This window comes from Rattus norvegicus, chromosome Y (assembly GCF_021556685.1).
Source record: "Rattus norvegicus strain SHRSP/BbbUtx chromosome Y, alternate assembly SHRSP_T2T, whole genome shotgun sequence".
Lineage (NCBI taxonomy): Eukaryota > Metazoa > Chordata > Mammalia > Rodentia > Muridae > Rattus > Rattus norvegicus.
In genome coordinates, this window is record NC_141555.1 from 1,775,956 (window position 1) to 1,848,044 (window position 72,089).

Genomic DNA, 72,089 nt, shown 5'->3' on the forward strand with positions numbered 1-72,089 from the left:
CTACAATAGGAGTATCCTCCTCTTTTAAATTAATATGCACTATGAGTGAGTACAAACCAAGTTTATCTTTCTGAATCCAGAATATCTTGCTCAGGAAGACTGTTTTCCAAAATCCACCCATTTAACAGAAACTTTAATGGTGTCATTATTTTATCAGCTGAGTAATTCTCTTTATTTAAATGAAACTTACTGTCTTTATATATTCTTCTGTTTAATGACATTTTATTGCTCACAGCTTTAGGCCTATGTCATGGATGGCTTCCTCTTGACACTTTTTTCTTTATGTTTTCTTCCTTCCTTCCTTCCTTCCTTTCTTCCTTCCTTCCTTCCTTCCTTTCTTTCTTTCTTTCTTTCTTTCCTTCTTCCTTTCTTTTTTTTTTTTTTTACGTTTCAAACGTTATAGTGTCTCCTGGTTTCCCATTCATAAAATCTATCACATAATTCTTGTATTAGGCTTTTCACCCACCCAAACCACCTACCACATCCTGACTCCCTGCCTTGACACTCCACTACATTAAAGGGTCCATCCTTGGAAGAACAAAAGGCTTCTCCTTCCATTGTGGTCCAGCAATCCATCCTCTGCTACATATGAAGCTAGAGCGATGAGTCTGTCCATGTGTACTCTTTGGATAGTTGTTTTGTCACTGGGAACTCTGGTTGGTACTGTTGTTCTTATGGGGTTGCAAGTCCATTCAGCTCCTTATTTTCTCCCTCTAACTCTTCAAATAGAAACCTAGTTCTCAGTTCAATGATTGAGTGTTGGCATTCACTTTGGTATTTGCCCTAGACACTATCTTGAGAGACATAAATAAAATGGCAGATGACCCAGAGAAGCATACTGAAATGAAACACAACTGACAAAAAAAGTTAATGAAATTATGGATCTATAATGATATTCTCCTATATTCGTGATTGGTGTCTCATCCAAATGTCATTATAATAGTTCACATAGGAAGTGACCTATTCTGATGTGGAGACCCACAGGCAAACGTTAAGCAAATTTTATGAAATTCATCTGAAGAGTAGAAGGAAGGATTGTAGGAGACAAATGTGAGTAATACAGGACAATAAAGTCCACAGAATCAAAAAGTCTGGACTCGTATTGCCACACTGAGACTAAACCAACCATCAGGTCATCTGTATTCATTTACACATAGACCTCCCCATATGTAATAATTGTGTACTTTAGACTTAAGAGTGTCTCCTAACAGGGGATCCAGGTAGTGTTTCTTATGACTTTGCTTGCTTTTTTACATCCTGGATCTTCTATCGTTGCCTATGCTCAATATGAAGGCATCTGCTTAGCTTCATTGTAACATGACTGGTAACTCTGGAAAGCCTGACCTTTTCTAAAAACATAATAAAGGGGTGAATGGGGAGGGTAGAGGTTTGTGAAGTTGGGAAGATAAAGATGTGAGATGTAATATGAGAGAATATACTAAAAACAAGATAGCACCTAGTGATACATTAGTTATATGTGTGTGATGGTAACCTCTGTATAAAAACTTGGCAATAAATCAACAGAAGAAGAAATATTTCTTTTTACTGTGGTCTTATGTGGTTTTCTAAACTGGTTCTTTTTCCAGGGGTTTTTAGTTAGATCTTTAAGTCAATACTGCATGATAGACAAATAAAATTACCTTGAATCTGAGTTTCCTAGAAAGGACTTTGATGAAGCTATTGAGTTGGCTCATCTAGTAAGTCTGGACCATAGGGTTCCTGCAGCTTGAACTCTGCAATCTTCCCATGCCCTGAGGTACTCTACAGTTTCCTCTTGGGCCAAGGATGTGGGCAAAGGTGGCCAGAAATTGTAATCTCTACTGCCCTGCAGTTTCAGGGTTTCCTACACTTCTGTGCCATTTTCTCTACCTCCCATGTGTTTTGGGAGTAGGAAGTGGGTCAGAATAAGCGAAGTCCAAGAACCAGCTAAAGTACTGAAAATGTCTGGTCCCAGAGGAATTTTGACTTTGTGTGTCCTGAGTCCATCAGGCAGGTCACTTGTAGCACAAAAGTTGGTCTTACCTATGGTCATAGACCTGAAGTCACTCCTTTGGATTGGCTTTCAGCTGTCTCTGTGGGCCGGAACTAGAAGAGCCTGCTCCTACTTCTATTGGGCCCCTGTGCGCAGGAGGCCCAGATGGTGATAAATGTTTTCCTCAAGACTTAGATATGTGGGCAGAGAGTGGTCTCCTCTGGTTTCCTAGGCTTGCCTGTGCCTCTGAAGATCTAGCTTCCCTTCTATGTGATTTGGGTTCAGGGAACTGTTTGACCAGGTCCTTTCATATCTTGGAGTAGTCTGGATTGCAGCTTTCCTTGTTACTTTCTTGTGCATGACACCTGTCCCTATGTGACTCTACAGGTGCTCCATTCAAAATTGTGTGTGCTGTTAAAATAGCAGTCAGTCTCAGGAGAATGAACCTGTTTAGAAGCACATTCTTCTTGTGGTTGGTTTGGAAAGCGGACCATCCTGTAGGAGGTTCCTTAATTGTTTACACAGAAGTACAGGTGATACATGCCTAGGACTTTGCTCTTGTTCTAGGACAAGGTGTAACCTAGAATTACCATTCTACGAGATTGCTTTCTCACACAGACAGAGCTTTGTCCTGGGAAATGATGCAAGAATACACTTTGTGCCCTTTCAGTGCTGCAGAGTGGACACTTGGAAACTTACCTGACACTCTCCACCCAAGATTTCAGTCTATCTGAGTGCACTCATTTTACTGGTTAGCCTAGGTATTTTTATGAATTACTGTTTTCTTTTTTGTGTGTTTTAGGTCAATTTGTGCCACTTTGTGTATATTGTTGTGAAACTTTATTTCTTTATATAGTAACTATAGAGTATCTGTTTAGATTTTAAATGGTGGGATTCACTTTTGATTAATTTCTATGTTGTCTCAGGTAGAAAGACCAGTTAATGACTTCTGGTTCTTCACTTAATTCAGCTGTATGTGATGACTACAGTATTTCCTATGTCACAGCATTACAGAGAGTACTAGAGTCAATAAATGTTATGAACTCAGGTCTGAGTTTTCTATGCTTTGTCCAGAGGCCACAGTTTGTGTACAATGTCTTCCAGTTGCTCTCCACCTTAATTTTTGAGTCAAATTCCTCCCTGAAATTGAAGCTTCTCATTTTGACTGGACTGGCTGACTCCTAGCATCTGTCTCTTCTCACACAAAGTGATGGAGCTAGAAAGAAGTGTGTAGCACTGCATCAGATTTTATGTAGATAAGAATCTGAACTTATGCCATCATGTGTGCAGACCAGGGACTTTACTTATTGAACATTCCCCTAACCCTTAAAAACTAACAAACAAACAACAAACAAACAAACAATGCAAACTTTAAAAATTGTGTTCCTTCCTTCCTTCTGCCAGTTTAGAGAATGTTTTATTATATAGGGATGTTTCATTAAGTTACTTTATGGAATTCTATTAACTGCAACATGTCTGCCAATTCTGTGAGCTCATTGAGAGGGCATTATCTAATTTGCCATTAATAAATTTTAAAGGACATCTACAGAAATAGTAAATATTATTGCCATGTACACATAGAACAATGGGATTATATAAAACATATTCATAAAACAAAAACACTATATATCAAGAAAAACATTAATAAAATAGTCTACATATATAGGCACAATTTTGCAAAGGGAAGAAATTCAAATGACTTAGAAACTTAATAATTATCATCCTTAGACTTTACAGAAATGCAAATGAAAATTATTCTGAGATAATTTTTCATACCTTTCTGAAAAATGTAGCCAAATTACACATAAGAGAGCTCACGTGTGCTAGGTTATGGATCAAGGGGAACATTTCAATTCTTCTGGGGGCAATGCAAACTTCTTTAGGAAAGTCGGAACTCAGTATAATGTTTCTTCATGAAGGTGGTTATGGGTATACCTCAAGATACAACTCCAGGGCATATATGCAAATGTTGATTCATCCTAGCATAGAGACGCTTGCTCCACCATGTTCAATGAAGCTCTATTATAATATTCAGAATTTGGAAATATTCAACTTGTCCATTAACAGATGAATGCATAAAGGAAAGGTGGTGAATTTACAGATTGGATTGCTGCTTAATAATTGCAAAAGGAAAAAGAAAAGCATATCATTCTCTGGACAATAAATGGATCTTGTAGAAGTCATCCTAAATGAGTTGGTCCAGATCATTTAGGGATCTGGGATCTGGGATACATATTCACTTTAATCTGAATGTTAATCCTTCAATCTGTGTAACTAAATGATCAGTTTACTGTAAGAAGCTAGAGAAGTGGGCTAGTATGTACTCATTTAGAGAAGTACAAATTTACTTATGGATTGCTGAGGGACCCTGTCAAGAACGGGAATGTCAAATGTGAAGAGAAAGGGAAGTGGGTGACAATGGAGGGAATATAGAGAGGGACACTTAATAATAAAGAAAATTTGAGGCATTGAATGGAAGCCTAATGGAGTAGAAATACAAATTTTTATTTCACTCTTTATAAAGGTAGCTTAAAATTTATTATACATGCAAGGAGAGATGATAAAATGTTTAGTAAAGTAAATATTTAGCAAAGTAAATGGTAGTAAAGTTCACATCCATCTATGCGAAAGTTCAATAATAAGTAAGTCACAAATTTATGGAGTTTATATTTCAGTATGCATACATAACAGATAATGAATATGTGGTCCATATTCATTATGAGAGAGAGAGAGAGAGGAAGAGAGAGAGAGAGAAAGAGAAAAAGAGAGAGAGAGAGAGAAAGAAGAGTTTACATTGAAAATGTCATTCCTCAAAATGGTCTTTTTCATTGAATCTGCCAAACCATTCTGATCATCATTTTTTCAAAGAGGACGCTGCCCCATCTACATACACACTTCCACTTTAGCACTCTAGATAAAGGTGTTTCTCTGGGATATTAAATTTCAACAGGAGCAATAGCCTTCCTACTCAGAGATGACAGATGAGGCAGTTGTCTTTTCCATGTACTCTGCTATCTATGTAGCAGAAGCCATGGACTGGCCCAAGTATACACTTTAGTTGACAGTAAAGTTCCTCAGCCTTTGAAGGGTAAACTTAATAGATACTGATGTTCTTCATATTGGGTTCTAATCCCCTTCTCCTCCTTCAGGTGTTCCTCTAACTCTAACTATAGTTGTAGGGCTCCAAAGGCCAATTGAAACTGTTTCTTATTTTCCTTTTTTGAAATGAGTTAAAACCAAATCAAGATGTGAACAACTGGCAGATAAAGTTTTTTACCATTTTTTCTTATGAACATGAAACACAAAACATTTAAACAATGAGAAAGGAAAACCACAGAAACAAACTGACAGACATGGAGAGCTTGGTACACCAAGGACAGACAAGAGACATAGAGGGAAAAAACTAGATAGTGTACAACCAAAGGGACCCAGATATCCTACCTATGGAACCCAGAACCGCAAATAAGCATTTCTCCAATAGGTGCCAGCAAAGAGGAAAGATGTCTCTTGCATTCCTTCTGTCCCTAGGAGAGCTTTGAAAAAGCTTAAGCTCATTTTCCTTCTCTTTTTCCAAAACAATTGTGGAGAGTACAGGAGGACTGCTTTTCTAAAAACCCTTTCTGTCTCATGTCTAGGCTGTATAAACTATCTCCAGTCAGGGTCCAAAAACTAAAATATAACTAAAAGCACACATACACAAAAACACTTTACCATGATCTTTCCCCTCCACTTTTTTTTACAAGTTTTACTCAGGCTAGCCCAAAACACTGAGGCCATTACCTAATACAATGGGACTTTTTATAACCATTGTAACTTTGTTTTCTTGCAAGCACACTTCATATTGTTACCCAGGTAACTGGCTTCACATATAACTTCTTCGGACAATGAAAATTAAAAGCAACACCAGGAACCAGTATACCTTCACATAATTGTAGTTTCCACCCATTCTTGATGTTTTGATCAATATACAAGCTTTTTTACAAAAAAGGCAAACAAATAGAAAGGAATCTATTATAACCGAGAAATTTAATTAAGCTTTATCTAGCATCCAAATTCAAAATTGAAAGTCAAGCCTTAACTTCTTCCTGGTTCTTAACTTATTAGTCCTGTAATTCTCATACTCTCAAAATACACCAACTTCCAGTCAGTGTTTCCATTAATTCATAGTCCAGCACTGATTGAGGGGAGACAAACCTCTCCCTTCAATGTCAAGCTCATTGAGGTCAGCCTCCACCTCCTGAACCAGCCTACAGTACATAGAGTTCTAGCTTTTCAGAAACATTCCAGAGGGGAGAGTACTACTTTCTCCTCTTCTCTCCTTGGTGTCACACTCCTTTCTTCTTGACACGTAAGGCAGGTGACCTGGAATGGTGCCTGCCACATAAGCTTCCTTTCTTTGTCCCTGACTTGACAATATCTTGAAGGTCCTAGCCGACTGTCCCCCTTTACTCTTGACTTCTTGGCTCCATTTCCTCCTCTTGGCAGCCTCTGCTTGGGCATCTTCCCTCATCTTCTTGTTGTTGGTGCTCGTCACATCCAGGTGAGGATTTTTGCTGTTCATGGCTCTGGAAATAGCTCCAATTGTTTCTTTTTCTGGGCTGCAAAGTCCCCAAAAGGAGACTGAAACTTCCTCTTCTCTCCTATGCCCGGGGGTACTTTTTCCTTGGGGAGTCTCTCCTGGAAGAGTCTCTCCCAGAAGCATTGCAGACCCTGAACAATTGCATGGAGCAGCCCAGCTCCTACTTACTCTGTTATCTTATACGGTGCAGGCCGGCTGAACTGGGCATCTGTATCTTGTGCATGTGGGCCAGGTTCCAAAGATGGTTCAGCTTTTTATTGGCCATCCATTCTTTCTTGGCCTGAATCCATGAATGGTCTTCCATGTGGTTGGTGCTCCTAGGCACCTTGATCAGCCACCCTAAATGTCATTGTGTGCAGACTTTTAGCCACAAGTGTGTCACCACTGGCCATTCACTGGCCATATACTCCAACTTGCATACATTTAAATGTGTAGGAAAAATATTGGCCTCTGGGATACAGTAAAAACTGTGGAAATTGGATTGTATGTCACATGAATGGACAACGTGTTTACACAATTTGGGAAGAAAAATCTCCCTCAGCAAAGGTCTTTAGATCTTTGGGTTCAAACAAAGATATTCTACCCATATCAAGACCTTAAACAACTCTCCATATCCTCTGCAGCTGAGTGTTAATGAAGTAGTAAGAACTGAGTTCAGCTTAAAGATAGCTTTATTGCTCTGTCAGGGGTTCACTGTACTTCTAGAACTGTTTGTCCTCAGATTTCTCTTTGAGACCAAGCATATTTTTTCCTGGCACTATGTCCTAATATATGCCAGTTTACTTGTGTTTTCTACCAACAGAATTTCCTCAGGAGGTATCATTCCAATACTCCACAACTCCTGTTGAGGAGGAGAGAATGAAGCATTTGAAGAACCTGAAAAACACCAGATGATGCAAAAGGAAAGCGAGAATATTCACATATTACCCCTGAAAGAACATAAATGAGATATTCACAATGCATGTTTTTGTTGATGTCTTGTGATGTATGTAAGCCCATATTTCCTCACGTCACAGTAGGCTACATCTCCAGGGTGTCCTAATGTTGAAAATCATTTTCTTGATTGCATCTTAAATACAGAGTGTAAAATTCAGATAGGAATGTGATGGGGGCACAGGCTATTTTAATTCCTATAAAAGTAAATCATATTGCGGCCTGAATCATAGACTAGGAATAAGAGTAGTAGTGTATGACTGTCGTTTTTGTGTTTTAAGAAGCCGGTACACTTGTCTGCTTGTAGGAATTTCTAGGTGCTGTTTTTATGACCAATTGTTGTTGTAATTGACCTGGATGTTCTTTCGGTTCAGTAGGTTATGTGAGCAGCTGGAGAGGCCCATTCCCTCTTACTGCCTCACAGTATATGACTATATTGGCAACAGGGTATCACTGGTTTTCTATGATTTTGTTTATTTTACCTTGAGATAATGCCACATCATTGTATTCATTTGGTATTCTAATTCTATTTGTGTGTGTGTGTGTATGTGTGTGTGTGTGTGTGTGTGTGTGTGTGTGTGTGTATCCCTTAATAAATGGGAATTTTATGTCCTTGATTTGGCCTCAGAATTAGCCTGTCTCTATTTCAATGGTATGATATTGATGAGAATGAGAGCCTCACTTCGAGGAGTGCAATATTTCACCTTGTCTCACATTTGATGCACAATGGTATCTCCTGGTGTGTGCTATAAATTCTTTACCCTTTAAATACTGATAATATTCCTTTCGGCTTTCGTGTGGCAATAGATTTTGTGCTTGAGAATTCTTACCTAATAATAGGAGAATAGTGTTCACAAGTTTAGGTTGGAGCCTGGACTGTGGCACAGGTTCCTGGAATGTACTTGACAAGCTATTCTATCCCTTCAAGCCCCCTCATGGAGCTCTAGCAAATCTGCTCCCTCCTATTATTTGCTGGCTCTGCTGTCACCATGTCCATAATAATAAGCTTAATAAGTACCAAAAGTTCCCAGTACCAAGGGGCAAATGTGTGTCATGTCCTCAGCTGGGTTAGTACAGGATTCAGCCTGAATTCATGTAATGCTTGAATCCTTATTTCAAGACTGAACTGAATTATTGGTAGATGTATAGATTAAATCTATGACTTTTATATAATTAGTTTTGGTGTTCTATGTTTGTCTCAATATAGATTAAATTTATGACTTTTACATAATTATTTATTGTATTCTAAGTAAGTCTCAATTTTTCATCTTGGGAAGAAAGGTGGCAAAAAAGCCAGTCACTTAACTTAGGATAGAGGAAAAGCTCTTGTTAGGAGCAAATATTCAACACAGAAGATAAAAAGTCCAGGAACTGAACAAAGACCAAGTTCTGCTACCTTGACTGTCAACATCCCAGTGTAAACTTTAGACATGCTCAACTAAAAATGTCCTTCAAGTTAGCACCTCCTTACTGACTGTTCTGATGATGTCTCTGGTGTGTAATTGGGTCCATCCCTATCTCCTTTTGTGTTTATTGTTGTGCATGAAAGACATTTATATATTCAGATTGGGTCAACTGGTAAGTTACGTTTTCTCCACCATCAAAATACTGGTAACTTGTAGAGGGCTGCAATAACATTCGCCACCACTAGATGGCGCTGGCTTCCACTGCGCCCCACGTGGAAGGCCAGGATAGCCTCCGCCATTACAAGATGGCGCTAGCCTTTGCTGCGCCAGCCGACTCCCTTTCAGGAAGTTATCTGTGTGTGCATGTGCAAGAGTGCCTTTGTGCCAGGTCTTTGCCCACTCCGGGGCATGCCTGATGGGTAAACAACCAATCAGGTGTGGATGCACCATGCTAGGGTGTATATAAGCGCACCATGTTGGCGTGCCGAGGCTTCTCCTTAAGATTAAAATAAAAGTCTGGTCACAGCAAGGATTTCTATGTCCCCGCGTGTTTCTTGCTGTGGGACAGTAACTCTCTGGAGATATCTGTTCTGAGTGTCTCAAGTATGCTGATCTTACAGTAACTTGCACTTTGTATACTATACTGTATAATTTCCTGGAGACTGGTGTACAGAAATCATTCATGTAACTCATTTCCTCTACAGTAATTGTGGGTACCATACAATCAATGTGCTTCACATCAAGTGGGCCAATGTTAGTTACATTATTTAAGTGTGCTTTCTCAGTCAATGTTTTTCAAAACTGAATTTGAGCAGTTCTGCTCATGTTTTCAACTTCAACAGAACAATAGTTATTTATTACATTAAGCGTATGGTAATATTTAAATATATGGTTTGCTTTTGAGATCTTAACTGACAAAGGCTGATTTTACACCAATGAACTTCACCTCACTAGATTTTAGGAAAAGAAAAACAAACAAGCAAGCAAGCAAATAAACAAACAAAAAGCTACAGCCAATCCAGACAGGAGTAGGCAGAAAAACACAGATACACTCACATACAACTTTGTTTCTCTTGACCACAACCACTCATCACTATACAGAATCAATGACACCAGTTAGTTTTCTTGGCAAATGTGACTCATATTTGCTTTTTCTGTCTTTATTAAGCACTCTAGCCAATTCATTCCTCATAGTGTCTATTGACGTGACTCCATCATAGCAATCTTCTCTATTGTAATACAAAGATAAATGACTCCCTTAAAAGGGATGCTAGATCCCATTTGTTTCTTCACCACACTAAATGTTTATGTCTTGGTCCTGTGAACACTGTGTGGTCTCAGATGCCCTGCATATGAAGTGCTGTGTAGTCACAGAATGCTCAGGCACTGGGAAGCTACAGGACTTGGTCACGGATTCCCTGTTTCTACTTTCCATTCATTATCAGAGCAGAGTGAACCTGCTCTTTCCACTGAGAAGGACCAGTCTAAGTATGGGTAAAAAATGTTAAGATTAAATGAAAACAGATAAATCTCTCTCTCTCTTTCTCTCTTAGTGTGTGTGTGTGTGTGTGTGTGTGTGTGTGTGTGTGTGTGTGTGTATGAAGAAGCTTTTCCTCCTCAATGGCACAGGAGAATTAGACTTCTAGAAAAAAATTATCTTTGCACCTCAGAGAGGATCTGACCAGATGTAGTTAATGAACATCATAATTCTCAAACTCCAAGGTAGTGGTCCTGAAATTCTTACTTCTCTTCTCAAAAGATAGGTGTTACTTCCTACTTACTACAAAGCTCCCATTCTAGCTGAGGACTGAAACAGGGGCCTTTCAGCAATCTTTCACAAATTTCAACTTCAGAGATGGAAAGAAACTTCCCAAGAAGGGATCTTAGAGTAGATATGTTTTGTGCATAGTGATTAAACAAGGTACATTTTCTGATTCTTCAACTATTTCCTGATGTCGCTTTAGCTGTCAATGCTTCTCTTTCAATACCGAGACCTCTTAATTAAAGTGTCTCTTACTTTCATTCTTTACATTCAGATACCTCTGGTCTCCCATTCCTAAAGCAAAACAAAACTGTCTTTTTTTCTTGTCTCAAGATCATTTGTATAAGGAGCACAGTAAGCTGCTCATCTGCAAATAGTGTGCATGTTAGTGTTTCACTGAAGTCCATCAGTATTCACATTGGCAGGCGCCTTTTCCACCAGGCCTTCATAGGGGTATAGGCTCCTTTGTGAACCTGGGCTGGAGCTGAAGCTGAACCTTAGCTGGAGCTGTGGCATATCCTTTGGTCTGAAACTTTGGTTTTGTCTGGCAGATCCTATGACACTTGTCCATCTAGCTTTGAATCCTCTTCCCAAATTTCAGGAGAGCAATAAAAGTCAGACAGCAGAGGTTCCGGTTGGGACATTTTGGCACCTTTGGCTTGATGGCCTGAGGCTTCACCAAGGCCTTGATGCCCTCTGCTCATGCACTCACTATCTTTGCTATGTTTGGTTTCCTGTCAATGTATATGTTACTCAGAATCTTGGGGTAAGCTCCCCTAAGAGATTTATCTTTGTGACTGGTGTTTCTTGATGCCATTTCTGTGCTATTTGAGGGAGTGGTTATATGTAGTGTGGTTCTTGGACTTGGCTTTGTCTGTACACAACACCTAGGATAGGAAAGGAAGGATCAAAATTGAGGTTTTTCCCAGACTGCAGTATTGCTCTGACACCTGTGGATCTGTGAATCTGTAATCCCTTAAGTGGGTATGTTAAGAGTGACAAAAACAAACAAGCAGACAAAACTTGGACCTTTAAATACTTCAAAAGGAAAAGTCTCTCTGGCAGTCAAGTTCCATACAAATGATTAATTGCAGCTACTATTTTGCAGGATCTCTTTCTGTTGTAGCCATCTCCTTTTCCTCTTAACTTTTTATATCACAACTTCCTCGTGATTTACCTTTAATGCTGCTTATGTGTTAAAAGTTCTCCAGAAAAGAACATCTGAGCTTGGTGTTTTGCTTAGATAGAGTGTCCTCTGCCTGATAAAAATTGCTTCTACTACTACACTCCTTTAATTTTGCCTCCTGCATGTCAGCTTTGCTTCCCAACACAAAGCTCTTCATTTCTCAAAGCCATCTTCCTTGGTAATGAAAATAATCTTTCAAATCTTTCAGTTCTTTATTCATTTGTAGCCTGAAACCCTTTTTTTCTCCTAAGTTATGTGTTTGGTAACGTGCATATGGTTCAAAAGACTTCGATTATGAATGCTGCCTCCAATATTTAGTCTATTACCTTTTCAATCTTCCCCTTATTAAATTCCTATGATGACAAATTCTGCTTGCTTTTATAATTTCCTTATCCCAATTCTTAGTGGTCCCCCAACCCCATTTATGGACAGAAACAAAACTCCTCTTATTATCTATCTATATGTATTTCTTTGACCATTTTGGCTTTCTAAAATTACATTGAGTATATTATTTGTGCAACTTCAATACTTTACCATGAAACCATAATGTTGATGGTTATCTTTAATTGAATTCTAAGGTGTCATAGAATTTTGCACCTGGGATAGACACTCTTTATGATGATGCTTCAATTTCATCATGACCCTGACCAAACGTCTAAGAGTCCAAAGGTTATATGATGCAGAGAGATGTGCTTATCTGTTCTTTTTTTTTTTTTATTGACTTGAGTATTTCTTATATACATTTCGAGGGTCAATCCATGTAAGGTCTTTAGGTAGTGGCTTAGTCCCTGGAAGCTCTGGTTGCTTGGCATTGTTGTACTTTTGGGGTCTCGAGCCCCTTCAAGCTCTTCCAGTTCTTTCTCTGATTCCTTCAATGGGGGTCCTATTCTCAGTTCAGTGGTTTGCTGCTGGCATTCGCCTCTGTATTTGCTGTATTCTGGCTGTGTCTCTCAGGAGCGATCTTCATCCGGCTCCTGTCGGTCTGCACTTCTTTGCTTCATCCATCTTGTCTAATTGGGTGGCTGTATATGTATGGGCCAAATGTGGGGCAGGCTCTGAATGGGTGTTCCTTCAGTCTCTGTTTTAATCTTTGCCTCTCCCTTCCCTGTCAAGGGTATTCTTTTTCCTCATTTAAAGAAGGAGTGAAGCATTCACATTTTGATCATCTGTCTTGAGTTTCGTTTGTTCTAGGGATCTAGGGTAATTCAAGCATTTGGGCTAATAGCCACTTATCAATGAGTGCATACCATGTATGTCTTTCTGTGATTGGGTTAGCTCACTCAGGATGATATTTTCCAGTTCCAACCATTTGCCTACGAATTTCATAAACTCGTTGTTTTTGATAGCTGAGTAATATTCCATTGTGTAGATGTACCACATTTTCTGTATCCATTCCTCTGTTGAAGGGCATCTGGGTTCTTTCCATTTTCTGGCTATTATAAATAAGGCTGCGATGAACATAGTGGAGCACGTGTCTCTTTTATATGTTGAGGCATCTTTTGGGTATATGCCCAAGAGAGGTATAGCTGGATCATCAGGCAGTTCAATGTCCAATTTTCTGAGGAACCTCCAGACTGATTTCCAGAATGGTTTTACCAGTCTGCAAACCCACCAACAATGGAGGAGTGTTCCTCTTTCTCCACATCCTCGCCAGCATCTGCTGTCCCCTGAGTTTTTGATCTTAGCCAATCGCACTGGTGTGAGGTGAAATCTCAGGGTTGTTTTGATTTGCATTTCCCTTATGACTAAAGATGTTGAACATTTCTTTAGGTGTTTCTCAGCCATTCGGCATTCCTCAGCTGTGAATTCTTTCTTTAGCTCTGAACCCCATTTTTTAATACGGTTATTTGTTTCCCTGCGGTCTAACTTCTTGAGTTCTTTGTATATTTTGGATATAAGGCCTCTATCTGTTGTAGGATTGGTAAAGATCTTTTCCCAATCTGTTGGTTGCCATTTTGTCCTAACCACAGTGTCCTTTGCCTTACAGAAGCTTTGCAGTTTTATGAGATCCCATTTGTCGATTCTTGATCTTAGAGCATAAGCCATTGGTGTTTTGTTCAGGAAATTTTTTCTACTGCCCATGTGTTCCAGATGCTTCCCTAGTTTTTCTTCTATTAGATTGAGTGTATCTGGTTTGATGTGGAGGTCCTTGATCCACTTGGACTTAAGCTTTGTACAGGGTGATAAGCATGGATCGATCTGCATTCTTCTACATGTTGACCTCCAGTTGAACCAGCACCATTTGCTGAAAATGCTATCTTTTTTCCATTTGATGGTTTTGGCTCCTTTGTCAAAAATCAAGTGACCATAGGTGTGTGGGTCCATTTCTGGGTCTTCAATTCTATTCCATTGGTCTATCTGTCTGTCTCTGTACCAATACCATGCAGTTTTTATCACTATTGCTCTGTAATACTGCTTGAGTTCAGGGATAGTGATTCCCCCTGAAGTCCTTTTATTGTTGAGGATAGCTTTAGCTATCCTGGGTTTTTTGTTATTCCAGATGAGTTTGCAAATTGTTCTGTCTACCTCTTTGAAGAATTGGATTGGTATTTTGATGGGGATTGCTTTGAATCTGTAGATTGCTTTTGGTAAAATGGCCATTTTTACTATATTAATCCTGCCAATCCATGAGCATGGGAGATCTTTCCATCTTCTGAGGTCTTCTTCAATTTCCTTCCTCAGTGTCTTGAAGTTCTTATTGTACAGATCTTTTACTTGCTTGGTTAAAGTCACACCGAGGTACTTTATATTATTTGGGTCTATTATGAAGGGTGTCGTTTCCCTAATTTCTTTCTCGGCTTGTTTCTCTTTTGTATAGAGGAAGGCAACTGATTTATTTGAGTTAATTTTATACCCAGCCACTTTGCTGAAGTTGTTTATCAGCTTTAGTAGTTCTCTGGTGGAACTTTTGGGATCACTTAAATATACTATCATGTCATCTGCAAATAGTGATATTTAGACCTCTTCTTTTCCGATCTGTATCCCTTTGATCTCCTTTTGTTGTCTGATTGCTCTGGCTAGAACTTCAAGAACTATATTGAATAAGTAGGGAGAGAGTGGGCAGCCTTGTCTAGTCCCTGATTTTAGTGGGAGTGCTTCAAGTTTCTCTCCATTTAGTTTAATGTTAGCAACTGGTTTGCTGTATATGGCTTTTACTATGTTTAGGTATGGGCCTTGAATTCCTATTCTTTCCAGGACTTTTATCATGAAGGGGTGTTGAATTTTGTCAAATGCTTTCTCAGCATCTAATGAAATGATCATGTGTTTCTGTTCTTTCAGTTTGTTTATATAATGGATCACGTTGATGGTTTTCCGTATATTAAACCATCCCTGCATGCCTGGGATGAAGCCTACTTGATCATGGTGGATGATTGTTTTGATGTGCTCTTGAATTCGGTTTGCCAGAATTTTATTGAGTATTTTTGCGTCGATATTCATAAGGGAAATTGGTCTGAAGTTCTCTTTCTTTGTTGTGTCTTTGTGTGGTTTAGGTATAAGAGTAATTGTGGCTTCGTAGAAGGAATTCGGTAGGGCTCCATCTGTTTCAATTTTGTGGAATAGTTTGGATAATATTGGTATGAGGTCTTCTATGAAGGTTTGATAGAATTCTGCACTAAACCCGTCTGGACCTGGGCTCTTTTTGGTTGGGAGACCTTTAATGACTGCTTCTATTTCCTTAGGAGTTATGGGGTTGTTTAACTGGTTTATCTGTTCCTGATTTAACTTCGATACCTGGTATCTGTCTAGGAAATTGTCCATTTCCTGAAGATTTTCAAATTTTGTTGAATATAGGTTTTTATAGTAAGATCTGATGATTTTTTGAATTTCCTCCGAATCTGTAGTTATGTCTCCCTTTTCATTTCTGATTTTGTTAATTTGGACACACTCTCTGTGTCCTCTCGTTTGTCTGGCTAAGGGTTTATCTATCTTGTTGATTTTCTCAAAGAACCAACTTTTGGTTCTGTTGATTCTTTCTATGGTCCTTTTTGTTTCTACTTGGTTGATTTCAGCTCTGAGTTTGATTATTTCCTGCCTTCTACTCCTCCTGGGTGTATTTGCTTCTTTTTGTTCTAGAGCTTTTAGGTGTGCTGTCAAGCTGCTGACATATGCTCTTTCCTGTTTCTTTCTGCAGGCACTCAGCGCTATGAGTTTTCCTCTTAGCACAGCTTTCATTGTGTCCCATAAGTTTGAGTATGTTGTATCTTCATTTTCATTAAATTCTAAAAAGTTTTTAATTTCTTTCTTTATTTCTTCCTTGACCAGGTTATCATTGAGTAGAGCATTGTTCAATTTCCACGTATATGTGGACATTCTTCCCTTATTGTTATTGAAGACCAGTTTTAGGCCGTGGTCGTCCGATAGCACGCATGGGATTATTTCTATCTTTCTGTACCTGTTGAGGCCCGTTTTTTGACCAATTATATGGTCAATTTTGGAGCAAGTACCATGAGGAGCTGAGAAGAAGGTATATCCTTTTGCTTTAGGCTAGAATGTTCTATATATATCCGTTAAGTCCATTTGGCTCATGACTTCTCTTAGTCTGTCTACATCACTGTTTAATTTCTGTTTCCATGATCTGTCCATTGATGAGAGTGGGGTGTTGAAATCTCCCACTATTATTGTGTGAGGTGCAATGTGTGTTTTGAGCTTTAGTAAGGTTTCTTTTACGTATGTAGGTGCCCTTGTATTTGGGGCATTGATATTTAGGATTGAGAGTTCATCTTGGTTGATTTTTCCTTTGATGAATATGAAGTGTCCTTCCTTATCTTTTTTGATGACGTTTAGTTGGAAATTGATTTTATTTGATATTAGAATGGCTACTCCAGCTTGCTTCTTCTGACCATTTGCTTGGAAAGTTGTTTTCCAGCCTTTCACTCTGAGGTAGTGTCTGTCTTTGTCTCTGAGGTGTGTTTCCTGTAGGCAGCAGAATGCAGGGTCCTCGTTTCGTATCCAGTTTGTTAATCTATGTCTTTTTATTGGGGAGTTGAGGCCATTGATATTGAGAGATATTAAGGAATAGTGATTATTGCTTCCCGTTATATTCATATTTGGATGTGAGGTTATGTTTGTGTGCTTTCATTCTCTTTGTTTTGTTGCCAAGACGATTAGTTTCTTGCTTCTTCTAGGGTATAGCTTGCCTCCTTATGTTGGGCTTTACCATTTATTATCCTTTGTAGTGCTGGATTTGTAGAAAGATATTGTGTAAATTTGGTTTTGTCATGGAATATCTTGGTTTCTCCATCAATGTTAATTGAGAGTTTTGCTGGATACAGTAACCTGGGCTGGCATTTGTGTTCTCTTAGGGTCTGTATGACATCAGTCCAGGATCTTCTGGCCTTCATAGTGTCTGGCGAGAAGTCTGGTGTGATTCTGATAGGTCTCCCTTTATATGTTACTTGACCTTTTTCCTTTACTGCTTTTAATATTCTTTCTTTATTTTGTGCGTTTGGTGTTTTGACAATTATGTGACGGGAGGTGTTTCTTTTCTGGTCCAATCTATTTGGAGTTCTGTAGGCTTCTTGTATGTCTATGGGTATCTCTTTTTTTAGGTTAGGGAAGTTTTCTTCTATGATTTTGTTGAAGATATTTACTGGTCCTTTGAGCTGGGAGTCTTCACTCTCTTCTATACCTATTATCCTTAGGTTTGATCTTCTCATTGAGTCCTGGATTTCCTGTATGTTTTGGACCAGTAGCTTTTTCCGCTTTACATTATCTTTGACAGTTGAGTCAATGATTTCTATGGAATCTTCTGCTCCTGAGATTCTCTCTTCCATCTCTTGTATTCTGTTGGTGAAGCTTGTATCTACAGCTCCTTGTCTCTTCTTTTGGTTTTCTATATCCAGGGTTGTTTCCATGTGTTCTTTCTTGATTGCTTCTATTTCCATTTTTAATTCCTTCAACTGTTTGATTGTGTTTTCCTGGAATTCTTTCAGGGATTTTTGCGATTCCTCTCTGTAGGCTTTTACTTGTTTATTAATGTTTTCCTGTGCTTCCCTAAGTGTGTTCATGTCTTTCTTGAAGTCCTCCAGCATCATGATCAAATATGATTTTGAAACTAGATCTTGCTTTTCTGGTGTGTTTGGATATTCCATGTTTGTTTTGGTGGGAGAATTGGGCTCCGATGATGGCATGTAGTCTTGGTTTCTGTTGCTTGGGTTCCTGCGCTTGCCTCTCGCCATCAGATTATGTCTAGTGTTACTTTGTTCTGCTATTTCTGACAGTGGCTAGACTGTCCTATAAGCCTGTGTGTCAGGAGTGCTGTAGACCTGTTTTCCTCTCTTTCAGTCAGTTATGGGGACAGAGTGTTCTGCTTTCGGGCGTGTAGTTTTTCCTCTCTACAGGTCTTCAGCTGTTCCTGTGGGCCTGTGTTTTGAGTTCACCAGGCAGCTTTCTTGCAGCAGAAAATTTGGTCTTACCTGTGGTCCCGAGTCTCAGGTTTGCTCGTGGGGTGCTGCCCAGGGGCTCTCTGCAGCGGCAGCAACCAGGAAGACCTGTGCCGCCCCTTCCGGGAGCTTCAGTGCACCAGGGTTCCAGATGGTCTTTGGCTTTTTCCTCTGGCGTCCGAGATGTGTGTGCAGGGAGCAGTCTCTTCTGGTTTCCCAGGCTTGTCTGCCTCTCTGAAGGTTTAGCTCTCCCTCCCATGGGATTTGGGTGCAGAGAACTGTTTATCCGGTCTGTTTCCTTCAGGGTCCGGCGGTGTCTCAGGCAGGGGTCCTGCCGCTCCCCCACGGGAGCCCAGAGGCCTTATACAGTTTCCTCTTGGGCCAGGGATGTGGGCAGGGGTGAGCAGTGTTGGTGGTCTCTTCCGCTCTGCAGCCTCAGGAGTGCCCACCTGACCAGGCGGTTGGGTCTCTCTCTCACCGGGTCTGGGAGCAGAGAGCTGCTGCGGGCCGGGATCCGCGGGTGTGGGACTTCTGGTAAACACAGAACGTGCCCGGTCCTAGAGAAATTCTGCTTCCGTGTGTCCCAAGCTCACCAGGCAGCTTTCTTGCAGCAGAAAATTTGGTCTTACCTGTGGTCCCGAGGCTCAGGTTCGCTCGTGGGGTGCTGCCCAGGGGCTCTCTGCAGCGGCAGCAACCAGGAAGACCTGTGCCGCCCCTTCCGGGAGCTTCAGTGCACCAGGGTTCCAGATGGTCTTTGGCTTTTTCCTCTGGCGTCCGAGATGTGTGTGCAGGGAGCAGTCTCTTCTGGTTTCCCAGGCTTGTCCGCCTCTCTGAAGGTTTAGCTCTCCCTCCCACGGGATTTGGGTGCAGAGAACTGTTTATCCGGTCTGTTTCCCTCAGGTTCCGGCGGGGTCCTGCCGCTCCTGGGCCCTCCCCCACGGGAGCCCAGAGGCCTTATACAGTTTACTCTTGGGCCAGGGATGTGCGCAGGGGTGAGCAGTGTTGGTGGTCTCTTCCGCTCTGCAGCCTCAGGAGTGCCCACCTGACCAGGTGGTTGGGTCTCTCTCTCACTGGGTTCTCAGTCTCTGTTTTAATCTTTGCCTCTCTCTTCCCTGCCAACGGTATTCTTGTTCCATTTTTAAAGAAGGAGTGAAGCATTCACGTTTTGATCATCCGTCTTGAGTTTCATTTGTTCTAGGCATCTAGGGTAATTCAGGCATTTGGGCTATAGCCACTTATCAATGAGTGCATACCATGTATGTCTTTCTGTGATTGGGTTAGCTCACTCAGGATGATGTTTTCCAGTTCCAACCATTTGCCTACGAATTTCATAAACTGGTTGTTTTTGATAGCTGAGTAATATTCCATTGTGTAGATGTACCACATTTTCTGTATCCATTCCTCTGTTGAAGGGCATCTGGGTTCTTTCCAGCTTCTGGCTATTATAAATAAGGCTGCAATGAACATAGTGGAGCACGTGTCTTTTTTATATGTTGGGGCACCTTTTGGGTATATGCCCAAGAGAGGTATAGCTGGATCACCAGGCAGTTCAATGTCCAATTTTCTGAGGATCCTCCAGACTGATTTCCAGAATGGTTGTACCAGTTTGCAACCCCACCAACAATGGAGGAGTGTTCCTCTTTCTCCGCATCCTCGCCAGCATCTGCTGTCCCCTGAGTTTTTGATCTTAGCCATTCTCACTGGTGTGAAGTGAAATCTCAGGGTTGTTTTGATTTGCATTTCCCTTATGACTAAAGATGTTGAACATTTCTTTAGGTGTTTCTCAGCCATTCGGCATTCCTCAGCTGTGAATTCTTTGTTTAGCTCTGAACCCCATTTTTAATAGGGTTATTTGTTTCCCTGCGGTCTAACTTCTTGAGTTCTTTGTATATTTTGGATATAAGGCCTCTATCTGTTGTAGGATTGGTAAAGATCTTTTCCCAATCTGTTGGTTGCAGTTTTGTCCTAACCACAGTGTCCTTTGCCTTACAGAAGCTTTGCAGTTTTATGAGATCCCATTTGTCGATTCTTGATCTTAGAGCATAAGCCATTGGTGTTTTGTTCAGGAAATTTTTTCCAGTGCCCATGTGTTCCAGATGCTTCCCTAGTTTTTCTCCTATTAGTTTGAGTGTGTCTGGTTTGATGTGGAGGTCCTTGATCCACTTGGACTTAAGCTTTGTACAGGGTGATAAGCATGGATCGATCTGCATTCTTCTACATGTTGACCTCCAGTTGAACCAGCACCATTTGCTGAAAATGCTATCTTTTTTCCATTTGATGGTTTTGGCTCCTTTGTCAAAAATCAAGTGACCATAGGTGTGTGGGTCCATTTCTGGGTCTTCAATTCTATTCCATTGGTCTATCTGTCTGTCTCTGTACCAATACCATGCAGTTTTTATCACTATTGCTCTGTAATACTGCTTGAGTTCAGGGATAGTGATTCCCCCTGAAGTCCTTTTATTGTTGAGGATAGCTTTAGCTATCCTGGGTTTTTTGTTATTCCAGATGAGTTTGCAAATTGTTCTGTCTACCTCTTTGAAGAATTGGATTGGTATTTTGATGGGGATTGCATTGAATCTGTAGATCGCTTTTGGTAAAATGGCCATTTTTACTATATTAATCCTGCCAATCCATGAGCATGGGAGATCTTTCCATCTTCTGAGGTCTTCTTCAATTTCCTTCCTCAGTGTCTTGAAGTTCTTATTGTACAGATCTTTTACTTGCTTGGTTAAAGTCACACCGAGGTACTTTATATTATTTGGGTCTATTATGAAGGGTGTCGTTTCCCTAATTTCTTTCTCGGCTTGTTTCTCTTTTGTATAGAGGAAGGCAACTGATTTATTTGAGTTAATTTTATACCCAGCCACTTTGCTGAAGTTGTTTATCAGCTTTAGTAGTTCTCTGGTGGAACTTTTGGGATCACTTAAATATACTATCATGTCATCTGCAAATAGTGATATTTAGACCTCTTCTTTTCCGATCTGTATCCCTTTGATCTCCTTTTGTTGTCTGATTGCTCTGGCTAGAACTTCAAGAACTATATTGAATAAGTAGGGAGAGAGTGGGCAGCCTTGTCTAGTCCCTGATTTTAGTGGGAGTGCTTCAAGTTTCCCTCCATTTAGTTTAATGTTAGCAACTGGTTTGCTGTATATGGCTTTTACTATGTTTAGGTATGGGCCTTGAACTCCTATTCTTTCCAGGACTTTTATCATGAAGGGGTGTTGAATTTTGTCAAATGCTTTCTCAGCATCTAATGAAATGATCATGTGGTTCTGTTCTTTCAGTTTGTTTATATAATGGATCACGTTGATGGTTTTCCGTATATTAAACCATCCCTGCATGCCTGGGATGAAGCCTACTTGATCATGGTGGATGATTGTTTTGATGTGCTCTTGAATTCGGTTTGCCAGAATTTTATTGAGTATTTTTGCGTCGATATTCATAAGGGAAATTGGTCTGAAGTTCTCTTTCTTTGTTGTGTCTTTGTGTGGTTTAGGTATAAGAGTAATTGTGGCTTCGTAGAAGGAATTCGGTAGGGCTCCATCTGTTTCAATTTTGTGGAATAGTTTGGATAATATTGGTATGAGGTCTTCCATGAAGGTTTGATAGAATTCTGCACTAAACCCATCTGGACCTGGGCTCTTTTTGGTTGGGAGACCTTTAATGACTGCTTCTATTTCCTTAGGAGTTATGGGGTTGTTTAACTGGTTTATCTGTTCCTGATTTAACTTCGATACCTGGTATCTGTCTAGGAAATTGTCCATTTCCTGAAGATTTTCAAATTTTGTTGAATATAGGTTTTTATAGTAAGATCTGATGATTTTTTGAATTTCCTCCGAATCTGTAGTTATGTCTCCCTTTTCATTTCTGATTTTGTTAATTTGGACACACTCTCTGTGTCCTCTCGTTAGTCTGGCTAAGGGTTTATCTATCTTGTTGATTTTCTCAAAGAACCAACTTTTGGTTCTGTTGATTCTTTCTATGGTCCTTTTTGTTTCTACTTGGTTGATTTCAGCTCTGAGTTTGATTATTTCCTGCCTTCTACTCCTCCTGGGTGTATTTGCTTCTTTTTGTTCTAGAGCTTTTAGGTGTGCTGTCAAGCTGCTGACATATGCTCTTTCCTGTTTCTTTCTGCAGGCACTCAGCGCTATGAGTTTTCCTCTTAGCACAGCTTTCATTGTGTCCCATAAGTTTGAGTATGTTGTATCTTCATTTTCATTAAATTCTAAAAAGTTTTTAATTTCTTTCTTTATTTCTTCCTTGACCAGGTTATCATTGAGTAGAGCATTGTTCAATTTCCACGTATATGTGGACATTCTTCCCTTATTGTTATTGAAGACCAGTTTTAGGCCGTGGTCGTCCGATAGCACGCATGGGATTATTTCTATCTTTCTGTACCTGTTGAGGCCCGTTTTTTGACCAATTATATGGTCAATTTTGGAGAAAGTACCATGAGGAGCTGAGAAGAAGGTATATCCTTTTGCTTTAGGCTAGAATGTTCTATATATATCCGTTAAGTCCATTTGGCTCATGACTTCTCTTAGTCTGTCTACATCACTGTTTAATTTCTGTTTCCATGATCTGTCCATTGATGAGAGTGGGGTGTTGAAATCTCCCACTATTATTGTGTGAGGTGCAATGTGTGTTTTGAGCTTTAGTAAGGTTTCTTTTACGTATGTAGGTGCCCTTGTATTTGGGGCATTGATATTTAGGATTGAGAGTTCATCTTGGTTGATTTTTCCTTTGATGAATATGAAGTGTCCTTCCTTATCTTTTTTGATGACGTTTAGTTGGAAATTGATTTTATTTGATATTAGAATGGCTACTCCAGCTTGCTTCTTCTGACCATTTGCTTGGAAAGTTGTTTTCCAGCCTTTCACTCTGAGGTAGTGTCTGTCTTTGTCTCTGAGGTGTGTTTCCTGTAGGCAGCAGAATGCAGGGTCCTCGTTTCGTATCCAGTTTGTTAATCTATGTCTTTTTATTGGGGAGTTGAGGCCATTGATATTGAGAGATATTAAGGAATAGTGATTATTGCTTCCCGTTATATTCATATTTGGATGTGAGGTTATGTTTGTGTGCTTTCATTCTCTTTGTTTTGTTGCCAAGACGATTAGTTTCTTGCTTCTTCTAGGGTATAGCTTGCCTCCTTATGTTGGGCTTTACCATTTATTATCCTTTGTAGTGCTGGATTTGTAGAAAGATATTATGTAAATTTGGTTTTGTCATGGAATATCTTGGTTTCTCCATCAATGTTAATTGAGAGTTTTGCTGGATACAGTAACCTGGGCTGGCATTTGTGTTCTCTTAGGGTCTGTATGACATCAGTCCAGGATCTTCTGGCCTTCATAGTGTCTGGCGAGAAGTCTGGTGTGATTCTGATAGGTCTCCCTTTATATGTTACTTGACCTTTTTCCCTTACTGCTTTTAATATTCTTTCTTTATTTTGTGCGTTTGGTGTTTTGACAATTATGTGACGGGAGGTGTTTCTTTTCTGCTCCAATCTATTTGGAGTTCTGTAGGCTTCTTGTATGTCTATGGGTATCTCTTTTTTTAGGTTAGGGAAGTTTTCTTCTATGATTTTGTTGAAGATATTTACTGGTCCTTTGAGCTGGGAGTCTTCACTCTCTTCTATACCTATTATCCTTAGGTTTGATCTTCTCATTGAGTCCTGGATTTCCTGTATGTTTTGGACCAGTAGCTTTTTCCGCTTTACATTATCTTTGACAGTTGAGTCAATGATTTCTATGGAATCTTCTGCTCCCGAGATTCTCTCGTCCATCTCTTGTATTCTGTTGGTGAAGCTTGTATCTACAGCTCCTTGTCTCTTCTTTTGGTTTTCTATATCCAGGGTTGTTTCCATGTGTTCTTTCTTGATTGCTTCTATTTCCATTTTTAATTCCTTCAACTGTTTGATTGTGTTTTCCTGGAATTCTTTCAGGGATTTTTGCGATTCCTCTCTGTAGGCTTTTACTTGTTTATTAATGTTTTCCTGTGCTTCCCTAAGTGTGTTCATGTCTTTCTTGAAGTCCTCCAGCATCATGATCAAATATGATTTTGAAACTAGATCTTGCTTTTCTGGTGTGTTTGGATATTCCATGTTTGTTTTGGTGGGAGAATTGGGCTCCGATGATGGCATGTAGTCTTGGTTTCTGTTGCTTGGGTTCCTGCGCTTGCCTCTCGCCATCAGATTATGTCTAGTGTTACTTTGTTCTGCTATTTCTGACAGTGGCTAGACTGTCCTATAAGCCTGTGTGTCAGGAGTGCTGTAGACCTGTTTTCCTCTCTTTCAGTCAGTTATGGGGACAGAGTGTTCTGCTTTCGGGCGTGTAGTTTTTCCTCTCTACAGGTCTTCAGCTGTTCCTGTGGGCCTGTGTATTGAGTTCACCAGGCAGCTTTCTTGCAGCAGAAAATTTGGTCTTACCTGTGGTCCCGAGTCTCAGGTTTGCTCGTGGGGTGCTGCCCAGGGGCTCTCTGCAGCGGCAGCAACCAGGAAGACCTGTGCCGCCCCTTCCGGGAGCTTCAGTGCACCAGGGTTCCAGATGGTCTTTGGCTTTTTCCTCTGGCGTCCGAGATGTGTGTGCAGGGAGCAGTCTCTTCTGGTTTCCCAGGCTTGTCCGCCTCTCTGAAGGTTTAGCTCTCCCTCCCACGGGATTTGGGTGCAGAGAACTGTTTATCCGGTCTGTTTCCCTCAGGTTCCGGCGGGGTCCTGCCGCTCCTGGGCCCTCCCCCACGGGAGCCCAGAGGCCTTATACAGTTTACTCTTGGGCCAGGGATGTGCGCAGGGGTGAGCAGTGTTGGTGGTCTCTTCCGCTCTGCAGCCTCAGGAGTGCCCACCTGACCAGGTGGTTGGGTCTCTCTCTCACTGGGTTCTCAGTCTCTGTTTTAATCTTTGCCTCTCTCTTCCCTGCCAACGGTATTCTTGTTCCATTTTTAAAGAAGGAGTGAAGCATTCACGTTTTGATCATCCGTCTTGAGTTTCATTTGTTCTAGGCATCTAGGGTAATTCAGGCATTTGGGCTATAGCCACTTATCAATGAGTGCATACCATGTATGTCTTTCTGTGATTGGGTTAGCTCACTCAGGATGATGTTTTCCAGTTCCAACCATTTGCCTACGAATTTCATAAACTGGTTGTTTTTGATAGCTGAGTAATATTCCATTGTGTAGATGTACCACATTTTCTGTATCCATTCCTCTGTTGAAGGGCATCTGGGTTCTTTCCAGCTTCTGGCTATTATAAATAAGGCTGCAATGAACATAGTGGAGCACGTGTCTTTTTTATATGTTGGGGCACCTTTTGGGTATATGCCCAAGAGAGGTATAGCTGGATCACCAGGCAGTTCAATGTCCAATTTTCTGAGGATCCTCCAGACTGATTTCCAGAATGGTTGTACCAGTTTGCAACCCCACCAACAATGGAGGAGTGTTCCTCTTTCTCCGCATCCTCGCCAGCATCTGCTGTCCCCTGAGTTTTTGATCTTAGCCATTCTCACTGGTGTGAAGTGAAATCTCAGGGTTGTTTTGATTTGCATTTCCCTTATGACTAAAGATGTTGAACATTTCTTTAGGTGTTTCTCAGCCATTCGGCATTCCTCAGCTGTGAATTCTTTGTTTAGCTCTGAACCCCATTTTTAATAGGGTTATTTGTTTCCCTGCGGTCTAACTTCTTGAGTTCTTTGTATATTTTGGATATAAGGCCTCTATCTGTTGTAGGATTGGTAAAGATCTTTTCCCAATCTGTTGGTTGCAGTTTTGTCCTAACCACAGTGTCCTTTGCCTTACAGAAGCTTTGCAGTTTTATGAGATCCCATTTGTCGATTCTTGATCTTAGAGCATAAGCCATTGGTGTTTTGTTCAGGAAATTTTTTCCAGTGCCCATGTGTTCCAGATGCTTCCCTAGTTTTTCTCCTATTAGTTTGAGTGTGTCTGGTTTGATGTGGAGGTCCTTGATCCACTTGGACTTAAGCTTTGTACAGGGTGATAAGCATGGATCGATCTGCATTCTTCTACATGTTGACCTCCAGTTGAACCAGCACCATTTGCTGAAAATGCTATCTTTTTTCCATTGGATGGTTTTGGCTCCTTTGTCAAAAATCAAGTGACCATAGGTGTGTGGGTCCATTTCTGGGTCTTCAATTCTATTCCATTGGTCTATCTGTCTGTCTCTGTACCAATACCATGCAGTTTTTATCACTATTGCTCTGTAATACTGCTTGAGTTCAGGGATAGTGATTCCCCCTGAAGTCCTTTTATTGTTGAGGATAGCTTTAGCTATCCTGGGTTTTTTGTTATTCCAGATGAGTTTGCAAATTGTTCTGTCTACCTCTTTGAAGAATTGGATTGGTATTTTGATGGGGATTGCATTGAATCTGTAGATCGCTTTTGGTAAAATGGCCATTTTTACTATATTAATCCTGCCAATCCATGAGCATGGGAGATCTTTCCATCTTCTGAGGTCTTCTTCAATTTCCTTCCTCAGTGTCTTGAAGTTCTTATTGTACAGATCTTTTACTTGCTTGGTTAAAGTCACACCGAGGTACTTTATATTATTTGGGTCTATTATGAAGGGTGTCGTTTCCCTAATTTCTTTCTCGGCTTGTTTCTCTTTTGTATAGAGGAAGGCAACTGATTTATTTGAGTTAATTTTATACCCAGCCACTTTGCTGAAGTTGTTTATCAGCTTTAGTAGTTCTCTGGTGGAACTTTTGGGATCACTTAAATATACTATCATGTCATCTGCAAATAGTGATATTTAGACCTCTTCTTTTCCGATCTGTATCCCTTTGATCTCCTTTTGTTGTCTGATTGCTCTGGCTAGAACTTCAAGAACTATATTGAATAAGTAGGGAGAGAGTGGGCAGCCTTGTCTAGTCCCTGATTTTAGTGGGAGTGCTTCAAGTTTCCCTCCATTTAGTTTAATGTTAGCAACTGGTTTGCTGTATATGGCTTTTACTATGTTTAGGTATGGGCCTTGAACTCCTATTCTTTCCAGGACTTTTATCATGAAGGGGTGTTGAATTTTGTCAAATGCTTTCTCAGCATCTAATGAAATGATCATGTGGTTCTGTTCTTTCAGTTTGTTTATATAATGGATCACGTTGATGGTTTTCCGTATATTAAACCATCCCTGCATGCCTGGGATGAAGCCTACTTGATCATGGTGGATGATTGTTTTGATGTGCTCTTGAATTCGGTTTGCCAGAATTTTATTGAGTATTTTTGCGTCGATATTCATAAGGGAAATTGGTCTGAAGTTCTCTTTCTTTGTTGTGTCTTTGTGTGGTTTAGGTATAAGAGTAATTGTGGCTTCGTAGAAGGAATTCGGTAGGGCTCCATCTGTTTCAATTTTGTGGAATAGTTTGGATAATATTGGTATGAGGTCTTCCATGAAGGTTTGATAGAATTCTGCACTAAACCCATCTGGACCTGGGCTCTTTTTGGTTGGGAGACCTTTAATGACTGCTTCTATTTCCTTAGGAGTTATGGGGTTGTTTAACTGGTTTATCTGTTCCTGATTTAACTTCGATACCTGGTATCTGTCTAGGAAATTGTCCATTTCCTGAAGATTTTCAAATTTTGTTGAATATAGGTTTTTATAGTAAGATCTGATGATTTTTTGAATTTCCTCCGAATCTGTAGTTATGTCTCCCTTTTCATTTCTGATTTTGTTAATTTGGACACACTCTCTGTGTCCTCTCGTTAGTCTGGCTAAGGGTTTATCTATCTTGTTGATTTTCTCAAAGAACCAACTTTTGGTTCTGTTGATTCTTTCTATGGTCCTTTTTGTTTCTACTTGGTTGATTTCAGCTCTGAGTTTGATTATTTCCTGCCTTCTACTCCTCCTGGGTGTATTTGCTTCTTTTTGTTCTAGAGCTTTTAGGTGTGCTGTCAAGCTGCTGACATATGCTCTTTCCTGTTTCTTTCTGCAGGCACTCAGCGCTATGAGTTTTCCTCTTAGCACAGCTTTCATTGTGTCCCATAAGTTTGAGTATGTTGTATCTTCATTTTCATTAAATTCTAAAAAGTTTTTAATTTCTTTCTTTATTTCTTCCTTGACCAGGTTATCATTGAGTAGAGCATTGTTCAATTTCCACGTATATGTGGACATTCTTCCCTTATTGTTATTGAAGACCAGTTTTAGGCCGTGGTCGTCCGATAGCACGCATGGGATTATTTCTATCTTTCTGTACCTGTTGAGGCCCGTTTTTTGACCAATTATATGGTCAATTTTGGAGAAAGTACCATGAGGAGCTGAGAAGAAGGTATATCCTTTTGCTTTAGGCTAGAATGTTCTATATATATCCGTTAAGTCCATTTGGCTCATGACTTCTCTTAGTCTGTCTACATCACTGTTTAATTTCTGTTTCCATGATCTGTCCATTGATGAGAGTGGGGTGTTGAAATCTCCCACTATTATTGTGTGAGGTGCAATGTGTGTTTTGAGCTTTAGTAAGGTTTCTTTTACGTATGTAGGTGCCCTTGTATTTGGGGCATTGATATTTAGGATTGAGAGTTCATCTTGGTTGATTTTTCCTTTGATGAATATGAAGTGTCCTTCCTTATCTTTTTTGATGACGTTTAGTTGGAAATTGATTTTATTTGATATTAGAATGGCTACTCCAGCTTGCTTCTTCTGACCATTTGCTTGGAAAGTTGTTTTCCAGCCTTTCACTCTGAGGTAGTGTCTGTCTTTGTCTCTGAGGTGTGTTTCCTGTAGGCAGCAGAATGCAGGGTCCTCGTTTCGTATCCAGTTTGTTAATCTATGTCTTTTTATTGGGGAGTTGAGGCCATTGATATTGAGAGATATTAAGGAATAGTGATTATTGCTTCCCGTTATATTCATATTTGGATGTGAGGTTATGTTTGTGTGCTTTCATTCTCTTTGTTTTGTTGCCAAGACGATTAGTTTCTTGCTTCTTCTAGGGTATAGCTTGCCTCCTTATGTTGGGCTTTACCATTTATTATCCTTTGTAGTGCTGGATTTGTAGAAAGATATTATGTAAATTTGGTTTTGTCATGGAATATCTTGGTTTCTCCATCAATGTTAATTGAGAGTTTTGCTGGATACAGTAACCTGGGCTGGCATTTGTGTTCTCTTAGGGTCTGTATGACATCAGTCCAGGATCTTCTGGCCTTCATAGTGTCTGGCGAGAAGTCTGGTGTGATTCTGATAGGTCTCCCTTTATATGTTACTTGACCTTTTTCCCTTACTGCTTTTAATATTCTTTCTTTATTTTGTGCGTTTGGTGTTTTGACAATTATGTGACGGGAGGTGTTTCTTTTCTGCTCCAATCTATTTGGAGTTCTGTAGGCTTCTTGTATGTCTATGGGTATCTCTTTTTTTAGGTTAGGGAAGTTTTCTTCTATGATTTTGTTGAAGATATTTACTGGTCCTTTGAGCTGGGAGTCTTCACTCTCTTCTATACCTATTATCCTTAGGTTTGATCTTCTCATTGAGTCCTGGATTTCCTGTATGTTTTGGACCAGTAGCTTTTTCCGCTTTACATTATCTTTGACAGTTGAGTCAATGATTTCTATGGAATCTTCTGCTCCCGAGATTCTCTCTTCCATCTCTTGTATTCTGTTGGTGAAGCTTGTATCTACAGCTCCTTGTCTCTTCTTTTGGTTTTCTATATCCAGGGTTGTTTCCATGTGTTCTTTCTTGATTGCTTCTATTTCCATTTTTAATTCCTTCAACTGTTTGATTGTGTTTTCCTGGAATTCTTTCAGGGATTTTTGCGATTCCTCTCTGTAGGCTTTTACTTGTTTATTAATGTTTTCCTGTGCTTCCCTAAGTGTGTTCATGTCTTTCTTGAAGTCCTCCAGCATCATGATCAAATATGATTTTGAAACTAGATCTTGCTTTTCTGGTGTGTTTGGATATTCCATGTTTGTTTTGGTGGGAGAATTGGGCTCCGATGATGGCATGTAGTCTTGGTTTCTGTTGCTTGGGTTCCTGCGCTTGCCTCTCGCCATCAGATTATGTCTAGTGTTACTTTGTTCTGCTATTTCTGACAGTGGCTAGACTGTCCTATAAGCCTGTGTGTCAGGAGTGCTGTAGACCTGTTTTCCTCTCTTTCAGTCAGTTATGGGGACAGAGTGTTCTGCTTTCGGGCGTGTAGTTTTTCCTCTCTACAGGTCTTCAGCTGTTCCTGTGGGCCTGTGTCTTGAGTTCACCAGGCAGCTTTCTTGCAGCAGAAAATTTGGTCTTACCTGTGGTCCCGAGTCTCAGGTTTGCTCGTGGGGTGCTGCCCAGGGGCTCTCTGCAGCGGCAGCAACCAGGAAGACCTGTGCCGCCCCTTCCAGGAGCTTCAGTGCACCAGGGTTCCAGATGGTCTTTGGCTTTTTCCTCTGGCGTCCGAGATGTGTGTGCAGGGAGCAGTCTCTTCTGGTTTCCCAGGCTTGTCTGCCTCTCTGAAGGTTTAGCTCTCCCTCCCATGGGATTTGGGTGCAGAGAACTGTTTATCCGGTCTGTTTCCTTCAGGGTCCGGCGGTGTCTCAGGCAGGGGTCCTGCCGCTCCCCCACGGGAGCCCAGAGGCCTTATACAGTTTCCTCTTGGGCCAGGGATGTGGGCAGGGGTGAGCAGTGTTGGTGGTCTCTTCCGCTCTGCAGCCTCAGGAGTGCCCACCTGACCAGGCGGTTGGGTCTCTCTCTCACCGGGTCTGGGAGCAGAGAGCTGCTGCGGGCCGGGATCCGCGGGTGTGGGACTTCTGGTAAACACAGAACGTGCCCGGTCCTAGAGAAATTCTGCTTCCGTGTGTCCCAAGCTCACCAGGCAGCTTTCTTGCAGCAGAAAATTTGGTCTTACCTGTGGTCCCGAGGCTCAGGTTCGCTCGTGGGGTGCTGCCCAGGGGCTCTCTGCAGCGGCAGCAACCAGGAAGACCTGTGCCGCCCCTTCCGGGAGCTTCAGTGCACCAGGGTTCCAGATGGTCTTTGGCTTTTTCCTCTGGCGTCCGAGATGTGTGTGCAGGGAGCAGTCTCTTCTGGTTTCCCAGGCTTGTCCGCCTCTCTGAAGGTTTAGCTCTCCCTCCCACGGGATTTGGGTGCAGAGAACTGTTTATCCGGTCTGTTTCCCTCAGGTTCCGGCGGGGTCCTGCCGCTCCTGGGCCCTCCCCCACGGGAGCCCAGAGGCCTTATACAGTTTACTCTTGGGCCAGGGATGTGCGCAGGGGTGAGCAGTGTTGGTGGTCTCTTCCGCTCTGCAGCCTCAGGAGTGCCCACCTGACCAGGTGGTTGGGTCTCTCTCTCACTGGGTTCTCAGTCTCTGTTTTAATCTTTGCCTCTCTCTTCCCTGCCAACGGTATTCTTGTTCCATTTTTAAAGAAGGAGTGAAGCATTCACGTTTTGATCATCCGTCTTGAGTTTCATTTGTTCTAGGCATCTAGGGTAATTCAGGCATTTGGGCTATAGCCACTTATCAATGAGTGCATACCATGTATGTCTTTCTGTGATTGGGTTAGCTCACTCAGGATGATGTTTTCCAGTTCCAACCATTTGCCTACGAATTTCATAAACTGGTTGTTTTTGATAGCTGAGTAATATTCCATTGTGTAGATGTACCACATTTTCTGTATCCATTCCTCTGTTGAAGGGCATCTGGGTTCTTTCCAGCTTCTGGCTATTATAAATAAGGCTGCAATGAACATAGTGGAGCACGTGTCTTTTTTATATGTTGGGGCACCTTTTGGGTATATGCCCAAGAGAGGTATAGCTGGATCACCAGGCAGTTCAATGTCCAATTTTCTGAGGATCCTCCAGACTGATTTCCAGAATGGTTGTACCAGTTTGCAACCCCACCAACAATGGAGGAGTGTTCCTCTTTCTCCGCATCCTCGCCAGCATCTGCTGTCCCCTGAGTTTTTGATCTTAGCCATTCTCACTGGTGTGAAGTGAAATCTCAGGGTTGTTTTGATTTGCATTTCCCTTATGACTAAAGATGTTGAACATTTCTTTAGGTGTTTCTCAACCATTCGGCATTCCTCAGCTGTGAATTCTTTGTTTAGCTCTGAACCCCATTTTTAATAGGGTTATTTGTTTCCCTGCGGTCTAACTTCTTGAGTTCTTTGTATATTTTGGATATAAGGCCTCTATCTGTTGTAGGATTGGTAAAGATCTTTTCCCAATCTGTTGGTTGCAGTTTTGTCCTAACCACAGTGTCCTTTGCCTTACAGAAGCTTTGCAGTTTTATGAGATCCCATTTGTCGATTCTTGATCTTAGAGCATAAGCCATTGGTGTTTTGTTCAGGAAATTTTTTCCAGTGCCCATGTGTTCCAGATGCTTCCCTAGTTTTTCTCCTATTAGTTTGAGTGTGTCTGGTTTGATGTGGAGGTCCTTGATCCACTTGGACTTAAGCTTTGTACAGGGTGATAAGCATGGATCGATCTGCATTCTTCTACATGTTGACCTCCAGTTGAACCAGCACCATTTGCTGAAAATGCTATCTTTTTTCCATTGGATGGTTTTGGCTCCTTTGTCAAAAATTAAGTGACCATAGGTGTGTGGGTCCATTTCTGGGTCTTCAATTCTATTCCATTGGTCTATCTGTCTGTCTCTGTACCAATACCATGCAGTTTTTATCACTATTGCTCTGTAATACTGCTTGAGTTCAGGGATAGTGATTCCCCCTGAAGTCCTTTTATTGTTGAGGATAGCTTTAGCTATCCTGGGTTTTTTGTTATTCCAGATGAGTTTGCAAATTGTTCTGTCTACCTCTTTGAAGAATTGGATTGGTATTTTGATGGGGATTGCATTGAATCTGTAGATCGCTTTTGGTAAAATGGCCATTTTTACTATATTAATCCTGCCAATCCATGAGCATGGGAGATCTTTCCATCTTCTGAGGTCTTCTTCAATTTCCTTCCTCAGTGTCTTGAAGTTCTTATTGTACAGATCTTTTACTTGCTTGGTTAAAGTCACACCGAGGTACTTTATATTATTTGGGTCTATTATGAAGGGTGTCGTTTCCCTAATTTCTTTCTCGGCTTGTTTCTCTTTTGTATAGAGGAAGGCAACTGATTTATTTGAGTTAATTTTATACCCAGCCCCTTTGCTGAAGTTGTTTATCAGCTTTAGTAGTTCTCTGGTGGAACTTTTGGGATCACTTAAATATACTATCATATCATCTGCAAAGAGTGACATTTTGACTTCTTCTTTTCCGATCTGTATCCCCTTGACCTCCTTTTGTTGTCTGATTGCTCAGGCTAGAACTTCAAGACCTATATTGAATAAGTAGGGAGAGAGTGGGCAGCCTTGTCTAGTCCCTGATTTTAGTGGGATTGCTTCAAGTTTCTCTCCATTTAGTTTAATGTTAGCAACTGGTTTGCTGTATATGGCTTTCACTATGTTTAGGTATGGGCCTTGAATTCCTATTCTTTCCAGGACTTTTATCATGAAGGGGTGTTGAATTTTGTCAAATGCTTTCTCAGCGTCTAATGAAATGATCATGTGGTTTTGTTCTTTCAGTTTGTTTATATAATGGATCACGTTGATGGTTTTCCGTATATTAAACCATCCCTGCATACCTGGGATGAAGCCTACTTGATCATGGTGGATGATTGTTTTGATGTGCTCTTGGATTCGGTTTGCCAGAATTTTATTGAGTATTTTTGCGTCGATATTCATAAGGGAAATTGGTCTGAAGTTCTCTTTCTTTGTTGTGTCTTTGTGTGGTTTAGGTATAAGAGTAATTGTGGCTTCGTAGAAGGTATTCGGTAGTGCTCCATCTGTTTCAATTTTGTGGAATAGTTTGGATAATATTGGTATGAGGACTTCTATGAAGGTTTGATAGAATTCTGCACTAAACCCGTATGGACCTGGGCTCTTTTTGGTTGGGAGACCTTTAATGACTGCTTCTATTTCCTTAGGAGTTATGGGGTTGTTTAACTGGTTTATCTGTTCCTGATTTAACTTCGGTACCTGGTATCTGTGTAGGAAATTGTCCATTTCCTGAAGATTTTCAAGTTTTGTTGAATATAGGTTTTTACAGTAAGATCTGATGATTTTTTGAATTTCCTCTGAATCTGTTGTTATGTCTCCCTTTTCATTTTTGATTTTGTTAATTTGGACACACTCTCTGTGTCCTCTCGTTAGTCTGGCTAAGGGTTTATCTATCTTGTTGATTTTCTCAAAGAACCAACTTTTGGTTCTGTTGATTCTTTCTACGGTCCTTTTTTTTCTACTTGGTTGATTTCCTCTCTGAGTTTGATTATTTCCTGCCTTGTAGTCCTCCTGGGTGTATTTGCTTCTTTTTGTTCTAGAGCTTTTAGGTGTGCTGTCAAGCTGCTGACATATGCTCTTTCCTGTTTCGTTCTGCAGGCACTCAGCGCTATGAGTTTTCCTCTTAGCACAGCGCTCATTGTGTCCCATAAATTTGGGTATGTTGTACCTTCATTTTCATTAAATTCTAAAAAGTTTTTAATTTCTTTCTTTATTTCTTCCTTGACCAGGTTATCATTGAGTAGAGCATTGTTTAATTTCCACGTATATGTGGGCATTCTTCCCTTATTGTTATTGAAGACCAGTTTTAGGCCGTGGTGGTCTGATAGCAGGCATGGGATTATTTCTATCTTTCTGTACCTGTTGAGGCCCGTTTTTTGACCAATTATATGGTCAATTTTGGAGAAAGTACCATGAGGAGCTGAGAAGAAGGTATATCCTTTTGCTTTAGGCTAGAATGTTCTATAAATATCCGTTAAGTCCATTTGGCTCATGACTTCTCTTAGTCTGTTTACATCTCTGTTTAATTTCTGTTTCCATGATCTGTCCATTGATGAGAGTGGGGTGTTGAAATCTCCCACTATATTGTGTGAGGTGCAATGTGTGTTTTGAGCTTTAGTAAGGTTTCTTTTACATATGTAGGTGCCCTTCAATTTGGGGCATAGATATTTAGGATTCTCGGTGGATTTTTCCTTTGATGAATATGAAGTTTCCTTCCTTATCTTTTTTGATGAATTTTAGTTGAAAATTGATTTTATTTGATATTAGAATGGCTACTCCAGCTTGCTTCTTCTGACCATTTGCTTGGAAAATTATTTTTCAGCCTTTCACTCTGAGGTAATGCCTGTCGTTGTCTCTGAGGTGTGTTTCCTGTAGGCAGCAGAATGCAGGGTCCTCGTTGCGTATCCAGTTTGTTAATCTATGTCTTTTTATTGGGGAGTTGAGGCCATTGATGTTGAGAGATATTAAGGAATAGTGATTATTGCTCCCATTATATTCATATTTGGATGTGAGGTTATGTTTGTGTGCTTTCATTCTCTTTCTTTTTTGCCAAGACGATTAGTTTCTTGCTTCTTCTAGGGTATAGCTTGCCTCCTTATGTTGGGCTTTACCATTTGTTATCCTTTGTAGTGCTGGATTTGTAGAAAGATATTGTGTAAATTTGGTTTTGTCATGGAATATCTTGGTTTCTCCATCTATGTTAATTGAGAGTTTTGCAGGATACAGTAACCTGGGCTGGCATTTGTGTTCTCTTAGGGTCTGTATGACATCAGTCCAGGATCTTCTGGCCTTCATAGTTTCTGGCGAGAAGTCTGGTGTGATTCTGATAGGTCTGACTGTATATGTACTTGACTTTTTATATTTAAAAAATACATTATTTACAATAGTTGCTCCAGATACTATATAACATAGTTAGAAACATCTGACTTCAGCTCAGGACTACACCAGGATGAGATAGTAAAGAGCATAGTACAATATATGCAGCAGTAGAGTAATTTAATCTATCTTAATATAGATGATACAGTAGTAATAGATATCCTATTTCTCTATCCAATTCCGTCTTGGTCCTGTCCTTTTATTATTAAGTAATGCAAGTTAATAGATAGTCTTTGTCCCTCTGTCTTTCACATCAATCATGTGTGCATTCTGGCTCATAGTTCTCAACAGAGACTATGGACAGATGTTATAAGACCCCAAGAGAACACAAATGCCAGCCCAGCTACTATATCCAGCAAAACTCTCCATTAATATAAATGGAATTGTGATAATAAAGAAAAAAGCATATCGGTACAGCATGAGGATGTAAGAGCAGTGTTAAGGCATGTCTCTCCAGTGGCTATTTTTCTGCCTGAAGACAGATAACATTTTCAGAAAGATATAATAAAGTAAGAAGAATATGTGTCCCCTCTTCACAGGATAGTAGGTAAAGGCTGGAGAATAAGGAATAGAATGAGATTTCATCAGTTGCACTAGGTAGAAAAATAGGATTGGAGCAAATTAATGATCATAGAGAAACAATCAATCCAGGTCAGGTGTGCCTTGGCATACAGAAAGGCCATATTGCACCTGGAGAGTTGGCATAGCAGTAAAGAGCCTCGATGATGCCTCCATAAGAAGCCTAGAACTAGGAATTGAGGAAAGTAGATACTAGAGAAGAAATAGTTGATGAGACCAACTTTGCAATGAGGAGTGTTTCAGAGGACTACACCTTTTTGTATCTCTGAGGAAAATGTCCTTGGAATGCAATCTATGAATTTGCAAATCGCCTTTTTTTTTTGTGCTGGACGTAGGTCATTCATTTTGGCCAGGTTATTCATTTGTCGTTCTTTATTGTTTTTGTGTTGCTCACTTGCTCTACTCACTTTCATATTCCAACATGCTGGATTTGCACACATAAATTGTTCCCAATGGCGTATACTCCTAACACTTTCAGTGCTCTTCTGCTCTCCTCAGGCCAGAGTATAAACCACACTAGGAAAGGGTTGGATTTGATTGGGAATGGCCACTCCTTAGTAATAATGCAGCTCTTGTTGTTATATGAAGGCAACTGCACTCGGAAATCTAAAGGACACAGGCACACACACACACACACACACACACACACACACACATATCTTTGGAGGTAGTAGGAGTCATATCCTCACATCTGCTATGAGTGAAGAGATGTGAGTCCCTTGGATATAATAAACTGTGATGAAGGGACAGGTGTAAGCCCCAAGCCTCCAGTGAAGTTTCAGGAGTTTCCATATTGTAGTGACTGTCAACTGAATACTGGATTGCCCACAGGATATGTTAGGGAAAGTCTGGAGACTTGAGACTTTGTTCCTATTAGTTAACAGTTACTGGGGTGAGGGGAAGACATTTTTCTTTAGTGATCTAGCCCTTGGAAGTTGCTCACTCTCTCATAAATGAAGCCCAATCCACTCTCAGGCCAAAAATCTTAATTAAACTCAGTGTGTTATACACAAAACTAGGAAAAAAAGATGTGAGAATAGAAGGGGCAGTGTTAAGGAGCAGGAGAAGAAGAAGAGGAGGTGGAGCATGGAGTAGAAGGTAGAGGTGATTTAGATGGAATGAGAGAGAGAGATGACGGGAAGGAAACTTACTTAAGGATATTAAACCCATGTACTGTCAAACAGATTTTAAAGAGTTTAAATGGGGCAGGAGAGTGTCTCAGTGGTAAAAAAAACACTGACTTTTCTTATAGAGTTCCTGAGTTCAATTCCCAGCATGTATATGGTGGTTTACAACCATCTATAATAGGAATCCACAATCTTTTTGGTGTGTTTTTAGGCAGTGACAGTGTACCCACATACATGAAATGAATAAAGTTTTTTTTAAAGGTTTAATGACTTCATTCACTGAGTATAGTAAAATAACTCTCTCTCTCTCTCTCTCTCTCTCTCTCTCTCTCTCTCTGTGTGTGTGTGTGAAAGTAGGAAATGACATTTCAGTGGTAGATACAAGAAGACAAGTAGTAAAGGAGGTGAGCTCTGAAATCACTCCCACTTATAGGGTAGGATTTTTCAACAAATAGAATTAAAAGGATTAACTTATAAAAGACATCACTAGGGCTGAAGTCTTGGTCAAAGTCTAATGAGTACTTAGCATACAAAAGGCCCCTAGGTGTACTCTGTAGCCCCAAATGAGTAGAAAATGAAACTGTTGAAAAAGCCTTACCAGGACAGAAGAAGCAAAGAAGACAGGGCAAAATTTTGCTAATCCCAAAAGATGAGTGGGAAGCTGGAATTTAAGTCCTAGGGAAGCACCATGCACAATGCATGCACTATCTGTTTCTTCACAGAGGCAAATGAATGCATTTTCTGCTGCCTGTAGTTCTGAGGAAAGCTTGTTATTTCTGAGTGACAGACTTAAGTCAGAGGCACAGAGATGTCCCCAGGACTCCTTGAGACCCTGAGACTACCATTGTAGGGTCTTCTAGAGTGAGTAGTTGCTTGGCAGGGGACAAGGCACAGAGGTCTGTCACAGAGACCAGTGCAGTAACTGTTTGACCAGAAACAACATGTTTAACATGAAAAGTGACAGGACATTTTCTCTACAGGATTCATTAGAAATACTGCCAGTTTTAGAAGACAGAGGGTCTTGCCTGCACTTTTTGTGCAGTAAAATGTAATCAGGCTGATGACCTACAAAGGAATTTGACAGCATTATTCTGATATGTTTTTACTCTCTAAAAGAAGTGGGCTGGACTCATTGATAAGTGGCTATTAGCCCAAATGCTTGAATTACCCTAGATCCCTAGAACAAAGGAAACTCAAGACGGATGATCAAAATGTGAATGCTTCACTCCTTCTTTAAATGAGGAAAAAGAATACCCTTGGCAGGGAAGGGAGAGGCAAAGATTAAAACAGAGACTGAAGGAACACCCATTCAGAGCCTGCCCCACAGGTGGCCCATACATATACAGCCACCCAATTAGACAAGATGGATGAAGCAAAGAAGTGCAGACCGACAGGAGCCGGATGTAGATCGCTCCTGAGAGACACAGCCAGAATACAGCAAATACAGAGGCGAATGCCAGCAGCAAACCACTGAACTGAGAATAGGTCCCCCGTTGAAGGAATCAGAGAAAGAACTGGAAGAGCTTGAAGGTGCTCGAGACCCCAAAAGTACAACAATGTCAAGCAACCAGAGCTTCCAGGGACTAAGCCACTACCTAAAGACTATACATGGACTGACCCTGGACTCTGTCCCCATAGGTAGCAATGAATATCCTAGTAAGAGCACCAGTGGAAGGGGAAGCCCTGGGTCCTGCTAAGACTGAACCCCCAGTGAACTAGACTATGCGGGGAGGGTGGCAATGGGGGGAGGTTTGGGAGGGGAACACCCACAAGGAAGGGGAGGGGGGAGGGTGATGTCTGTCCGGAAACCGGGAAAGGGAATAACTCTTGAAATGTATATAAGAAATACTCAAGATAATAAAAAAAATAAAATAAAAAAAAATAAAAAATAAAAAAAAAAGAAGTGGGCTGGATTTGTATCTCAGTGGTACTTGATTAAACCTGCCAAAATCATTAGGAAAAGTGTATGAGGTATGAGTACTAGGTTTAAAGGCTTACAAAACCATATCCAGCCCTATCATCTGGAAAAAAAGGGAGCAGCTAGAGGCTATGAATGAGTGGTGTGAACATCAGTGGCTGAGTGAGTGTGTATGCTGAGATGATGGATTGTGCTTGTATGCTTCAGTGAGCAATGTCATTGCAACCAGAGAAGAGATTCAGCTTTTGTGGAATGTGAGCTTGCTTTGTTGGAATAAACTTACTGGAAAACTTTGGTTTTGTTTTGTTCTGATTGATCATTGAAATGGCATGGTTTGCTTTTCTCTCTGTGCTTGGTACCCAGGATGCCCTGGACAATCAGAATAGTGCTGAAATCAAAGTACTTTTAATAAACCTCTGGGACTACATATTAGCACATCTGGATTGACTGTATTCATTCTCAAGACTTGGATAATCACAGCAGTGTTAGATGGCTCTTCCTCCTGATCAAAGATGTTATCCTAAGCAATGCCCAGATTGTTTTCCCTCTTCCACTGCACAATCAATCAAATCAAATAAAAAATTAATGAAATTACTGGTTATGTATTTGAATAAGGCAAATTTTCCCTTAATATGTATACTTGTCCCGCTACACCAACATACATCTCCAATTCTGTGGCAGGCCCACTGTGTCCAAACTCCAAACGATCTCTTGACTCAATTAAATCATGAAAGAACATACCACACAATAACCTCTGTCTCAATTGATAAGACATAATTTCATCATCTAGACATAAAAAATCCTACACTCATTCACACCTTAAGAATAATCCCAACAACCTGTAAATACACAGAGAGAAATCTTAATATTTGCGGCTATGTTCTCTCAGCTCTTTCCTCTTCTCGCTACCATCTCTTCCTCCTCTAAACCTTTTCTCCCACCCATCCCTCCTTCTCTCCCAGTGATAGTCTTTGTTCTATCCTGTACCTGCTTTCACCTGCATAATAACATCACCCTATAGTCAGAGTTGCAGAAAAAAAGAAATGCTGTAAAGTTATATTCTTGTGTTCTTGTGGAGTATTTTTTTAAATAATAAAAGTCCTATTTTCTACACTATATTCTGATCACAGTTTCCCATCCCATATCTCCTCCTAGAACCTTATCACCCACCCATAACCTCTCCAACCTGCCACTAGGTTTTGATTATATATCCGTTTGAGACTCCATTGGAGAGAAACAATATTTCCTTCTACTGTGGTTTTCAATTTGGAAGTGAAATTTTGCTAGGAATTTCAGAATTATTTCTCTTTTTCCTTAATAGATCTTTATTTTGACCTATCGGATTATTGGTTTTGTAAAAAAAAATTAATGTAGCAAATACACATATACAAAAAAGGGGTCTTTGGGATAATTTTGAAGGAAGTTCATTGAAAAATTTCCTTAATAAAGAGCAGTTGAAACAAATCTACACAAAGGGTCACTAGAGTTTATTAGGATTGTTTGTGTATACAGAAAATTATTTCTTTGTTTTCTTTTTCTCTTTTCTGGAGAAATTCAGCTGGTCAAGTTGGTGCACATCATTAATACCAGTACTTCTCATTTAAGAGATTTTTTCTTCTTATTTAGAGAAGAGCTCCAATTAAAGGATTGTTTAAATTTAAGAATTATCTTTTGTTTGTTTCTTTCTATCCTCCTTCCTTTTTCCTTGGATTGATCTACAAAAATGAAAAGTTTTGTAACACAAGCATAAATAGCCTCTAGGTATTGAAAAGTAGGAAGGACCTCCCAACCAAAAAGTAGAATAAACAATAAAAATGGACACCAGTTCCTCTGCCCTTAGGTAACACAAGGAAATACTAGAAAGGTGATACTGAGATGCTGTGAAAATTTAGAGCCACCCTCCTACAAATTTGACAGTGGTCTTTCTTCAGTTTCCAGTAGACTAGAGATTTTTCCAGGAATTCAGACTCTTAAATCACAACATTCAACAATCTTCCAATCTTATTTATTGTATGTACCTCTTTAGTCCTGGTCCAAACACAAATCTTTATCTCCATTTGAGTCCTTGTTCTGTCTCCCAGATACTGGATCTCAAGCTTCTATGACAATTAAGGGGAATGTAAATCCAAATTAGACACACTCCCCTTTCAGCTCTCATCCTTCACAATGAAAGGGGATTAAGAGAAACTGCAGGATTAAATGAAACAGATACACCTGCTGCTAGGAAGAAGAAATAAACTGGTGGCTTAAAAGCTGAAGAGTAAATATCCAGGAAACCTGTCACTTTGATAGGCTTCTCAGATCTTTCCCCTATCCAATCAAACACAGAATTCAGAACCCATGGAGATTTACTATGTTCTCAAACAGCTGTGACAATAGAGAGGTAATAAACTGTCCCTCATTTTTATCTACAAGGACTCCTTCAACAGTTCTATTTATGTATCTGAATAGGCTTATTACAGTAATTCTCAACCCTACTGTCTGAACACCCCTTTGGGATCAAGTGGCCCTTTCATGGGGTTCAAATATCAGATGTCTTGCAATCAGATATTTACAATAAAACTCATAATAGTAGAAAAATTACAGTTATGAAGTAGCAATTAAAATAATTTTGTGGTTGGGGTCACTACAGCATTAGGAACTATATTAAAGATTCGCAGCATTAGGAAGGTTGAAAACCACTAACTTAATGCATAGGTGTCAGTTACAATCATAATTCAAGAGCAAGCATTGGGGCTGGGGCAGTTCAAAGCATTTGCCCTTGGGCATGGCTCTCAGAGCTTTGCCAGGAAGACAGACAGACATCAAACATAACTACAGATCTCACTTGGAATTCCATTCTAAAGGAATATTTGGGGCCAACTAAAACAACTCCCTCTTGATAGTAAACATGGGCACTGTTGAGTCCAGAGCAGAGCATGGTGATATAACTTTTGCCTAGAATTCTGAAGCACAAGAGTCAATCCTCAGCAACTTAGACAAAAGGAAAGGAAAATATTTTGGGAGCAGAAAAGAATAAAATTACTGGAGAGACCAAGCAATGCAACCCAATCAGCTGAACAGTATCCAACTTAGTACAGAGTCTATAATACTATGGTCAGCTCTGACCTCTTTCATTTGTGCAGTGACTTGTATGGACTCAACATTATCCAAGAACATAAAAACAGAAAAACTAATTTACAATGAAATATCATACCACATCCTATTATAAAATTCCATCACACACCATACCATATGTTCCCTGCTCCTGTCTCCATTCTAGTTTCATTCTAGTTTGTCATTCAGTAGTAGGCATTCTGCATGCATTCAACCAACATTCATATGTGGGCTCTGAGGGCAGTCATTCAAAGCTCTCATTTGCGTGCTTCGGTTCTTAAATCTGGCTCAGAATCTTCTCTTTCAGTCTTGAATGGTAAGTTGCATTCAGAAAGTCTTCCTGTTATTACATAATGGAGAAATGAGGGACACACTCCTCATATAACACTCGATTCAGGCACAGATGGAGAATTAGACATAAACGATTGAGGAGGAAGAGAGTGCATATTCTGAATGCCTTGCCTTGAGAATGACAGGATGGCTCAGTGGATAGAGGTCCTTACTGCCATACATGATGACCAGAATTCCAACCTGAGAATCCGTTTGAAGGAGAGAACCAACTCTCATGAATTTATTTCTGAAATGAAGTGGCAAACACCATACACATATGCACGTGCACGAACACCCCCCACAGACAAACACACATAAAAACACACACACAGTGAGAGAGAGAGAGAGAGAGAGAGAGAGAGAGAGAGGAGATTACTTAAATAACAACTAGAACCATTATCACATTTTATATTTTAAAGTATCTTCATATATATATATATATATATATATATATATATATATATATATATATATATATGTTTTAGTAACATATGTCTACAATCCCCATGCTTGGCATTCTGAATCATGAATACCTTGAATATTGATGTCAGTCTGAGCTCCACAGAGTGTTTAAGATTGGTCTGGGATATGTAGCAAGACACTATGTCAAAACAAAACCCAAACAGAACATAACAACAAAAGAAATTTCAACTGTTCAAGAAAAAAATATTTATTTAAAATTTAGAAAATCAGGCTAGAGGATACTGTAGTAGTAGTAGTATTTGCCCATCTTGTACAAGGTCCTAAGTTCAAATCCCAGTATCATCATAAGAATAATTGATGATGATGATAATGATGATGGTATCAATAATAATGAATAACAATTATGAAAATCATGAAGAACAGAAGGACAAAGAGAAAAATAACCAAAATTCAGAACTTATATTAACAGATGTGACAATTTTGGAACAGTAAAAATTTTTGTTATATGACCCGTCCAGCGGGTCCAGTTATTCAGGGTCCCGAAGAGGCCTTCTACTTGTGGGTCAAATGGGGGTGAAGAGAAGAAGGAGACCAAGCAAAAGTTCTGTTGTCAAGGTCTCGTTTATTGGTGTGAACGTTACAGTTTTTAAGGCTTTCAGGTAGTGGGAGTGTCCTTTGTGAAACACAAAGGATGGAGGGAGGAGGGCATTCCAGCAGCGATAGCAGAAGGTGAAGAGGTCATGCGATGGAGACGCCGGAGACGTCTGGTGTTTGCTCAGACTGAAACATCCTGTGAAATTTGTCTTTCTGTTCCGTAAATTTATGGGAGAGGCTTTTGCCCAACAATCAATCTCAAGGCTTTATGGTAGTCATTTCAAGGTTGAACATCTGTGGCTATGCAGCCAAGAGTCTCATAGCCACTTTGAGCCATACAGTCACAAAGCGGCCAGGCCCAAATCCAATACGGCTCCCTACAGTTATATCCAAAATTTTCACAAATAGTAATCATGGTTGTTGCCACAAATATAGAATGTTCTAGAATCACAAACATACACAATTGTCCATATACTGTTCTTATCTATTCACATTTTACTGTTGGTAATTTCAATAGATATTCATTGTCATTCTACAATCTTTTTTAGTGGGAAAATAGTACAAGATGCAACAAAATCAGTTATGAAATCATATAACACCATGCAGTTGAGGCTCTCCTCAAAGGAACACCAAAACCTTGGATTTTTATTGCATGTGTGAAATGGTAGCAGGCTCAAGTCCTTAACTATCTTGGAACCTGGATTGAAAGACCAACTGCCATCAATCCTGCACCTCTCTTACCTGATGTTGACCCAAACATCCTCATCAATGATTGTATGAGGAAACCAACATGGCCGAAATAATCTGTCTAGAATTTTTGAATACCCTACATCCTATGAAAATATCTGATGCACTGCACTACATGAATGGTAACACCAACATAAACCTGGAACCAGGTACAAAGCAATTACTGAAAAAGAAATTATACAGATCCAAGCCTTAGAGTCAGAATACATGGTGAAAATGAAGACTTGTCTTTGCATGAGAGAAAAGTCACTATCCTTTTGTTACTGCACAAGTGCATGGTATGATCTAAAGGGAAAGAGATGACTTCACAGCTTCCAGAAAGACATTAAAATAAAAGGGTAATTCTCAGCTTTCATAGTGAATATTTGTTTTCCTCCATGAGTTCCTTGGTTTCAAGGCTTAGTATATCAACATAATGTCTACATATAGGCTAGAAGTTAATAGGGCACTTACTCATCTTTCCCTAACTGGCCCAAGATATGGAAGGATGTACTGACATTCTGTGACCCACTGTTGCTGCGACTCCATGGTACAACCATGTAAAAATTGAGAAAGTACGAAGAACAAAGGGCGAGCTTGAACCCAAAGGTTGGTGGTGGACACGACAGAAAGGATCACTCTGCCAGAATTTGATGGCAGAGCTCTGGTAACCTTCACCCAGCTCCACAATATTTTGGGATCCACAATATTGAGCTGTTCAAAGTTATATTTGTTGTAATGTGATTTGGTTGGCTGACACTGTTTATCTAAGCAATGTGTAAGGTTTGTAGTAATGTAAATTTAAAACTGTGATATTATACATCTATTAGAACTGGGCATATATGACTGTCTGAGACAATGGTCATGACTTGGACCCTGACTTCTCTGCATCTGTTGGATAGGGGATATTAAGTGTACATGATTGTTTATAATGAAGCCTATTCTGGGTGGGAAGAGTTTTTTTCCAATAGAAGGAATATGTTCAAGAAATAGTTCCAAGTTCCTCCAGGTACTGTTCCAAGCATTTTACCACTCTGTCAAGATTGTTCCAGATAGTAGCTGAACATCAACAGTCAAACTGATTAAAGGTAATGATAAAAGTGTAGATGGGAAATTCATTGTGCAGGGGGAATTCAGAGTCTTGTTCCCGTGCAAATAATGAAAATGGCACTATGGTTTACAGTACAAAACTCTCATCATTGTCCATGAAATGATGCATAATCCTCCTACTTACCCTGGGCCTATTGTAACACATATATGGTGGGATTCATCCATATAATTTTATGTTTAAATACTTCCTTCACTGTTTTTCAGGGTCACAGTTGAACAGTGCGCCAAAATCTCTAACCAATTCTTTTTTATTATCCAGGCCCTGTAGTTATTCATGTAGGAGAACTCCACAGAACTATCTCAGTGATCTATTAGAATCTGACTTCCCCTACATTCCGCCAGTTTCCATTTTGAGCCTTGTCATTGTGATACTATCTGCTCCAGGGTATAGCCAAAGGTAATGTCAATAATTTGGAAAGAACTTACATGATTTTTCCACTCTTACACCTGTCTGGTAAGGCAGCATTTTAGCATGGGTTTTGCAGACCCTTGTTCAGAAGGCAGAAGCTCCCTATGACAGTGTATAAGGGATTATGTCATGAACGTAACAACCCATGAAATTTGAGCTTTCATTAGATCTGAGGCTTTTTCATTTCCATCTATCCTTGTTAATTTTAGCTATACTATGAAGACAGAATCATGGTCTAACCCAACAAACTTGGGCCTAGTCCTTGGAATTCATTAAATTAGCTATTGGTGAAGTGATAGTTGATGATATCACAGAGCAGCAAGCAACAGTGTCTGTTGTACTTTGTTCACTGATGTCAACACTACTTTTCTGTTTGTATGAATGATTGTGAGGAAGTAGGACTTCAGCTTTCTTTATCCAAAGATACATTTGTTAAGATAAAAAGGACATGTAATCAGGGAAAAATCCAGGAAAGAAATAAATGTGGAATCTGTTTTGTGTGGCTCCTCATTTATAACCACAGCACTTGGCCTGAGTGAGTTCCAAGAAGCCTTGCTTGGCTCAAAAGCGAACTCCAGCCCAGCATTTGCTAAAAACTAAAACCCAAACCAAGTAAACAAAAGCCACCAGCTACAGACAAAGAGACAACCATTTTCTTAAGTAAGTAGGTTAATTACCATTATTTAGTGTGGTTCCAAATTATTGGTCAAATGCACCACCTGAGCTAACACCAAGAAGGACTATTCTATAATTATAGTCAATTCCAAAAGAATTTTTGAGTTTTTGTAGTACAAGGGGTCTTTTAACATCCTTTGTAACTTTGTTGTTTGAAAGAACACTCCATATTGGTACCAAGTTCACTGGCTACATACGATTTCTATTGAAAGTAAAACTTAAAAGCAACACGAGGTATTCATATACATTTAACTCTTTGTAATCTCCACCCATTTTCCCTGCTTTGAATAATATACAAGCTTTCTTATGAAAATAATGCAAAAGTATTGAAACTAATCTACTATAGCCTAGAAATTCAATTAATCTTTTCCTACCATCCAATGTCAAAATAAAAAGGCAGGCCTTACCTTATTCCTGTTAAGAATATGTAATTCTTAACATTATTTCTGTAATACTTATATTCTCAAAATACACCAACTTCCAGTCGGTGTCACCATTAATTCATTGTCCAGCACTGATTGAGGGGCAGCAAAATGTCAAGCTCATTGAGGTCAGCCTCTGCCTCCTGAACTAGGGTATGTACAGTTGTAGCTTTTCAGAACAGGTTCAGTGGGGAGAACAATACTCTCTCCTCTACCCTCCTTGTTGCCACACTCCTTTATTTTTGCAATCCAATACAGGTGGCCTGGAATGCTTCTTCCCTCTCAAGCATCCTTTCTTTTTCTCTCTGTAATCAAACAGGCTGCCCTTTCTCTTGCCTAAAGTAATTGTTGCCCCCATATTCTCCTGCCTTTCTGTTTCGTTTTCCTTCTCTTGGCAGCCTTCTCTTGGTCCTCTTCCCCCATCTGCTCCTTGGTGGCCCTGTTAACTTCCAGCTGAGACTTCTTGCTCTTCATTACTGGAGTAGCTCCAATTGGTTTGATTTCTTGGCTGTGAAGTCCACAAATAGGTGCTGAATCTTCCTCTTCTTGCCAGAGCCCTGGAACACTTTCTCCTTGAAGAGGTGCTTCAGGAAACATTCCACCAAAGAGTTGGAGACCTTGGCCACTTTCATGGTGTAGCCCTGCTCCTCTTTCCTCTGTTTTTTTGTAGGATTCAGGCCCACTGAGCTGGATTCCTGAACCTTTTGCTTACAGGGCAGGTTCTGCAGAAGGTTCAATTCCTTCTCAGCCATGCATTCATTCTTGCCCTGATTCCTCTTGGCAAACTGGTCTCCCAAGTGGTTAGAGCTCTCAGGAACCTTGTTAAGTCACTCAAAATGTCATCCCAGGTGTGCTTGTAGCCACGAGTGCATCCCCACTGGTCATTCATCTCATACCACAGGAGGGTGGTCCTTTTCATGGGATAGTTACCCTTAATGTGTGCTACTGCTGCCAGCAGGTGAGTGGCCTTGGCCAGTGCAGCAGTTTCTCGGTGGGCATGCATGTGATGGGCTCCTGAAAGTGTGCTACTTCAGCCTTTTCCGTTCTCCATTGGCAGTTGCCACAGATTGATTATGAGATGCTGCGTGTTTTCCTGAGCTCAACCTCTGGCAAGGACCCTGCCTGGTGCAGCACTATCAGGGTTTTTCTCTCTGAAGTCAGTTGGTTGGTCAGTTCAAATGCAGCTCTATCTCCTTGTGTAACTGGATGCACTGCAGCTTCTCTGCTTCCTCCTCCTTGGTTTTGGCCTACAGCTCCTCCATTCTCTGCTCTTCCATGGCTCTTGCTTCATGCTCTGTTCTCTCACATTTGAGGACTTTAACTTTTAAGAATGGACAGGAAGTTTACAAATTGATGTTTTTCCTATACCTGAGCACCTATGTTGCCAGGACAATGGAGTTTTCACTGCACAAAACTGGATTGTAAGATAGAGATTTCATGAAATCACATGGGTGAACATATTCAAACCATGCCCCCTCTCAAGGTTTACTCAGTGAAACAATATACTCCAACTTGAATACATTTAAAGGTGTAGGAAAAAGATATTGGACTCTGGGAAACAGCAAAAACTGTGGAGTGGACAGTATATCACATGAATGGACCCTGGTTTACACATTTCAGGGAGAAGAATCTTCCTCATACATAGTCTTTAGATCTTTGGGCGTTAACAAACTTCTTCTACCCATATCATGGCCTTAACCAAACCTCCATATATTCAGTAGATATCAACAATGAATGAGAGACATTATTAGTAGCAATATTAATTATTTTTCCTTTAGAATAAGTTTTTTTTTTATTATTAACTTGAGTATTTCTTATATACATTTCGAGTGTTATTCCCTTTCCCAGTTTCCGGGCAAACATCCCCCTCCCCCCTCCCCTTTCTTATCGGTGTTCCCCTCCCCACCCTCCCCCCATTGTCCCCCTCCCCCCAACAGTTGTTCACTGGGGGTTCAGTCTTAGCAGGACCCAGGGCTTCCCCTTCCACTGGTGCTCTTACTAGGATATTCATTGCTACCTATGAGGTCAGAGTCCAGGGTCAGTCCATGTATAGTCTTTAGGTAGTGGCTTAGTCCCTGGAAGCTCTGGTTGCTTGGCATTGTTGTACATATGGGGTCTCGAGCCCCTTCAAGCTCTTCCAGTTCTTTCTCTGATTCCTTCAACGGGGGTCCTATTCTCAGTTCAGTGGTTTGCTGCTGGTATTCGCCTCTGTATTTGCTGTATTCTGGCTGTGTCTCTCAGGAGCGATCTACATCCGGCTCCTGTCGGCCTGCACTTCTTTGCTTCATCCATCTTGTCTAACTGGATGGCTGTATATGCATGGGCCACATGTGGGGCAGACTCTGAATGGGTGTTCCTTCAGTCTCTGTTTTAATCTTTGCCTCTCTATTCCCTGCCAAGGGTATTCTTGTTCCCCTTTTAAAGAAGGAGTGAACCATTCACATTTTGATCATCTGTCTTGAGTTTCGTTTGTTCTAGGCATTTAGGGTAATTCAAGCATTTGGGCTAATAGCCACTTATCAGTGAGTGCATACCATGTATGTCTTTCTGTGTTTGGGTTAGCTTACTCAGGATGATATTTTCCAGTTCCAGCCATTTGCCTACGAATTTCATAAACTGGTTGTTTTTGATAGCTGAGTAAAATTCCATTGTGTAGATGTACCACATTTTCTGTATCCATTCCTCTGTTGAAGGGCATCTGGGTTCTTTCCAGCTTCTGGCTATTATAAATAAGGCTGCGATGAACATAGTGGAGCACGTGTCTTTTTTATATGTTGGGGCATCTTTTGGGTATATGCCCAAGAGAGGTATAGCTGGATCCTCAGGCAGTTCAATGTCCAATTTTCTGAGGATCCTCCAGACTGATTTCCAGAATGGTTGTACCAGTCTGCAATCCCACCAACAATGGAGGAGTGTTCCTCTTTCTCCACATCCTCGCCAGCATCTGCTGTCACCTGAGTTTTTGATCTTAGCCAATCGCACTGGTGTGAGGTGAAATCTCAGGGTTGTTTTGATTTGCATTTCCCTTATGACTAAAGATGTTGAACATTTCTTTAGGTGTTTCTCAGCCATTCGGCATTCCTCAGCTGTGAATTCTTTGTTTAGCTCTGAACCCCATTTTTTAATAGGGTTATTTGTTTCCCTGCGGTCTAACTTCTTGAGTTCTTTGTATATTTTGGATATGAGGCCTCTATCTGTTGTAGGATTGGTAAAGATCTTTTCCCAGTCTGTTGGTTGCCGTTTTGTCCTAACCACAGTGTCCTTTGCCTTACAGAAGCTTTGCAGTTTTATGAGATCCCATTTGTCGATTCTTGATCTTAGAGCATAAGCCATTGGTGTTTTGTTCAGGAAATTTTTTCCAGTGCCCATGTGTTCCAGATGCTTCCCTAGTTTTTCTTCTATTAGTTTGAGTGTGTCTGGTTTGATGTGGAGGTCCTTGATCCACTTGGACTTAAGCTTTGTACAGGGTGATAAGCATGGATCGATCTGCATTCTTCTACATGTTGCCCTCCAGTTGAACCAGCACCATTTGCTGAAAATGCTATCTTTTTTCCATTGGATGGTTTTGGCTCCTTTGTCAAAAATCAAGTGACCATAGGTGTGTGGGTTCATTTCTGGGTCTTCAATTCTATTCCATTGGTCTATCTGTCTGTCTCTGTACCAATACCATGCAGTTTTTATCACTATTGCTCTGTAATACTGCTTGAGTTCAGGGATAGTGATTCCCCCTGAAGTCCTTTTATTGTTGAGGATAGCTTTAGCTATCCTGGGTTTTTTGTTATTCCAGATGAATTTGCAAATTGTTCTGTCTAACTCTTTGAAGAATTGGATTGGTATTTTGATGGGGATTGCGTTGAATCTGTAGATTGCTTTTGGTAAAATGGCCATTTTTACTATATTAATCCTGCCAATCCATGAGCATGGGAGATCTTTCCATCTTCTGAGGTCTTCTTCAATTTCCTTCTTCAGTATCTTGAAGTTCTTATTGTACAGATCTTTTACTTGCTTTGTTAAAGTCACTCCGAGGTACTTTATATTATTTGGGTCTATTATGAAGGGTGTCGTTTCCCTAATTTCTTTCTCGGCTTGTTTCTCTTTTGTATAGAGGAAGGCAACTGATTTATTTGAGTTAATTTTATACCCAGCCACTTTGCTGAAGTTGTTTATCAGCTTTAGTAGTTCTCTGGTGGAACTTTTGGGATCACTTAAATATACTATCATGTCATCTGCAAATAGTGATATTTTGACCTCTTCTTTTCCGATCTGTATCCCCTTGACATCCTTTTGTTTTCTGATTGCTCTGGCTAGAACTTCAAGAACTATATTGAATAAGTAGGGAGAGAGTGGGCAGCCTTGTCTAGTCCCTGATTTTAGTGGGATTGCTTCAAGTTTCTCTCCATTTAGTTTAATGTTAGCAACTGGCAATATTAATTTTAATTTGTGAGGTTAGTCACTGGGTTCTATGATATACACGCTTTTACAAACATTCAAAAGAAAACATACTCACACACAACACACACACAACACACACACAACACACGCACAACACACACACAACACACACAACACACACAACATACACAAACACACAACACGCATACACACACACAGAGAGAGAGAGAGAGAGAGAGAAAGAGAGAGATAGAACACATTGTTTGAAATAGAAAAGTTTTTGTTTTTATCCAGAATGTGAAATATGTGCATACCGATGATATATTCTTGTAGAATAGAACCCAACAACTGTCACAGCCACCATTTTCATGAAATATATGTCTCTAATACACCTGTGATCTGAGGGGTTTCATTTATACATTTTCACACAGGCATGATATTTGGATTCCAGTTGTAGAAATTTCTCACTTGCAACAAGACAATGTTTGATGCATTACAGATCATGAACAATTTCGGATTTTCTGCTGAGGAATGCTCAGTGTGGGCTAGGAAAACAGTCAGGTGTGTAAAACTCTTGCTATGAAAGGTTGGAAATGAGACTTGGACTCTCCAGTGCCCAGGTACACTTAATGGTGAGGCATATTTGTAATTCAAGTGCTCGTATGCTTTCCTAGATAGGTACTTTTTCAACCTGACAGAGCAAGATCAGTGAATCTAAACTAATGCGGCAATATTTTAATTCAATTCCACATATTGTGAAGACCCTCAGCCATTGAATCATTCCATTACTACTTCATAACTGTAATTTTGACACTGTTGTGACTAATAATGTAATATCTGATATGCAGGGTATATAATATGTTATACCCAAATGGATTGTGGCCAACATACTGAGATCAACTGGGCCAAAGTCATCTAATATTGCAGAACTTCAACTTAAAAATGCTATAGGCAAAACTGTGGAGCAAACCTCTCAGCAAGTGACCCTGGGACTTATAAAAAGCAGGTTGAGCAAGCCACAGTATGCAAACTAAACAGTGATCCTCAATGGTCTCTGTTTCAGTGCCTGTGTCCAGGCTCCTGCCTTGTCTTTCTGCCCTGACTTCCTTCAAAATATTGTGCTATGGAACTGCAAGTTGAAATAAATCCTCACCTCCCAGTTTCTTTTGGTCATGGTGTTTTATCTCAGCAACAAATATATTGCAAAATAGGACACTGATGACCAGCTAGTCTGGCACACCCACCAGTAAACAAAGAGAAACTTTTCAATCAAGATGTTGAGTGAGAATCAACAACTGAGGTTGTCCTCTTGCTTTCACATATGCACAATGAAATGAACATGTCTGTACTTATATGGTTCTGCACACACACACACACACACACACACACACACACACACATACTTCATTCATAGAGCAAAGAAAGACCCACTTGTGTATGTATGTGTGTGTATTGTGTCTGTGTGTTTGTGTGTTTGTGTGTGTGCATGTGTGCATGTGCGTGTTTGTGTGTGTGTATGTCTGTGTGTTTGTGTGTGTGTGCTTCTGTGTGTGATATTTTAAAGCTTTGTTAATCCTACAGAACTAGAACTAGTGTGGCTATCCCTCAACAGCTCTAGGTCTGCTAGTTAGGGCTGAAACTTGATCCAGACCAACAGCTAATGGTGTTCCTATTTCTAGGGAATAGGGAGGGGGAATACCCTTCCAGAATAAGTTGAAGGCGATGGAAATTTGGGCTTATGTCAAGAAAAGGGGGAAGGGCATAACATTTGATATGTAAATTTAAAAAATCTAATTACAAAAATGAAACCAGAAAAAAAGAAAAATCTATTTGTCTTTGATTCCCTAAGCTAATAGAAAAACAAAAAATGTTACCTATACATATGTAGCACAATGACCAGCATCTTGTGGTATATATTTCATTTTGAACAGGTTGTTCTGGATGTGGGTAAGAAAGTGCTTCAGTGCAGTGCATTCTGAGTAAAATTCTTATGCTGTTAGGGCCAAGGCAAGTTGAGGGGTTATGGGCAGAATGGACTGATTCAGAGCTTCAATATTTGTAGTCATGAAAGAAGAAATGGCAGAAATACCCATTCCTTAACTGGTGGGCTATCTAGCAGTAAATTAGCAATAGAAACTGGTTCCATTCTTAGGTCCATGAGGTGCTCTGTGGTATCTGTATTCTCACACTCCATCCACCACATATTCACCATGGCCTACTCCTTAGAGAAATAATTTGATCTATTGTATGGACTGACTTCATGAATAGAGAAAACCAAAAATCAGATCTGTATTGTCAAATACAGAGGCTGTGTCCTCTTAGATCACAGGCAAGTTGATGCTATGTCCTGGGACAGTATAGTGATTATAAAAGTTCATATCCTGGTGAAATGACAGCAGAAAGTAGGTGTCCCAGTAGAGGGTATGCTGAGTGCATGAACTCACTCAGTAGGCTGCAATTCACCACAAATAAATAAGCAAACAAGGAAATCCAAGGAACAAAAAACAGAACAAATAACAACAACAACAACAACAACAACAACAATGTGGTTTTATTCCTTCAGTTTTCACAGAAGTGATCCTAAACCCTTGCTAAATATTACTGCAGAACTAGATATTGCATATAATTCCAGGTATGAGGCCCATCAAAATAAGAGCTTTATAAACTGCTAAAGGGACTCCAGTGTTCCTTCAAGCTCATCACATAGTCCAGGAGAAGTGATGCTTAAAATAGTGGTTCAAGGCCTCAGCATTAGCACAGTTGTGAATAGAATACAGAAAGATGCTCAGGCCAAAACAGTGATACATGACTCCCAGAATATGGAGCTACAAACAGACATGTAAATGTATACACACAAATGTATATGTCAGAGATCAATGTATATGTCAGAGATGAAAACAAAGTTACAGGAAAAGAAATAAAGCGACACACACACACATACACACACACACAGAGTGGGGGAGGGAGGGAACTAAAGGGAGGGAGGGAGGGCGACACCTGGTTAATGTAGCATTTGAATTCCTAACTAGAGCAATTTGACAACAAAAGGAGGTCAAGGTATCCAGGTTGGAAAGTAAGAAGTCAACATATGTGTAGATAGAATAATAGTATACATAAGTGACTACAAATATTAAAATGAGGATTTCTACAGTTGATAAAGAACTTTAACAAAGTTGCTCTATATAAAGTTAACTCAAATAAATCAATAGCAATCTTCTATTCAAAGGATAGGCATGTTGAGAAGAATTTAGGGAAATGACACGATTCACAATAGTCAAAAATAATATAAAATACCTTGGTGTGACTAAAACCAAGCAAGTAAATACTTTTAGAACAAAAACTTCAATTGTGTGTAGAAATAAATTGAAAAAGATCACAGAAGTTGGAAAAATCACCCATGTTCATGGGTTGGCAAGGTTATGAAAATCAAAACAGCAACTACAAAACAAAACAAAACAAAACAAAATAACACAAAAACCAGAAAACAAACAACCAAAAACAGATTCCACCTCACAACAGTTGAATGGGTAAGATCTAAAACTCAGTTGATAACAAATGATCGGGAGGATGTAGTCACTTGATTTTTTTTAAAAAGATGGTAAAACCATCCAGTGGTGGGGGAAAGATAGCAAGGTCAACAAATGATGCTGAATAAACTGGGCATCAACGATTTGAGAATGCAAATCAATCCACTCTTCTTACTCTGTACAAACATTATGTCCAAGTAGTTCAAGTACCTCCATATAAAATGAGATAGACTCAAACTAATAGAGGAAAAAGTGGCAAAGAGCCATAAATGGGCACTGGGTGTAATATTCATGAACAGAACACAGTGACTTATTCTCAAAGATCTAGAATTGAAAAATGGGATCTCATAAAAATGCAAAACTTGGTAAAGGCAAAGGAAATTTTCATTAGTACAAATTGGAAAGCAAAGATTGGGAAAATAACTTTACCAGCCATATATCTGAAAGAGTCCTAATATCCAATATATGCAAAGTACTCATGAATATAGACTCCAGAGATTCAAATAACCCTATCATAAAATTGTGCACAGAGCTAAACAGTCTCTGCTGAACAATATTGAGTGACTGAAATGTACTTTAAAGAATGTTTTATATCCTTTGTCATCTGGGAAATGCAAATCAAAACCACCCTGACACTGGACTTCACACCCATCAGAATGACTAAGATCAAAAATCCATGTGCCAGCCACCATACATGAATCAGCAATGACTGCACAATTCAGTTTAAATAGCAAGGGTTACAAACTATCTGAGCCTGCAATGGAAGCAGCAAGCAGCCCCTGGATCCTCACCATAAGGTAATCCTCAAGAATCTGCCATTCAGAGCACCACAAGCAGAGCCTACAACTCAGTAAAAGGTGAACAAGTACATGCAAGTCATTAGAAAAGAATATTGAGGAGGAATACAGCAAACCAATGCTAGAACCCCCACCGTCTGTAGGGAATTTTTATCTCCATTCTGTACACCACGCATCGTTTTACTTGGTTTGTTATAGCTAAATATCCTTGCACCTGGGTCTGCTACAGGAATACATTCTATCACATGCACATTTCGCACATCATCCTTACAATGGTGTGCCCATGAAATTAACATTTGGCATAATCATAATGAATTTTCAAAAGAAGCCAAAAGTTTCCACTTCAAGGAAATATTTTCATGTCTCTGATTTTAATTTTCCTTGTAATCTGTATTATAAATTCTTAAATATCACTGTAAAGTTTAGGGCAAAATGAATAGAACAGCTGGGGTTAACTAACATCTTTTTTTGCAGTCAGCCACATGTCTAAATTCCAGCTCCTTGAAAGATTGTGTTTGGCATAATAATTGAATAAGGAGTTTCTCACACAGTCTGGAGAGCAATCCCTGACTTTCATCACAAAAAATCAAGTTTGTAGGTTTTAATGTCAAACATTAGAAACCATCCTAGGTCATGGGTTGGTAGGCCAATTTATTATTTATATTCGAATTTATCAAACTGTTGCAGAAAGGTAATTTCTGCATCTAGATCATGATACATTTTTTATTTGTTCTCATTCCCTTCTGACTTCTTTAAGTGTATTCTTTTCTTATCCCAGTTAATTCCAACATCTACTTTATTTTTGCATGTATTTAGTTATATTCTGCTTTCTTAAGATGTCTTACTCCCGGGGGTTGGGGATTTAGCTCAGTGGTAGAGTGCTTGCCTAGCAAGTGCAAGGCCCTGGGTTCGGTCCCCAGCCCCAAAAAAAAGAAAAAAGAAAAAAAAAGATGTCTTACTCCCACTAATATCTTTCTACTTCAACATCACACACACCCACATGCACAAACACACACACACACACACACACACACCAACACACACACACTCACACACACACATACACCAACACACACACACACACACACTCACACACACACACACCAACACACACACTCACACACACACACCTTTTTATCTACTTCCAGATGTAAAAGAAAATGTGTCTGAGCCTGGCTAATTTCAAATACAATAATAATTTCTAGTTAATTACATACATATTACTGAAAAGATCAGGACTTTCCTTTTTTTAAAAGTTTGGAGAATTGTGAGTTCTATATGTATTTCACATACTCTACATTCTTTTGTCCATTGGGGGGCATCAAGTCTGGCTAAAGAGCTAGGTTGTTCTGTACACTCCAGGAATACATATGAATGTATAAATATCTCTATGACTTCCTTACTTAATGATATTTCAGATATATGCCCAATAATGATTTAGCTGGGAAATTTGCTGCTTTTATTTAAAATACATAGCCTAATGCCATCAGCAAACCACTGAACTGAGAACAGGACCCTGTTGAAGGAATCAGAGAAAGAACTGAAAGAGCTTGAAGGGGCTTGAGACCCCATAAGATCAACAATGCCAACCAACCAGAGCTTCCAGGGACTATACCACTACCCAAAGATTATACTTGTACTGCCCTTGGGCTCCAACCTCATAGGTTGCAATGTATTGCCTAGTAAGAGCACCAGTGGAAGGGGAAGCCCTTGGTCCTGCCAAGACTGAACCCCCAGTGAACGTGATTTTTTGGCACAGGAGGTTAATAGGGGGAAGATCAGGAGGGGAACACCCATATAGAAGGGGAGATATAGGAGTTAGGAGGATTACGGCCCGGAAACTGGGAAAGGGGTTAAAAGTCAAAATGTAAATAAGAAATACCCAAGTTTATAAAGATGGAAAAAAATCAGACACACACACACACACACACACACACACACACACACTCACATACACACATCCACTTGATCAATAATTTTATTATGGTCCCTACTTCTTTAAAGAACTCTTTATATTGTATTCGTTGTACAGATGAAAAATGTATGTCTATGTATATATGTGTTTGTGTTTGTGTGTGTGTGTTTCCCAATCTTTAATTGAGTCAATAGAATTCCATCAAATAAAGCAACTTTAAATTTCAAAACATGCTTAACATTTTTATGTTGCACTTTTGATTAGTCTGTTTATGACCTGTTGCCCATTTAGCATCTTTTAGATTGTATCTCTTTTTTTTTCTTTTCTTTCTTTTTTTTTTCGGAGCTGGGGACTGAACCCAGGGCCTTGCGCTTACTAGGCAAGCGCTCTTCCACTGAGCCAAATCCCCAACCCTAGATTGTATCTCTTAATCTCTTATACTCGCTTTCTCTTTTAGATGGAACCTGTTCTATATTGAGTAAGGTTATATCCAGGGATCATCTGATTTCCTGTGTAATAGACTAATTCAGGCAGCTGATTCAAGCGTGATTATTAGGTCACTCCAGTGTAAATAATGCTATTTTATGACCTCACCAACAGTATACAAGGCCTGGAACAAGCAATTCAGCTGGCAATCTTAAGGCAGAGAAAGAGTTAATAGGTTCTTTTTAAAGACTGTTCTATCTTCTTTGTTACAACTGCTGTTACCAGATTTTAAATTTAGTATAAGTAACAGAAAACTGCCATGGACCTTGAATTTTTATTTCTTGGGAGCATTGTGCTTGCAACCATTTTTGTCTTCCTGAAGATTTTACTAGAGGTAAGCTGTATATAGGCATTGTACTAACATTAACATAGGACAGATAGTGGGTGGGTATATATTTGTAAAACCATGGAAATACTGAACGAACAACTTAAAGGAAAGAATTGCTCTCTTCCTGCACCATAGATCTGTTATACTTGATCTATTTCTTGTTTGAGATATAGAAGTTTCTAATCACTGTATTCAATAATTGTTTAGTATAAAACAATTTTAAATGACTAATTATGTATTAAACTCTGTATAGAACTTCTGATTCATTTATATTGATAAAAACACTTAAAGTACTTGTTACTCAGAATTATATTGTCTTAAAATTGGGTTAATTCCCCTATTTCCTCTCTTTTGTACAATGGTTTATGTTTACTTCTTTTTCTCTCCTAACTATATGTTCTCTGCTATTGACCTAATGTCACAAACAAAATGATTTTGAAATAGTATCAATGATAGAATATAAATAATTTAGGGTTTGCTAAATATCTTATCATGGCTCTATAAGGAAACCTAAATGATTTTATTTTATATTTTTGTGTGCACAAAACATATTTTTGATATTCTTGTATGTTGTTAGTATACTTTCTACAGTCAATTTCCCCTTTTTTATGCAATTTCAAGTGCCTTCATTTATTGATTGTGGCTATTTATGAATATATTTTAGCCCTCTTCTAAAAATCCCTTCTTAGATTTGCAATTTTGGAGGTCTTTTCCTCTTTCTTTTTATTCACATTCATCACATATATAACTTCAGTATACTAAAAATAATAACATTATAAGTCATGGAATGCTTAAAATTTCATTTTTTCCATTTTTATTTCTTTGGGTATTTTTCTTTTTTGTTTGGTTTTCTTCGTTTTTGTTTGTTTGATTTTGCTTTGGTTTTATACTTTGTTTTTTGTTATTTTGTTTTTTTTCTTTTGTTGTGTTTATTTTCCTATTGCAGATTTTCAACTTTCTCCCACTTTGATTTTGGAAATTTGACTCTAATTTCAACTTTATTCATATCCAATTTTTGTATATATACTTTCTTTTGCTTGTATCAACTGAAATTCAACTGAAGGATACTTTGCCATAAAGATCACAGACATTGCTGGAGAATACCACTGAAGTTCTCTAGGTAAGACATTTCAAACTGGCCTCCATTTATTTTTTTGATTCAGTCTATGCTTCCCTGAATATTACATGTCTATGTTTCTCTTTCACAAATTGCTATCTATATCTCTGAAGTAATTATATTCATTATCAAATAGAAGTTATTATGAGCATGATCACAAATGTCTGGGTTCCATATATAAATGAAAATATCATTTCTTTTACAGATAACACTATGTGAATGGCCACCCAAGTTAACATTTCATATAGTTGTAAGAACAACACCTTCTCAGTAAAACAGCAACAATGCTGTGACTCTTCTGGTGAACAATTTCAATCATGTTATGGTGACTTATTCAGTAGCCATGTTCAGGCAAATCCTAGTTCATCTGGACATCATAGAATGACAACTGGCTCAAATAAAGGAAAATAAAGTTCTATCTGTGAGAAAACCATTATTCCACTTAAATGCTAAGCAGATACATACTATGGATGTCACAATAAACACAGTGTAACCAGCCAATAAATTGTTGAAATTATTAAATGCATTTTCTTTCTGTAAATGATTATTAAATTTTTAAAAATCATTCTTATTGTTTAATATTTTTATATTCAAATCACTCTTTCATAATCTACCATCTGAGAGTTCCTCATCCTGTCTACAAGAGGTTGTCCCCATATAACACTCACAACACTTTTCCTCTCCTATTCCTGTGGCTTTAAGTCTATCGAGGGTAATTTGTGTCTTATCTCATTGTTGTCAATCAGTCCTCTGTTTTGTGTATATTGGTTGTTTCAGGTACTGTACAGCGCTGCCTGGCGAATGACTCAAAGTCTGAAAGATATTGTTATATTCAAGTTATTTGAGAGTGCTAATAATCTTCAATGAGGTAACTCTCCTCTTCTGCTTCAATGGATTTTTCATTAATTCAACCACAGTTGTCCCCACACTGAGTTTGTGGAATGTAAATTATCTACAATTGTCACCGTCAATCACTTGTTAGTCTGCCAGGGGGTAGCAAAAGTAGCCTCCTGTCTTTAACAACAGTATAGCATCAGTTAGAGTATCAAGAGTAGGAGCCTTCTCTTGAGCTATATCTCCATTAGAGCCTTTTCTGTACATCATTTCCTCCAGCCTCTTCTACATTACTGTATCTATAGTTTATTCTTTTAAAATTGTTTGTTTTTTGTGGGGGGTGGAATTTGGCTTCACATAAGATACGAGGTAGTGGACACATGACACATAACAGGTAACCAGTCATGAGACAGAATGTAGATTATAATTAATGGGTTGTTTTAGTGGTGTGCTATTCAGAGAAGAGCCTTCCTAAATGAACAAGTTATTTTTAAACTTGTTTTGAGTCTGAGTCTTATTTCTGGGAGCATGGGATTGGAAAAATAAGACATAATTTCTACAGATTGTAGAGAAGAATCTAGATTCATGTCTAAATGCCCAGAGTTTAAAGTTTAAAGGTTATCCACTAACTTATTTTGTGGAGACCATTCTAAGGCAGAAGAGCATTTGGTTGCAGCAGACCTGTTTACAACCTGTGGAAGGGACACAGTAAAAGAAAACAATAAAGTTTAGAAACAAAGGCATTTTGAAATGTGCAATTTGTCCAAAAACAAAAGAATTCAATGAGGCTAAATTTACAGTCAAGATAGTAGCTGAATAGAGGCCATAACTGTTACAGAGAAAATCTGGGCACAGTTCTTGGAAAAGAAAAAACTACTATAATGTCAATGCCTGTCCATAAAACTCCAAAAGGTGGAAAGCAAAGTGAAAATAGTAAGCCTGGACTGAGAACACAGTTGTGGGTGTTTCCTGTCTTCTTCCAAGGGTCCTGCATCCCCAGAAGCTGATACAGTTGTTGTCCAAGGAGACCAGGATACTTTTCATATTGGCAGCAGAAATTAGCAGAATCATTAGCATGGTTGTAGAGGGCCGCAATAACATTCGCCACCACAAGATGGCGCTGGCTTCCACTGCGCCCCATGTGGAAGGCCAGGATAGCTTTCGCCATTACAAGATGGTGCTGGCCTCCGCCGCGCCAGCCGACTTCCTTTCAGGAAGTTAACTGTGTGTGCATGTGCAAGAGTGCCTTCATGCCAGGTCTTTGCCCATTCCGGGGCATGCCTACTGAGATCATGGGTAAGCAACCAATCAGGTGTGGATGCGCCACGCTAGGGTGTATATAAGCCCCGCTATGCTGGCGCCCGTGGCGGCCCTCTCTATTATTAATGAATATAAGCATTTGGCTACAGAAAGATCCATGGGTTCCCACGTATTCTTGCTGGCGAGAGGTTGCGTGGGACATTTGGTGCTGAAATCTGGGGAAACCACGCCATCGCCAAGGCGCCAAGAGGGGATCTTCTGTCTGTGGAAGGAATCCAGAACTGTAGTGTTTAAAAGGTAAGATCCTGAGCAGCTCTCTGCTCCCAAACCCCATGAGAGAGAGACCACACCTCCTGGTCAGGTGGGCACTCCTGAGGCTGCAGAGCAGAGGAGACCACCAACACTGCCCACCCCTGCCCACATCCCTGGCCCAAGAGGAACTGTATAAGGCCTCTGGGTTCCCGTAGGGGAGAGCCCAGGAGCGGAAGGACCACTGCGTCTGAGACACCGCTGTAACCTGAAGGAAACAGACTGGATAAACAGTTCTCTGCACCCAAATACCGTGGGAGGGAGAGCTAAACCTACAGAGAGGCAGACACGCCTGGGAAACCAGAAGAGACTGCACTCTGCACACATCCAGACGCCAGAGGAAAACACCAAACGCCATCTGGAACCCTGGTGCACGGAGGCTCCCAGAAAGAGTGGCGCAGATCTTCTCGGTTGCTGCCGCCGCGGAGAGGACTTAGGCAGTACCCCATGAGCAAACTTGAGCCTCGGAACCTCAGGTAGGACCAACTTTTGCCCTGCAAGTGACCTGCCTGGTGAACTCAAGACACAGGCCCACAGGAACAGCTGAAGACCTGTAGAGAGGAAAAACTACATGCCCGAAAGCAGAACACTCTGTCCCTATAACTGGCTGAAAGAAAACAGGAAAACAGGTCTACAGCACTACTGACACACAGGCTTATAGGACAGTCTAGCCACTGTCAGAATAGCAGAACAAAGTAACACTAGACATAATCTGATGGTGAGAGGAAAACACAGGAACCCAAGCAACAGAAACGAAGACTACATGGCATCATCGGAGCCCAATTCTCCCACCAAAATAAACATGGAATATCCAAACACACCAGAAAAGCAAGATCTAGTTTCAACATCATATTTGATCATGAAGCTGGAGGACTTCAAGAAAGACGTGAAGAACTCCCTTAGAGAACAAGTAGAAGCCTATAGAGAGGAATCGCAAAAATGCCTGAAAGAATTCCAGGAAAACATAAATAAACAAGTAGAAACCCATAGAGAGGAGACACAAAAATCCCTGAAAGAATTCCAGGAAAACACAATCAAACAGTTGAAGGAATTAAAAATGGAAATAGAAGCAATCAAGAAAGAACACATTGAAACAACCCTGGATATAGAAAATCAAAAGAAGAGACAAGGAGCTGTAGATAGAAGCTTCACCAACAGAATACAAGAGATGGAAGAGAGAATCTCGGGAGCAGAAGATTCCCTAGAAATCATTGACTCAACTGTCAAAGATAATGTAAAGCAGATAAAGCTACTGGTCCAAAACATACAGGAAATTCAGGACTCAATGAGAAGATCAAACCTAAGGATAATAGGTATAGAAGAGAGTGAAGACTCCCAGCTCAAAGGACAAGTAAATATCTTCAACAAAATCATAGAAGAAAACTTCCCTAACCTAAAAAAAGAGATACCCATAAGCATACAAGAAGCCTACAGAACTCCAAATAGATTGGACCAGAAAAGAAACACCTCCCGTCACATAATAGTCAAAACACCAAACGCACAAAATTAAGAAAGAATATTAAAAGCAGTAAGGGAAAAAGGTCAAGTAACATATAAAGGCAGACCTATCAGAATCACACCAGAATTTTCGCCAGAAACTATGAAGGCCAGAAGATCCTGGACTGATGTCATACAGACCCTAAGAGACCACAAGTGCCAGCCCAGGTTACTGTATCCTGCAAAACTCTCAATTAACATAGATGGAGAAACCAAGATATTCCATGACAAAACCAAATTTACACAATATCTTTCTACAAATCCAGCACTACAAAGGATAATAAAGGGTAAAGCCCAACATAAGGAGGCAAGCTATACCCTAGAAGAAGCAAGAAACTAATCGTCTTGGCAACAAAACAAAGAGAAGAAAAGCACACAAACATAACCTCACATCGAAATATGAATAAAATGGGAAGCAATAATCACTATTCCTTAATATCTCTCAACATCAATGGCCTCAACTCCCCAATAAAAAGACATAGATTAACAAACTGGATACGCAATGAGGACCCTGCATTCTGCTGCCTACAGGAAACACACCTCAGACACAAAGACAGACACTACCTCAGAGTGAAAGGCTGGAAAACAACTTTCCAAGCAAATGGTCAGAAGAAGCAAGCTGGAGTAGCCATTCTAATATCAAATGAAATCAATTTTCAATTAAAAGTCATCAAAAAAGATAAGGAAGGACACTTCATATTCATCAAAGGAAATATCCACCAAGATGAACTCAATCCTAAATATCTATGCCCCAAATACAAGGGCACCTACATACGTAAAAGAAACCTGACTAAGGCTCAAAACATATATTGCACCTCACACAATAATAGTGGGAGATTTCAACACCCCACTTTCATCAATGAACAGATCATGGAAACAGAAATTAAACAGAGACGTAGACAGACTAAGAGAAGTCATGAGCCAAATGGACTTAACAGATATTTATAGTATATTCTACCCTAAAGCAAAAGGATATACCGTCTTCTCAGCTCCTCATGGTACTTTCTCCAAAATTGACCATATAGTTGGTCAAAAAACGGGCCTCAACAGGTACAGAAAGATAGAAATAATCCCATGCGTGCTATCAGACCACCACGGCCTAAAACTGGTCTTCAATAACAATAAGGGAAGAATGCCCACATATACGTGGAAATTGAACAATGCTCTACTCAATGATAACCTGGTCAAGGAAGAAATAAAGAAAGAAATTAAAAACTTTTTAGAATTTAATGAAAATGAAGGTACAACACACCCAAACTTATGGGACACAATGAAAGCTGTGCTAAGAGGAAAACTCATAGCGCTGAGTGCCTGCAGAAAGAAACAGGAAAGAGCATATGTCAGCAGCTTGACAGCACACCTAAAAGGTCTAGAGCAAAAAGAAGCAAATACACCCAGGAGGAGTAGAAGGCAGGAAATAATCAAACTCAGAGCTGAAATCAACCAAGTAGAAACAAAAAGGACCATAGAAAGAATCAACAGAACCAAAAGTTGGTTCTTTGAGAAAATCAACAAGATAGATAAACCCTTAGCCAGACTAACGAGAGGACACAGAGAGTGCGTCCAAATTAACAAAATCAGAAATCAGAAGGGAGACATAACTACAGATTCAGAGGAAATTCAAAAAATCATCAGATCTTATATTAAAAACCTATATTCAACAAAACTTGAAAATCTTCAGGAAATGGACAATTTCCTACACAGATACCAGGTACCGAAGTTAAATCAGGAACAGATAAACCAGTTAAACAACCCCATAACTCCTAAGGAAATAGAAGCAGTCATTAAAGGTCTCCCAACCAAAAAGAGCCCAGGTCCAGACGGGTTTAGTGCAGAATTCTATCAAACCTTCATAGAAGACCTCATACCAATATTATCCAAACTATTCCACAAAATTGAAACAGATGGAGCCCTACCGAATTCCTTCTACGAAGCCACAATTACTCTTATACCTAAACCACACAAAGACACAACAAAGAAAGAGAACTTCAGACCAATTTCCCTTATGAATATCGACGCAAAAATACTCAATAAAATTCTGGCAAACCGAATTCAAGAGCACATCAAAACAATCATCCACCATGATCAAGTAGGCTTCATCCCAGGCATGCAGGGATGGTTTAATATACGGAAAACCATCAACGTGATCCACTATATAAACAAACTGAAAGAACAGAACCACATGATCATTTCATTAGATGCTGAGAAAGCATTTGACAAAATTCAACACCCCTTCATGATAAAAGTCCTGGAAAGAATAGGAATTCAAGGCCCATACCTAAACATAGTAAAAGCCATATACAGCAAACCAGTTGCTAACATTAAACTAAATGGAGAGAAACTTGAAGCAATCCCACTAAAATCAGGGACTAGACAAGGCTGCCCACTCTCTCCCTACTTATTCAATATAGTTCTTGAAGTTCTAGCCAGAGCAATCAGACAACAAAAGGAGATCAAATGGATACAGATCGGAAAAGAAGAGGTCAAAATATCACTATTTGCAGATGACATGATAGTATATTTAAGTGATCCCAAAAGTTCCACTAGAGAACTACTAAAGCTGATAAACAACTTCAGCAAAGTGGCTGGGTATAAAATTAACTCAAATAAATCAGTTGCCTTCCTCTATACAAAAGAGAAACAAGCCGAGAAAGAAATTAGGGAAACGACACCCTTCATAATAGACCCAAATAATATAAAGTACCTCGGTGTGACTTTAACCAAGCAAGTAAAAGATCTGTACAATAAGAACTTCAAGACACTGAGGAAGGAAATTGAAGAAGACCTCAGAAGATGGAAAGATCTCCCATGCTCATGGATTGGCAGGATTAATATAGTAAAAATGGCCATTTTACCAAAAGCAATCTACAGATTCAATGCAATCCCCATCAAAATACCAATCCAATTCTTCAAAGAGTTAGACAGAACAATTTGCAAATTCATCTGGAATAACAAAAAACCCAGGATAGCTAAAGCTATCCTCAACAATAAAAGGACTTCAGGGGGAATCACTATCCCTGAACTCAAGCAGTATTACAGAGCAATAGTGATAAAAACTGCATGGTATTGGTACAGAGACAGACAGATAGACCAATGGAATAGAATTGAAGACCCAGAAATGAACCCACACACCTATGGTCACTTGATTTTTGACAAAGGAGCCAAAACCATCCAATGGAAAAAAGATAGCATTTTCAGCAAATGGTGCTGGTTCAACTGGAGGTCAACATGTAGAAGAATGCAGATCGATCCATGCTTATCACCCTGTACAAAGCTTAAGTCCAAGTGGATCAAGGACCTCCACATCAAACCAGACACACTCAAACTAATAGAAGAAAAACTAGGGAAGCATCTGGAACACATGGGCACTGGAAAAAATTTCCTGAACAAAACACCAATGGCTTATGCTCTAAGATCAAGAATCGACAAATGGGATCTCATAAAACTGCAAAGCTTCTGTAAGGCAAAGGACACTGTGGTTAGGACAATACGGCAACCAACAGACTGGGAAAAGATCTTTACCAATCCTACAACAGATAGAGGCCTTATATCCAAAATATACAAAGAACTCAAGAAGTTAGACCGCAGGGAAACAAATAACCCTATTAAAAATGGGGTTCAGAGCTAAACAAAGAATTCACAGCTGAGGAATGCCGAATGGCCGAGAAACACCTAAAGAAATGTTCAACATCTTTAGTCATAAGGGAAATGCAAATCAAAACAACCCTGAGATTTCACCCCACACTAGTGAGAATGGCTAAGATCAAAAACTCAGGTGACAGCAGATGCTGGCGAGGATGTGGAGAAAGAGGAACACTCCTCCATTGTTGGTGGGATTGCAGACTGGTAAAACCATTCTGGAAATCAGTCTGGAGGTTCCTCAGAAAATTGGACATTGAACTGCCTGAGGATACAGCTATACCTCTCTTGGGCATGTACCCAAAAGATGCCTCAACATATAAAAGAGACACGTGCTCCACTATGTTCATCGCAGCCTTATTTATTATAGCCAGAAACTGGAAAGAACCCATATGCCCTTCAACAGAGGAATGGATACAGAAAATGTGGTACATCTACACAATGGAATATTACTCAGCTATCAAAAACAACGACTTTATGAAATTCGTAGGCAAATGGTTGGAACTGGAAAATATCATCCTGAGTGAGCTAACCCAATCACAGAAAGACATACATGGTATGCACTCATTGATAAGTGGCTATTAGCCCAAATGCTTGAATTACCCTAGATCCCTAGAACAAACGAAACTCAAAACGGATGATCAAAATGTGAATGCTTCACTCCTTCTTTAAATGAGGAAAAAGAATACCCTTGGCAGGGAAGGTAGAGGCAAAGATTAAAACAGAGACTGAAGGAACACCCATTCAGAGCCTGCCCCACATGTGGCCCATACATATACAGCCACCCAATTAGACAAGATGGATGAAGCAAAGAAGTGCAGACCGACAGGAGCCGGATGTAGATCTCTCCTGAGAGACACAGCCAGAATACAGCAAATACAGAGGCGAATGCCAGCAGCAAACCACTGAACTGAGAATAGGTCCCCTATTGAAGGAATCAGAGAAAGAACTGGAAGAGCTTGAAGGGGCTCGAGACCCCAAAAGTACAACAATGCCAAGCAACCAGAGCTTCCAGGGACTAAGCCACTACCTAAAGACTATACATGGACTGACCCTGGACTCTGACCCCATAGGTAGCAATGAATATCCTAGTAAGAGCACCAGTGGAAGGGGAAGCCCTGGGTCCTGCTAAGACTGAACCCCCAGTGAACTAGTCTATGGGGGGAGGGCGGCAATGGGGGGAGGGTTGGGAGGGGGACACCCATAAGGAAGGAGAGGGGGGAGGGGGATGTTTGCCCGGAAACCGGGAAAGGGAATAACACTCTAAATGTATTTAAGAAATACTCAATTTAATAAAAAAAAAAAAACAACAACAACAACAATGCCAACCAACCACAGCTTCCAGGGTCTAAACCACTACTTAAAGACTATACATGGACTGACCCAGGGTTCCAACTGCATATGTAGCAGATAATAGCTTTGTTGGGACACCACTGGAAGGGAAAACCCTTGGTCTTGCCAATTGACCTCCAGTACTGGGGAATATGGAGGAGGGAAATAAGGAGGATGTATAGAGGGAATACCCGTATGGGGGAGGGGGAAAGGAGGAAATGGGGGCTTATGGACAGGGAAGTGGGAAGAGAAATAACCTTTGAAATGTAAGTAAAGAAATATATAATAAAAAATTTTAAAAAATATTTTCAAGAGGGGGAATTCTATTCTCATGCTGCCTCTCCTAAATTTCCATCAAGTTCCTGAAACATGTAGGTACCCTTCCATTTTCCTCATCTATTTTCACTTTCTGTATTAGCCTGTGTGCCAAGAAAAACTGATCTGAGCATCCTGCCATCCAACAGAGACCTCCAATCTTCTGTGACATCTATGTTCACTTTCACTGGACCTGAGGATCAATAATTGAAGGTACAGAACCACATAACTCAAAAATATCTATCAGAGTTTTAACATACCAGTAGCATTAAGGTTCACAACTCTCACAATAATGAACACAACAAGAACAGCCAGGGACCAAAAATATCTAGATAGTTAAAGGCTCTTTACAGAACATAATCAAGAGCCATTGCAACATGATCTGACAAATGTACCACTATCCCACTACAGCAAGCTTTACATGTCCTAACAAAACTGAAACATAATAAAAACAAAAATTGACCTTAAATCCAATCTTATAAAAAAGATAGAGACCTTTAAAAAGAAAATGAATAAACCCCTTAAAATATGCAATGAAATACAATCAAACTGAGGGAGGTCTACAAAGAGGAAACAAATGAATTCCTTAAAGACATACTGAAATATAATTAAGCAGGTAAAGGAAATAAACAAAACTGTGCAAAACCTGATAGTGGAAATAAACATAATAAAGAAAATACAAACAGGATTTACTGAAGATGGAAAACATAAGGAAGATAATCTAAACCACAGATGAAATCATCCCCACCAGAATACAAGAAAATAAAACATAAGTCCACAAAATTGTTACATATAAAAAGTTCCTGACAGAAAACATACATGAAACCTGGGAAAACATGAAAAGATGTAAAATAAGAATATTAGAAATGGAGAAAGTAAATAGTTCCAGCACCAAGTCACAGAAAACATTGTTCATTTGATACCAATAAAATCACAAAAAAATATTTTATAGCATAAAGATATGCATATAAAACAAAGAAGCTAGTACATCACAAATTTTACTTGATCAAAAGAAAATACTCACTACACATGATAATCAAAACTCAAAAATGTCTACAGAAAAAAAGCAGTATTGCTGGTTTCTGCCTCTGCCTTGAACTGACTTCGTCTGACACCTCTCTCTACCTAAACCCAATGGGGAATAGGGCTGAACACTAGAAGTGTGGATAATCCTGAGAGTTCAGGGGAGACCACTACTTCTGCCCATGTTTCAGTCCAAAAGTCCTGGACACAGGAACTTAGGAGCAGTCAATGAGAGGATCCTTCAGGTCTCTGCCCCTACCCAGAGCTGAAAGGGAGGCACAAGAACAACTGACACACTCAAGAGCATAATAAGACCAACTCTTCTATTCCAAGAAACCTGCCTGGAACACACAAATCCAGGAGTAGTCTGGTACAGTGTACTTCCGGTTTCTGTCTGTGCGTGGCGCTTACCCACTCCCATGGCCCTGTGTATCCAGATACCCAGGATAAAAACCAGGTTTACAGGAGTGCTGAAACATAGGCTTATAAGAATATCAAGCCACTGTAAGAGTAGCAGCACAGGCTAACACTGGAGACAACGTAATGGAGCGAGGCAAAAGAAGGAATATAAGCAATAGGAACTAAGAATATTAGGCATCAACAGAGTGCAGTTTTCTCACCAAAACAGATACTGGATGTCCAAACAAACCATAAAAGCAAGACAAGGATTCAAAAACACATATCATGGTGTTGCTAGAGGACTTTAAGAAGAACGTAAGTAACTCCATTAACAAAATACAGGAAAACACAATTAAACAAGTAGAAGCCATTGAAGAGCAAACAAACAAACAAGAACAACAACAACAACAATGACAAAAATCTTTAAAGTCTCTCAGGAAAACAGAAAGAAACATGTATGGGAATTGAACAAAACCATCCAGTATCTAAAAATGGAAATAGAAACAATAAAGAAACTATAAAAGAAGACAGCCTTGGAGATAGAAAATATGAGAAAGAGACAAGGAGACATATATGTAATAATCAGCATCAGAATACAAGAGAGAGAAGAGAGAAGCTCAGGTACAGAACATATCGTAGAAAACATTAACACAACTGTCAAAGAAAATCTAAAATTCAAAGATCACCTATCCGATAAAATCAAGGAAATCCAGGACACAATGAGAAGATCAAACCTAAGCATAATAGGCATAAAAAAGTGTGAAGACCCCAAACTTAAATGGCCAGTAAATATATTCAACAAAATTATAGAAGAAAACTTTCCACACCAAAAGAAAAAAAAGTATATCGAAAAACATACAAGAAGCCTACAGAACTCCAAATACTTTGGACCACACACACAAAAAGAGTTTTCCCCTGTCACATAATGGTCAAAACACCAAATCCACAAAATAAAGGAAGTATATTAAAAACCGTAAGGAAAAATGTCAAGTATTAAGTATAAAAACAGACCTATCAGAAATACCCCAGTCTTCTCACCAGAGACTAGGAAAGCCAGAAGATCTGGACAGATGTCATACAGACCCTAGGAGAACCCAACTACTAGTAAAAACTATTATATCCAAAACTCTCAATTAGCATAGATAGAGAAATGAATATATTACATAGCAGAACAAAATTTACTCAGGAGCTTTCTCACCGCTATAAAGAGTAATAGATGGAAAACTCCAACACAGGGAGGGAAACTACGCCCTAGAAAAAACAAGAATGCAATCACCCTACAACAAACAGAAAATAAGAGAACCACACAAACTTAACTCCATTTCTAACAAAAAATAAAAAATAAAAGGATAAAACAATCTTTAATATCCCTAACACTGGGGACTCAATTACATAATGAAAACAAACATTAAATAACACACTGGATACATCATGGGGACCAGCATTTTGCTACATAAAGGAAACACACTTCAGTGACAAAACCACAAGTACCTTATAGTAAAAACCTGGAAAACAATTTTCTAAGCAAATGGTTACAAGAAACAAGCTCTAAAGCCATTCTGATACTGAATAGCATAGATTTTCAAACAAAAGCTATCAGAAAGAATAAGGAAGGGCACTATATTTATCAAAGGAAAAATCTAGCAATATGAACTCTCAACCTTATTATCTATGCACCAAATGCAAGGGCACCTA

The 72,089-nt window shown here is 39.7% G+C and overlaps 1 long non-coding RNA gene and 2 pseudogenes across 1 annotated transcript; 1 reads left to right on the plus strand and 2 right to left on the minus strand.

Moving 5' to 3' along the window:
• LOC103694573 (transmembrane protein 106B pseudogene) lies at positions 9,014-10,032 on the minus strand (annotated as a pseudogene).
• Positions 47,435-53,827, minus strand: LOC103694574 (ribosome biogenesis regulatory protein homolog; annotated as a pseudogene).
• Positions 58,457-60,327, plus strand: LOC103694560 (uncharacterized). The gene is made up of 3 exons (NR_190688.1): positions 58,457-58,675; positions 59,733-59,789; positions 59,992-60,327. It is a non-coding gene; the product is annotated as an uncharacterized LOC103694560 (long non-coding RNA).
• The last annotated feature ends 11,762 nt before the right edge of the window (positions 60,328-72,089 follow it).